At 52.8% G+C, this 70,361-nt stretch overlaps 1 long non-coding RNA gene and 4 other non-coding genes across 5 annotated transcripts; 2 read left to right on the top strand and 3 right to left on the bottom strand.

Moving 5' to 3' along the window:
- Window positions 1-4,678: 4,678 nt before the first annotated feature.
- Window positions 4,679-4,758, bottom strand: TRNAT-UGU (transfer RNA threonine (anticodon UGU)). The gene is given in 2 exon segments: window positions 4,679-4,714; window positions 4,721-4,758. It is a non-coding gene; the product is annotated as a tRNA-Thr (tRNA).
- Window positions 4,759-24,159: 19,401 nt separating this feature from the next.
- TRNAS-CGA (transfer RNA serine (anticodon CGA)) lies at window positions 24,160-24,241 on the bottom strand. The gene has a single exon. It is a non-coding gene; the product is annotated as a tRNA-Ser (tRNA).
- A 3,391-nt stretch (window positions 24,242-27,632) lies between these two features.
- Window positions 27,633-50,379, bottom strand: LOC142821589 (uncharacterized). The gene is made up of 6 exons (XR_012898306.1): window positions 50,268-50,379; window positions 38,039-38,110; window positions 37,716-37,738; window positions 36,786-36,845; window positions 32,430-32,569; window positions 27,633-31,731 (listed from the first exon to the last, which is right to left on the bottom strand). It is a non-coding gene; the product is annotated as an uncharacterized LOC142821589 (long non-coding RNA).
- An 18,221-nt stretch (window positions 50,380-68,600) lies between these two features.
- Window positions 68,601-68,672, top strand: TRNAG-UCC (transfer RNA glycine (anticodon UCC)). The gene has a single exon. It is a non-coding gene; the product is annotated as a tRNA-Gly (tRNA).
- Window positions 68,673-69,184: 512 nt separating this feature from the next.
- TRNAS-AGA (transfer RNA serine (anticodon AGA)) lies at window positions 69,185-69,266 on the top strand. The gene has a single exon. It is a non-coding gene; the product is annotated as a tRNA-Ser (tRNA).
- Window positions 69,267-70,361: the final 1,095 nt, after the last annotated feature.

Here is a 70,361-nt window from a genome sequence, read left to right as displayed (position 1 = left end):
CCATTGTTATTGCAGTATAATGGCCGTTATTCCCAAGGAACGCTGCTGTGTAGATGCATCCTAAGAAAAATGCTTCTACAATGGCAGGGGAAGACAGGGAAATGAGGTCACTTCTCTAGCTATCAAGAAGCAAACATGTCAGGAGTGGGATTTGAACCCACAACTCTATTCAGAAACCAGAACACCCAACTGAAGGAAAGGCAGGATCTTGAGTCTGGCACCTTAGACCACTCGGCCTTTCTGACACCCATGTGAGGATCTTTGAGTGCAGTTTTCGTACATGTGTGAGATGCTCAGGGAGGCCAAGGGGGCCCCTCTCTTTCCCCACCTAACAACAGCTCTACAGCCCAGCTGGGTTTATCCCCACTCACCCTAGCGAGGTGTTGTGCAGGGAGCTGACAAGAAGCGGAAGAGGGGAAACCGCTGGCTGGCAGAACTGAGGTTGGGATTCTCCTGTGCCAGGGAGTCTGTGTCAATGCCCCTGGGGATCCTAAGCAGGCGGCTCCTGGGCTTGTTGGCTCTGTACCAGGGGTGTCTCCTCTGCAGGGTGATGCTTGTTCCCAGGCTAACGCTTATCCCTGGGACACACTTTGTGCAGGGACCGTTGCTGGTCTTTGTGCCACATTATGTGTCTGGGACGTGGGAGTGAGGAACCTGCCCAAAACAGACACGTATCCACACACCACCCCCTGGTTCTGCGTCCCTGGCCCCCGGCCCTCCTCCGTCAGCCCCACACACTGCACTGAGCCTCCCAGCCTGCACCCCCACACGTAGCTTTCTTACAGATGCTGTTTTATCACAACCCTCTCACGCCAGCCTCGGCCCCCCAGGGGGTAGGTTGTGCTGCCCCACCCCCCAAAGGAGCCCTCATGTGCCCATGGGCAGAGACCCCACCAGGGGATTGGCCCTGGTTGTCAGGCAGCTTGTGATGCTGGCCACAGAGCACGCACCATGGGACCTGCAGGGAGGCTGCTCTCAGGGCACCTGGGACTCTGGGCTGGCAGCCGACACCCTGCGCTCCTGGCTTCCCTGCAGCTCTGGGGTCCAGCTCAGGGGTGGGAACCATTTCTTAGCTGGGCGGACGCAGACCCACCGAGAAATCAGCTGGGGGCTGAACACAGGAGAGAAGTGGAAAAATAAAACCAAACCCTCATTGACTTGGCTCAGCCAACCCAGGCGCTGGCCCGGCTCTACCCTCCCTCCTACCCCAGCAATGGCCACGTTGCAAAGCGGAGAGAGGAGATGTGGGAGGGGGCTACGCACAGGGCCCTGTGGTGCAATGGAAAGTCTGTTGCATGTCTAAGCTGTGGTGCGCAGTGTGAGCCCGGTCAGTTGTTCAAAGCTTGTGGGCTCAAATCTTTGAGCTGCTCTCTGAGTCCCAGGGCAGCTTTTACAGAACAGGCCATCCTTTGAATGAGGACAAGGGAAAAGACACAGGGCTGCCTCCAAGAGCTACAAGTCTCTTAGCAGCACCAAGGTGGTTTGCACCAGACACAAGGCCGGGTTCTCTGGTTCTAGGACCATTTGTTGGTATTTAACCTGTCACAGCTCCAGACTAACAGGGCCCCTCTGAAGGGAGCGACTGTGTGGCCCCCGGACCTTTTGTTTGCTGTTGCCGAGGCACAAGGCCCAGAGTCAGCAACACTCACAGGCCCCACAGGATGGGGCTGGTTTGATGCTTCACCCAACGGCCCAGCAACGAGCCCCCAAACTCCCCCTGTGCTCTGGGAGCCAGGTTTGCCGTGTGAATTCTGTGGGGCAGGTGAGGTCAGGCCTGGGCACTGGGATTAGTTACCAGTTTCCTTGACCCTGGGATATTGTTGCACTTACAGCTGTGGTGGCTGAGTGGTTAAGGTGTTGGACTAGAAATCCACTAGGGTTTCCCTGCACAGATTCAAATCCTGTTCACAGTGAAACCTGGCTTTTGCCAACACCTGCTGCTAGGGCAACAAGCTACCCAACCCCTGGCACAGCATAGAACCCTCCCGTCCCATCTACAGGGACACCTGGGCTACGTCTACACTGGCGGATTATTGCACAAGAACAGCTGTTCTTCCGGAAAGCGTCCGCACCGCCCGCCTGCTCTTGCACAAGAAGATTTACAGTACGGTGTGGTAATAGAGGACTTGCATAAGAACTACGCTCATTTTTAACAGGTGTAAGCCCTCTTGCACAGGAGCTCTTGCACAAGAGGGCAGTGTGGATGCTCGGCAGGAATTTCTTGCACAAGGAAGCCTGATGGCTAAAATGGCCACCAGAGCTTTCTTGTTGAAGAGAGTGTCCATGCTGCCACGGATGCTCTTGCACAAAAGAACATCTCGCTCATGGCAGTGTGGACATTTTCTTGCGTGAAGAAGCTGCCAGTGTAGACATAGCCCTGAAGAAGGCAAAGGAGCCTACAAAAATCAGGTGGAAACACAGATAACAGAGCCCTTCCTAACTGATAAGGCAACTACTTGGGCTTTCAGCAGAGCCAACTCCCCATGGAGACAGCCAGGGGGGTAAGGGGCTCCAGTGGCCCCTCCCTGCTTGTTCTCCCCAAAAGCCAGCCCTGGTTGGGTAGTTGAAAAGGGCACTGTGGTTTAGCTGGCTAAAGTGCCTGTCTTGTAAGCAGGTGATCCTGGCTTCAAATCCCAGTGGTGCCTTGCTGTAGCCTTTGCTCATGTTTCCTGCGTCCTTCTGGGACACAGAAGAGGCCTCCTCTGGCCACCCATGGAATTGCTGGTTCAGGAAAAGGCTGATTGGGGAGGAGTGTTGGGAAAAAGGAAACCGCAAGCCTGGAGCAGGTGCAGAGGCTCCTGTGACTAGTGCTGGCAAGGCAGGGCTTTTGCTCCAATTGCTGGGACAGGAGAGCCAGCAACACATGCCCTTGTGATTCCCAGAGGGGGTCAGCGCCCAGAGATCCTGTGAGTGCAACCTCTGCAGCCATGGAGAGTTAGGGTATGTGGGCATCAGGTGCTTCTCACTTGTGGTTCCCTCCTGCAAGGGATGTGAATGTATCCCAACACTCCTCAGCTGATGTCACTGCTCTCTGTCACATGGGAGTTGGGCTCATCCCAGGTACACACATCAACAGCAGCTGTGCTTACCTGGGCACCCCGAGGGGCAGCAGTAAGAGCAGATGCTGTGTTTATGCCCAGCTTTGAACCAGGGATCTTTTGTGTGTTAAGTAAACATGATAACCACTACGCCACAGAAACACACTTTGGGGCTGGTGGAACTTGGCTGACTGTTCTGTTCCTGGCTCTTTCTAACACCCTGCTCTGCAGGGGAGGGGAATGCACCTTGTGAACACTCCACCTCTTGTTCTCAGGGAAGCCACTAACCCGAGCTGCCAGCTCCTCATTTCCTCACCAGCCCCTTGAGATTTGTAGCTCAAAGCTGGAGCTGCTGTGGCAGGAGGTGAAACTACAGAAGCTGATGGGGGACAATCAGCAGGCGGAGGGTTATTTTTTCTCCTCCCTGGCTGATGTGGCTAGAACTGAGAAGAAAATCCTCTTCCCTTCTCCTCAGAAGATGGAAATTGCAGTTGGTTCTCTCTCTGCATCTACTAAAGCTGGAGCCCAGGACTAGACTTTTTCTTTCTAAAACCCCGGTGAAAGCTGAAAGTGAATTGCTTGTAGGTTGAGAATGTGAGTTAAAGAAAGACATTGCCCAGCATAGGGCTTGAACCTATGACCCAGAAATTAAGAATCTCATGTTCTACCAACTGAGCTAGCCAGGTTTTGTGCAATAAGTGTTCTCACACACCATCACATGGTAGCAGAAGCCAAGTGTTCTCCACTGCCTGACTCAAGGCTCTTTCTTGCACCTAATGGGGGGGTTCTGCTCTGTGGGGAAGGTTGAACTCAAATCCCCTCCTGACACACCCACTTCTTTCCCCACAAGGAACGGCTCCATTTCCATCTCTCCAGTGGCAGGAGAAGGGGCTGGTTTCAGGATTTCTTTTAGTGCAGCAGCAAGGGGAGATGAAGGAAATTCAAACCCCTTTGCAAGCTTTGTGTCACAGGAGGGGTGTGAGCTGGGGAGCCTGCCCCCCAGAAGGGGCATTTGGGTGCACCCAGGGGCAGCAAGAATTCAGGCCCACAGGCGAGTGCATTGGGGATAACGTGTGAGCCCTTCCATGAGCATTTTCTCCTCCCACTGGGGAAGGCAGCTGGGCAGGACCCGCCTTCAGCCCACGTCCCTTTCAGCCCCAGGTGCAGGAGGTAACAGAGATTGGAGGTGGGGCTTTTCAGTGACCATGGAAGAAGAGGGAGGGGTCTCTGGATGTGCAGAACCCCTGGCTCTGCCTGTGAAAAGAAAGAACAAGGGCACAGCAGAAACTTCAATTCCACTTTGTGTTTCTTGACTCTTTCAATCTAAGGACTTTGAAGAAACATTCTGAACATCTACTCTAGTGGTGCAACTTGTCAGCACCCAGTATGTGTAAGATAGTACTCAGAAGAGATATGCTACAGTTGTGGGTTCAAACCTTCCCTGTAGCAATGGTTTTCTGTCCTACCTGGGTTGTCCCTGTGCAATGGTTTTTGAACCCTCTCTGTGCAACTTGGCCTCTGATCCTGCCCACCCAGCATTCACTCTGAAGAGGCCATAATATGTGAAGGGGGAAATTTCACTGATCCCTTCTCCTGCCTGTTCACTGGAAGAGGCCAGCCCCGCAGGGACTAAAAACCACTGCCCCAGGTGAGATTTGAACTCACAACCTCAGCATATCTCCTACAAGTACTGCACACTGACCCATTGCGCCACTGGAGCAGCTCTGCCAAAGGCTGCTTCAAAGTCCTTAGATTGAAAAAGTCAAGAAGCACAAAGTGGACTTGAAAAAGTGGGGCAAGAAGATCAATTCTGAAGGACTTGCACAAACCAACACCTAGCCAGAGGGTCTCACTGAGATTTGAACTCAGCTTGCAAGAGTCAAAGTTTCGCTCTGTGCCTGAGGCTCTCAGCTAGTTGATACTCTGCTCCCCTTGCTTGTTCCAATCAACAGCTTCACTTCTCCAGACCTTGCCCCATCTGAATGTGGCCTCATGGGAACGATCTGGCTCCCTGTCCAGCAGAGGAAGGAGAAATGTTGCCATGTGTTACTGATGTTGGCACCGCACAGACACTGGCCCTGTATCCCCTGCCCCGAGCTCCTTGGGACAGGGAGAAGCTCCAGGAGATGGTTCCCCTGGGATCATGTCTCACATTGATCCAAAGGTTGCGGGGACCCAAACCCACCCTGCAGCCAGGAATGCCGGTTCCTAGAAGCTCCCCCCTGGAAAGGACTCAACTGAGGGGTCAGGAAGAAGCTGGGGAGAGATGAGGCCAGAGGTTTCTGGGTGGGAGAGAGCAGCTTCTCGGCTCTTGGGCTAAGTTCGAGTGCAGCAAACAGGGAAGTGGCGACTGGACGCTCTGCATGGCCATTCCTCCCCAGCTGGACGTGGTTCTTGTTCTTCTGCATAGCACAGCCCATGCAGACAAGAGACTTGCCAATGGGCATCCAGAGCTGGCTCCCTGGGCACAGAAGGCTACAGCTCAGTGGGCAGAGGCTCTAACATGCACATCTCCCCCAGCCGCTGGACTGCAGAGTTGCTTTTGAGGTTTTGCAAGGTTTGGGGAGGGCAAAATGCAGCAAACATTGATCATTTGGCTTGTAAACCCCTTGGTCTTAGTGTTTTGGTTGGAGTCCCCAGGTGGGAGCCTGGCCTCCTTCAGTTTGGTTCCTTCCTGAGGGCACAAAATTAACAACAGCAATCTCTGTTAGCGAAAGGGTTAGCACCCGAATATTTGCCCAAGTTTAAGTGCAGCAGCAGAAGACAGTGTTGTGTGTGGTTCTGAAACAAAAAACATGACTAGTCCTGTTTTCTGTTTCAGGTAGACCAGACTAACATGGCTACATTTCTATCACTCCTCTGCATGTGTGTTTCTGTGGTGTAGCGGTTATCATGTTTGCCTACCCTGTGAAAGATCCTTGGTTCAAAGTCAGGTAGAAAACATGGTGTCTTCTCTTACAGCAGTTCTCCTTGGTGACTCCAAGGCCTGCTCCTGGTGCAGGGATGGATGGCATGTGTGCTGGCTTTCAGGAGCATGTGGGAGAGCTAAACAGGTTAGGCGGAGATAGGAGGAGGCAGGGCTGGGCCTAAGACTTCTCAGCAGTGCCCTGCCTGGGACCAGGTTGCTATGGCCACACAGTCCAGGACCCACCCTGGAAGTGCCACTACTGTGGCTGTGCACCTTCAGGGCACTGTGGCTGTCCCTTTCACTGCAAGGAGTCACAAAGCCACATAACATCATGCCCAGACCCCAGCCACCCAATTCCCCTCACTTTCTTCCTACCCAGCACCCTCAACTTACTTTGATACCCTCCCTTGTTCCTGCTCCCTCTATCCTGGCCACACACGGATCCTTGGTGCTTCTCAAGCCAGGCCCTGCAAGGAGCCACCAGGCAGGAACCAGCCCTTGGAGCTCAGCTTGCACTGGATCTGGTAGTTTCCCACCACATCTCACCTGAGAAGAGGTGACTTGTTCTCCTTCCTTCTGACCTTACGTCTCCGTTCCCTTCAAAGGTCTCTGCTGCTCCGGACCTGCCTCCTCATGGCGCTGCCCCTCTGCCACTGGGCTGGGAGCGGGAGACTCCACAGTCTCTGCACTTGGGCTGAGAAGTCTCACTGGGACTCGTCTGTTGATAGCGTTAGTCAGCCCGATGGCCAGACGGATCCATTCCGTAGTGCTGCCCAAGAGGGAGCTTTACAAGTGCCTAGTGTCCATTGGTATTTTCTGGGGCTCTGTGTAGGGGATTGGGCTTGGCCATCTTTTCCACAGGAAATGCCTCTTCTTTGGAACAGCAGCTCCCAGGAATTCATGGAACTTCTTCTTCTCAGCTTGGGAAAGGGACGACTAAAGGGCGATGGGACAGAGTTTTGTGTAATGATGACAGGGGTGAAGAAAGCAAATAAGTTTTTTTTTCTCGTACTCAAGATCCTGGGTTACAGAATGAAATTGCTAAGTAACCAAATTAAAAATAAACCAATAGGAAGCATTTTTGCGCCCAGTGGAACTTCTTGCCAGAGGATGTTGTGAAGGTGAAATCTACAAGAAGGTCCAAAACAGAACTGGATAATTTAATGCAGGAAAGGTCAATCAATGGTATTTAACCAGGATGCACAGGGCAGGTGTCCCTAGCTGGTGTATTCTAGAACCTAGGAATGGGCGACAGGAGGCATCACTTAATTGTCTGTTCTGAGGATTCCCACTTGGCAATGAAATTGGCTGCTGTCATGAGACAGGATCCTGGGCTAGTTGGGCAACTGGCATGGCCCAGTCTGGCTGTTCTGCTGTTCTGTTTGGTTTCTGTTCTTGTCCCCTCTGGATAAGGGAAAATGGACCCCCATCCTGAAGGGGACAGAAAGTGGCCTGTGAAAGGCTAGTGAAGGTAAGGAAAGACCATATAGGTAGGTGTCTGTGATGGTCTAGTGGTTAGGATTCAGCACTTTCACTGTTGAGGCTGGGGTTCAATTCCCCATTAGGGAAACCAGCCCCAGTATTTACATGACAACTGCCTACTCATTCATCTTACATCAGCTGTGACCCAAGAGGTTCACTCAGGGCCCCTTTCCCACCTCTCCCTCACTGCCAAGACAGCACCTGCCATTTTCAGAAGGCCCAGAGCTGGGTGACTCAAAATGCCCCTCCCCTCTACCATGCAGGAAGCCCTTGCAGGAAGCTCTGTGGCACACACAGCACTAGCCCAGCACACAGTCAGGTTGGCACAAGATCCATTGGTTCAGTTTGGTTGTTGAAGGAGACAACCCAGAACTGGCTCCAGCCCCCACTCAGTAACCTGGGGAAATGACCCACCAGGCCTGGGCCCCTTGGAGAGGCAACGATTCCCCACTGGCCAGGGCAGAGCCTCCCTCTCACACAGTCATGGAGCCTTCTCCCCCTTCACTCAGCTCTCATTGCGAGAGCTGCCTGGGCAGGTTCCTGCCACAAAGACACATCCCAGAGCAGGAGGGATGCTCAGACCAACACTGAGTGTTGCTCAGCGCTGGGGTGAGGAAGGAAAAAAGGGTCTAACAGTGCCTGCAGCCTTTCAGAACAGCCCCCGGCCCCACCCCAAGTACCAGCCCAGTCCTTCCCTCCACCATCACAGGGCTCCACTGGGCACTGCCTGGACTCAGGCCTCCCCGGTGCCAGCCTAAGGGCTCTGGAGAAGACATGGCAGCTCCGTGGGAGGATCTGGGAGGGGGGTGTGTGTTCAGTGTGGTCAGGTGGGGGGCAGAGGGTTTGGTTTACGTGGGGCACCAGTGGGTTGAGGGAAGGGAGGGGCTGGGGTGCCAGAGGCAGGCTCTGGCTGGGAGACTTACCTGGCTCACTCCCGGCCAGCAGCCCAGCTACATTTCTCAGGCAGCCTGCCCTGCCCCCACACAGGCTGCAGGGGCCATGTGGGTTGGTGAATAAGAGCCTGAGTGGAGGGGGGATGGTGCTTCACATGGCCAGAAACCAGCCAATGGGATTGTGCCAGGAGCGGGGACACTAACACTAACAGCTTCACTCAGCTCTCAGGGTTCGTCTACACAGTGCGCTTGTTTTTCAATAGCTTGTTTCAAAGTAGCACGTCCACGCTGCAGGGAAGCCTCGACTTAGAGCCCCAGGAGGCACTGGGGAGTGATTACTTTGAATGGCCCTGGGGAGGAGCTATTTCGAAATAGCTGCAATGGAGCAGCCACACTCCGGCTATTGCAAAATAGCTATTTCGGAAGAGGCGCTATCCCTCGGGCAATGCGGTTTACAGATTTGGAACTAAGCCGTGGTGGCTTTTGAGGTGAGTGAATAGGAAGAGGGAGGGGCCACTGCAGCCACTTGGCCCTCTGCTTGCAAAAAAGAAAAAATAGGGGACCTGCTGGTCATTGGAGAATGTCATCCCAGTATTTCTCACAGGCTAAGCAAGCACTCTACTACTTCAGCTAATTCCCCTGCTGTCAACTTTTTGAACCTTTTGGTGACTCTTCCCTTTGCCACAGGAATGTCTGTCTTCTAGGTCAGTTAGTCTTCTAGGTGGGGGAGGAGAAGGCTCCAACAAGGCTCCTCCTCACACTCATTCTTGTGACTCCCATTCTCTCTCTGGCCTCAGGAACAAATGTCCAGGAGACTCCCTGCAGCAAAGCCATGGGGGGGCTCTGAGATGGCCCCTGCCCTGCAGCCTGTCCCACCTGGCCATTGTCATGGACTCTCTGTGAGGTCACCTCCTCCCAACCTCCTTTAGCCAATAAGCTGAAGGGCTGAAAAAGCCCCTATAATGTCACTGCCACACCCACCCCTGCCCTCCAGGGCTAATGTCCTGCCCCAGGCAGCCCCTTTGCATGGCTGAGCTGCTCCCAGGGGTGAAAGTGACACATTTCTTACAGGGACTGTTCTATTGGGCACCATCCCTTGGGCTGGGGGAGGTTCAAGGCAGAAACGAGGGGGGTTTCAGTAAAGCTACATGTGAATGGATCCATCTAGCAACCACTGCCAGCCACATGCATAGGGGGAGGTTTTTGTGGAAGCACAACATGCAGTGGAGACATACTGGGGGGGCTGGAGAGCTGTCAGGCAGGCGGGAAGGCAATTACATGAGGTGCCAAAATAGCTCAGTGGGGCTAGCGTTAGACTGAAAATCTGAAGGTCCCTGCTTCAATCCCAGGCTTTGGCAAAAGCCTCTGTTCTTGAGGCTTGTCCCTTCTTTGGATCCTCTGTGAAGAGCCCAGCTGGGCCCTCTCTGCCCTGCTGCTCCACCTCCGAGCCAGAAATCCTGCCCCTCTTCAGCCAGAGAAGGAAAAGGGAGCTCTCCTTAGAGCAGCGTTGAGCCACCCCTCTCAGAACACCTGCCCTGGCTCTGCCAGCTGACCTATTGAAGCTCCTCTCTCACTGCTGCTTTGTCCATGCTGGCAGGAAGAGAATCCGGGACTCACCCAATCAGGCCGGTGCCCAGTAACCACAAACAGATGTGCACATCTGCACCCTGGCAGCAGCTGTTGTGGGACTCTGCAAATCCCCCACTAGACCTGAGTCCCCACATGCCAGGCAGCCCGAGGGAAGGCCCTGGGGTCTCAAGCAAACAGAGTCTCAGGCGGGGGAGGAGGGTCTCAGCAAACTGGGCTCTCAGAGCACTGGGGGAGTTTGGGGTCTCCGGAGGGGTGAAGCATCAAACCAGCCCCCTCCTGTGGGACCTGTGAGTGTTGCTGAATCTGGGCCCCTGCACCTGGGCAACAGCAAATAAAAGGTCTGGGGGCCACACAGAGACCCCGCTGGGCTGAGCAGGAAGTGGCTGGGACTTTGCTTTGTCTTTGCCTGTGGGCTTGTCTGTCTGCAGCCTGGAAACCTCCTGGCTCCTCAGACCACTAGTCTGGATGGAGAGTTACAGAAGTCAGAATAATGAAATTGAGGTGTCCAGGTGTTGAGTTTCGGCCATGGCTAGTGTGGGGTGACCTACACTCTGGGGACAGCTGGAGGTGCCTCCTGAGAGCTGATTTTCAGAGGGGGGTGATCAGCCCTCCCTGTGTTTCTGGCTCCTTCCAATGCCTTGAATCTGTCATCTAAAAGTTGAGGAAAGTATATTTGAAAGAGGGAATTTCTGTTTTTTCTGGTGTCACTAGTGTGGCCTAATGGACAAATCATTGGTTTTCTAATCCAGAGATTGTGGGTTTGAGTCCCGTCTGATGTGGTAGTTGTGATGTTTCCTAGTAGGTTCAAGTCTCTTTGGCTTCCTTTTCACCATGTTATCGGTGAGATGTATGAACACTGGACAAGTGTCCCGTGGAACTGCCATTTCCCCCCAGACAGGACCCCTCAGTAGCAAACACTAACAGTGGTGTTAGGCGCGAAGAGGAGGAGAGTCTTTCTGAAAAGCCGAGATGTGCAAAGTGAAGTCACTTGCAGAGATGCAGTAGCTGGCTTCTCTGTATGCGCCTTGGCACCTATTATCCATAGGTACCCCCCTCCCAGCACCCAAACAAAAGGCCAGTGCACATGAAGCACTGTTCTCGGCTCAAGAGCACATCCACACTGCCATGCAGTGTGATCCAAGAGGAAGGAATAGTTCAGTGGTTTGAGCCTTAGTGTGCTAAACCCAGGGTTATGAGTTTAATCCTTGAAAGAGCTGTTTAGAGACATCTGAGGCAAATTTGTCAGGTATGCATGTCACCTTGCCATGAGCATGGGGACTGGACTAGATAACCCCTCAAAGTTCCCTCCAGCCCTATGAGATGATGTATCTCCTTATAAAGAGCATCTGTGGACACTCTCTTGTGCAAGAAAGCTCTAAGGGCTGTTTTAGGCACAAGAAATCCCTCTTGCCTGTGCACACTGCCTTCTTGTGCAAGAAGCCCTCTTTTCCAATGGTTTACTGTACATTTTCTTGTGCAAGAATGCACATGCAGGGTAAACACTCCGCTAGTTTTTGCACAAGAATTGCCATTCTTGTGCAAAAAGCCTGCAGCATAGATATAACCATGCAGTGTGAAGAACCTCACAATAACAAGCTCAAACCAGCAGGTCCCACTGAGATTTGAATTCACATTGCAGGATTCAAAGTCCTGAGTGCTGCGCCTTACACCATGGGACCTATCTGCTGAGCTATGCATGGGCATCAGGGACACTCAGTTTTCTGGCTGGCCTCTGGACTCCTGGCTTCCCTCCTGCTGCTTCATCTCTCTGGCTACGACTACATGGCACATTTATTTTGGCATAAGCTGGTCTCGAATAGTGATTCCAAAATAGTTTATTTCAAACTAGCACGTCTACACTGCAGGGAAACCTCAGAATAGTCCGAGGCAGGCTCCCCAGTGTAGACGAGCTGTCTCAGAAGAATAAGTTAGAATGTCCCCGGGAAGGGGCTAGTTCAAACTAGCAGCAGTGGTGCATGTACACAGGCCTTATTTTGAAATTGCTAATTTGGAACAGGCGTTATTCTTCGTAGAATGAGGTTTGCAGAAGTCGGAATAAGCGGCCTGTTACTTCAGAATTATTTCAAAACAACGGAATTGCTGTGTAGACTCTTGCATTGTTGTTGTGGAATAACGGCCATTGTTCCAAAAGAACTTTTGTGTGTGGACAAAACCTGCGCAGCCCAAGAAATATGATTGGCAGCTCCTCCCCACAATCTTTCTGTCAATTGAAGTGCTGGGTTCTGAAGACATGGACCCAAGGAAACCACCTTGGTTGCTTTCTGCTAAGGCCACTCTGGGGGGAAAAGAATGGCTCCTTCAAGCCAAAGTTGAACCAGCAACGTAAGGATAATTTGCCAAACACACACTACAGTCCTCCGCTCTACCAGCTAAGCTATCAAAGGGTGCCTGAACAATGCAACTTTGTCCAGGTTGTCCCTTCTGAAAGTCTCAGGGCAACTTCTCCCCCAAGTACATGGCATTGCTGATGAGGGGCAGAGGAGTACAGGTGCTGTCACAGGTACTTCACATGCAGACGGATCCCCTGAGTGAAACCTGAGCTAGATCCATCCATGTCTCAGCAAAAGGAAGAAAGTTGGGTTCTTCTCATGTGTCTTCTTTGTTCCAGAGTTTCTAGGGGTGCGATAGGGGCAGGTCCACAAAAAAACAAACCACTTGAATGAACCTGGGTCTAGAAACACCTCTGAAGGTTTCCTTCTATCTTTGGCCTGGAAAGGTCATCTGTAACAATATGGTTTCTCTGTAGCTCTATTGGAAGGCCTGTAGCTATTCAGTAGGTCTAAGCTAAAGCCTTCTTCTGCAGCCAGACTCAAGAGCAGCAGCAATTAGCTGTAAAGCCTGGAGTCACATACTCACATTCCAGCTAAATGACACTGAAATAGTGTCACACTAGGCTGTGAGAAGGGGATCCTGTCCTAATGGCACCCACTGGTACCAGCTAAGAAACAGATCTCAAGATGGGTAGAGAAAACTTAAACACCATTTTGACTGGCAAGAAACTGCTTACCGATAGTTGTGGTTGTGCAATGGGCATTCTATGATTATTGTCCTCCCTTTCCTATTGTTTGTCTGTGTAGTTGCTGTCTGGTTTGGATCTGTTTCTGTCTGCTGTAAAATTAATTTTGCTAGATGTAAATCTACTAAGGTGGTGGAGTACGATTGGTTAGGTAAATCACAATAGTATCTTATGACTGGTTAGCAAAATTATACTAAAATAATTGGTTAAGATATTGCTAAGCAGGGCTCAATTTTCACTATATAAACTGGGGTCCAAGATGGAGACCAGCAAGAAGAAAACTCACCTGTGAAAGAACCTTCAACCAGAGCTTCTAGGACACCTCTGCACAAGCCTGAGTAGGGCAACAAGCTACACAAGCACTGAAACCCCTGTCTCACAGTAGAACATTCCTGTCTCATTAGAAGGGACACCTGACCAGCCTGTGTTTCTACCTGGCTTTGAATTAAAGACTTGCCGAATATTAAGCAAACACAATGACGACTACACCACAGATGCTTGTCTTGCTTGTACGTAAACTTAACCCTTTGGCCAACTCAGATTGCTGCCAGGGAAGGAATTCTCTCTTGTTAATTCTGTGCCCTCAGGAAGAGACCAAACAAAAGCAGGCCGGGCCCCCATCTGGGACTCCAACCCAAACCCTGAGAACCAGGGGTTTACAAGCCAGATGATCAAAGTTTGCTGCACTTTTCCCTCCCCTCAACTGTGCTAAACCTTAAGGCCATCTCTGCAGTCTCAGCGGCTGGGGGAGATGTGCATGTTACAGCCTCTGCCCACTGAGCTGTAGCCTTCTGTGCCCAGGGAAACAGACACTGCCAGGGCTGGAGGGAAATGGGGAATGGCTGCACTTTGGGAGTCAAAGGTGTTGTCTGGGACCATGCAATGGAACAGTTTCAGTAAGGTGCTTCAAGAGAGTGCCATGGGTTAACTAGCTAAAGCCCCTTGCCTAGTAAACAGGTGATCCTGGGTTAGACTCCCAGTGATGCCTTTTGGATGCCTCTGATCATATTTTCCTGTGTGCTTCTGGGACACAGAAGAGGCCTCCCCTGGCCACCCATGGAACTGCTGGTTTAGGAAAAGGGTGAGTGGAGAGAAGAGTTGGAAAGAGCAGAGTGGCAGCAGCTCTGTGATGGGGACAAGCTGGGGCATTTCCCTGCATGCATAAAAAGTGTCACTGCCGGCCCAGGCTGGGCCAGTGTGTTGGCATCGACATCCCTCCTGTCTGAAGCATCCCACCAGGGAAAAACTGAAATTGTGTCAGGAGATGAGGGGTCAGGGTCCCCACCAGCAGGAGCTATAGGGCTTGGGGCCTCTACTTCTCCCCAGCAGGAAATACCAGACCAGGGGTCCCTCCACCCCTCCACAGAAGGAGCTATGGAGCCTAGGGAGCCCCCCCCTCAGCAAGAGGCCACAGGTGCCATGTGGCTCACACACACACAGGTGCACGCACCTTCTCCGCTCCTGGAACAGGAACAGCGACTAGCAGTGAGGCCCCTCCCTGGCAGCACTGTGTCTTCCCAGCCTGGGGATTTTCTGTCAGTTTGCCCCAGCAAATAATTAGCCCCTCCCTCCTCTGGAGCCTCTGCCTTTGGTAGGAGTTCTTATCCTCAGGCTATGCTCTGTCTGACTCCTAGGCCTGATAGGAGAGTAGGCCCCTTGGCTCTCACTGAGGACACCTGAGGTTTTAAGCAACCCCACCCCTCATGCCATCTGCCCCTAACAGCAGCCTCTACTAAGGAGGGGCCTGAACAACAGGAGATGGCAACTGTGAAGCACCCTCACCAAGGCTATGTCTACACTCACGGCTTCTTTCACAAGATGTTCTGCCATACTGCCATGTGTGAGCTGTGCCACTACACCACAGAAACACACTTTGCTAGTGGAACTTGGCTGACTGTTCTGTTCCCAGCCATTTCTAACACCCTGCTCTGCGGGGGAGGGGAATGCACCTTGTGAACACTCCACCTCTTGTTCTCAGGGAAGCCACTAACCCGAGCTGCCAGCTCCTCATTTCCTCACCAGCCCCTTGAGATTTGGAGCTACTGTGGAAAGAGGTGAAGCTACAGAAGCTGACAGGGGACAATCAGCGGGCGGAGGGTTATTTTTTTTCTCCTCCCTGGGCTGATGTGGCTAGAACGGAGGAGAAGGAAATCCTCTTCCCTTTCCCTCAGAAGATGGAAATTGCAGTTGGTTCTCTCTTTGGTTCTACTAAAGCTGGAGCCCAGGACTACACTTTTTCTTTCTAAAACCCTGGTGAAAGCTGAGGGGGAATTGCTTGTAGACTGAGAAGTTGAGTTAAAGAAGGGGACTGCCCAGCATGGGGCTTGAACCCATGACCCTGAAATTAAAAGCTCTACCAACTGAGCTAGCCAGACTATGTGCAAAAAGCTTCCTAATATCCTATCACAGCATAACAGGAGCCAAGTGTTCTCCACCGCCTGACACAAGGCTCTTTCTTGCCCCTAACATGGATTTCTGCTCTGTGGAGAGGTTTGAACTTGAACTCCACTCCCAACACACCCACGGTATGTCTACACTACAAAGATAGTTCGAACTAACAGACGTTAGTTCGAGCTAACTTTCGTAGGTGCTACACTAGCGCTCCGTTAGTTCGAATTTAATTCGAACTAACGGAGCGCTTAGTTTGAACTAGGTAATCCTCATTCCACGAGGATTAAGCCTACTTCAAATTTACTAGTTCGAATTAAGGGCTGTGTAGACCCTTAATTCGAACTAGTGGGAGGCTAGCCCTCCCCAGGTTTCCCTGGTGGCCACTCTGGCCAACACCAGGGAAACTCGTCTGCCCCCCTCCCGGCCCCGGACCCGGACCCCTTAAAGGGGCACAGGCTGGCTACGGTGCCCGTGCCAGGTGCAAGCCTGCCAGCACCCAGCCAGCAGACCCTGCACCTGGCACGGATCAAGCCACCCACCCGATGCCCCCCAGCCCTCCCCCTCTTCCCGGGACCAGGCTGGCGGCTCCCGGGAGCTTGCCCGAGACCGCAAGAGGCGGGCACCCACCTGGGCTAGTGCGGACATCGTGGACCTCGTCCACAATATCCGCACTAGGCACAGGAAAGTGGCCGGCTAGGGCAGGAGAGCTGCCAGCCTGGCCACCCAGGAGCAGGTGTGCATGAAAATCAAGGGGGTCCACTGAGACCCACGACCCTGAGCCCTGAGCTTACAATGACCGTACTGGGTCAGACCAAAGGTCCATCTAGCCCAGTAGCCTGTCTGCCGACAGCGGCCAACCCTACGGACCCTGGAGGGAATGGACCGAAGACAGTGACCAAGCCATTTGTCTCGTGCCATCCCTCTCCAGCCTTCCACAAACCTTGGGCAGGGACACCACTCCTACCCCCTGGCTAATAGCACTCCATGGACCCAACCTCCATGACTTGATCTCACTTCCCTTTCAACTCTGTTCTAGTTGTAGCCTTCACAGCCTCCTGCAGCAAGGAGTTCCACAGGTTGACTCTTTGCTTTGTGAAGAACAACTTTCTGTTACTAGTTTGAAGCCTGCTACCCATTCCTTTCCTTTGGTGTCCTCTAGTCCTTTTTTATGGGAACTAATGAAGAACTTTTCTGTATGCACCCTCTCCACCCAACTCCTGCTTTTAGAGACCTCTATCCTGTCCCCCCTCCGTCTCCTCTTTTCTAAGCTGAAAAGTCCCAGTCTCTTTAGCCTCTCTTCATATGGGACCTGTTCCCAACCCCTGATCATTTTAGCTGCCCTCCCCTCTCCCAGCCTCTCTCTTCCCCTCTCCCACCTCCTTTTCCCAGTCTCCCCTAGTTTTGTTCAATAAAGACAGATTCCATTTGGGGCTTCTGGGGGTGGAAGCTCTCCTGCAGCCCCCCAATTGCTCCCTCTCCCCAGATGGCAGCCTGCAGCAAGTGCAGCCGGGCTGATGGCCGAGTGCTGTGATGTGCCCAGTGTGGGTAGTCCGGGCACTCCAAGCCAGGACTGCTTTGCAAGCAGGGCACCCCTGAGAACTGTCTGTCCGGGGTGGGGGTCAGGACCCTTTAAGCACAGCCCTTGGCTAGCCTGAGACAGCATCTCCACGCTCTAAGTCCTCCTCTGATGCCCTGCCGGCACTGCTTCCGGCCATCCTTAAGCCCGGTTCAGGGTCCACTTAATGTGGACATGCTAGTTCAAATTAGCAAAACGCTAATCCGAACTAGTTTTTAGTTCTAGATGCGTTAGTTCGAATTAGCTTAGTTCGAATTAACTAATTCGAACTAAGTTAGTTCGAATTAACGTTGTAGTGTAGACATACCCCCACTTCTTTCCCCACAAGGAATGGCCCCATTTCCATCTCTCCAGGGACAGGAGAAGGGTTGTGGCCTGTTCTCTGCAAAATGCTCAGCCTGTTTCATTTTCTGCAGGAACAAGTGGGATCCATGAGCCCTGTTCCCCAGTGACAAGTGTGTGTCCTCTTCCCCTTCCCACAGACACAGCAGCCAGGGGGTTGTGCACCTGCAGTGGCCCCTTCCTACTTGGCCTCCCACAAAGCTGGGGTGAAAAATTGCTGGACACCAGCCCTCCTGGGCCAAGCCATGGCAGAGGTAGCAGGATTCAATCTCATCTTCTCCTGCCTGTGCCCTGGTGCTGAGGGGCCTGCCCCTTTCCTGCTGCCCCAACTCTTATATCCACAATGCACTTTGTGCAGGGGCCATTGGTCTTTCTGCCAAGCTGCGTGGCTGGGAGCCAGGACTCAGGACCCTTCCCCCAATCCCCCCTCTGACCTGCTCACACTGTCTGGCTGCCTCCAGCACAGGATGAGCTCAGGGGCCAGGTGCATGACCTGCCCTGCAGCTGTGATGGCATCAGGCCCTTCCCGCCTGCCTGCTCAGTCTGGAGATGGAGCTCCAGAGGGCCTCAGGCACCCAGCAAGAGGAACAAAACTCTCTTTGTTGAGCCTCAGTGCATGGAAGCTGAAGCACCTGAACCTTGTAACAACCAGCTGAGCCCCAGCAGGTCCCACTGAGATTTGAACTCAGATTGCAGAATTCAGAATCCTGCCCCTTACACCATGGGACCCATGATATGAAAGTGGAGTGGGCACCTCTGACTCTCAGGTTGGCCTCTGCTCTCCTGGCTCCCTCCAGCTGCTTCATCTCCCAGGACTCCTTGTCCTGCCCCAGCTCTGCTGCTTTCAGGGCAAATCCCTTGTTAGGACCAGTCACACTCTGGGGTCAGTGAGGGTCCCTCCCACCTGAGATGTGTGTCACACAAAAGCCTCGTTTCCTGCTCCGTTCCCAACGCTGGATGCAAACACATGGTTGCAATGGGAATGTAACAAGTGCCCTCTTAAAAAGCTCATCAATTGAAATGAAACTTTTACATCTCCAGCTGTGTCACACTTTGGATTTCTATTGAACAGGGATTCTTCAAATGACCACAAACCCCTAACGTGCTCTAGTGCCAATGCACATAAACCAGACAAACCCTCCCTCAGCTGGAACCAATTCAAACCGGCTCTGTGTGTGTGTCTGGTTTCTGTTTCCATCCATTCAACAAGGGTGTGATCTGATCTGGATGCCCATTGGCTCATCCTTACTCTACTTTGGCCTTGTCCTGCAGAAGAACAAGGACCATGTCCAGCTGGGGATGAATGGCCACAATCGATCTGACAGCGTTTGATTTAGCAAGTCCAACTAAGACTCACTAAATCAAACCCAGAGGCCACCCCCATCAGCTTCCAGCACTTCTGCTCTTTGCTCCCTTTCGGCTTCCTGCTGTGGGGACATGGCCATCTCCAGCTATGTAGGGAGGGATGGCAGGGAGAGCAGACACATTGGCCAGGCACCACTGGGGGCTGCCTCCCTCACCTCCCCCATACCCAGCAGCTGCTTGGCCAGCTTAGTCATGGGGATGCTCTCTGGGACTTCTCTCCCAGCTCCTCCACCTGTTGCCATTGCCCATCCCAAGGGAGGGGGGACGAGAGTCAATCTCCACGGTTACAGGAGCTGCAGAGGTTGCACTTGCAGGGTCTCTGGGCACTGACACCCCCAGGGTATCACAAGGGCACTTGGCGCTGGCTCGCCTGTCCTAGCAATTGCAGTCAGAGCCCTGCCTTGCCAGTGTCAGGCACAGCAGCCTCTCAGGGGTTAGGTTGGAGTTCCCAGGCTGGGGCCGGGCCTCCTTCAGTTTGGTCCCTTCCTCAGGCCACAAAACTGACAACAGAGAATTCCTTTGCCCCGCAGCAATCTTTGTTGGCCAAAGGGTTAGCAACCGAATATTTGCCCAAGTTTAACTGCAGCAGCAGAAGTCACTGTTAAGTGTGTTTCTGTGGTGTAGTGATTATCACATTTGCCTAACACGCAAAAAGTCCTTGCTTCACAGCCAGGCAGAAACACAGGGTCTCCTCTTATTGCGGTTCCCCTGCGTGCCCACAAGGCAGTTCCAGGGCCTGCCCCCTGGTGTAGGGATGGGTGGCATGTGTGCTGGCTTTCAGGAGCATGTGGTTAGGCTGAGATTGGAGGAGGCAGGGCTGGGGCTGAGACATCTCAGAGATGCCGTGCCTGAGACCAGGTGGTTGTGGCCACACAGTCCAGGTTCCACTCTGGAAGTGCCACTATATTGGCTGTTCACCTTCAGGGTACTGTGGCTGGTGCTTTTGCCACACGGGGACAGAAAACTACATAATGTCCCACCTCATGAACCCCAGTCACCCCATTCCCCTTGCTTTCTTCCCACCCAGCACCTCCCGCTTCCTTTGAAACCCTCCCTTCTTCCTGCTCCCCCACCCTGCTCCTTCATCCATGTTCCTTCTGCACCCTTTCTCCTGGCCACACACAGCTCCTTGGTGCTTCTCAAGCCAGGCCCTGCAAGGAGCCACCAAGACAGGAACCAGCCCTTGGAGCTCAGCTTGCACCGGATCTGGTAGTTTCCCAGCACATCTCACCTGAGAAGAGGTGACTTGTTCTCCTTCCTTCTGACCTTACGTCTCCGTTCCCTTCAAAGGTCTCTGCTGCCTCGAGACCCGTCTCCTCGGGGCGCTCCCCTCTGCCACTGGGCTGGGAGCGGAAGACTCCACAGTCTCTGCACTTGGGCTGAGAAGTCTCACTGGGACTCGTCTGTTGATGGCGTTAGTCAGCCCGATGGCCAACTGGATCCATTCCGTAGCGCTGCCTGAGAGGGAGCTTTACAAGTGCCCAGTGTCCATTGGTATTTTCTGGTGCTCTGTGTAGGGGTTGGGCTTGGCCATCTTTTCCACAGGAAATGCCTCTTCTTTGGAACAGCAGCTCCCAGGAGTTCATGGAATTTCTTCTTCTCAGCTTGGGAAAGGGACGACTCAGGGGCGATGGGACAGAGTTTTATGTAATGATGACAGGGGTGCAGAAAGCAAATAGCAATTTTTTTTCTCCTACTCAAGTTACTGGGTGAGAGAATGAAACTGGTAAGTAACCAAATTAAAAATTAACTAAAAGGAAGCATTTTTGTGCCCAGTGGAACTGCTTGCCACAGGATCTTGTGAAGGTATAGTCTACATGAAGGTCCAAATAAGAACTGGATAATTTAATGCAGGAAAGGTCAATCAATGTCATTTAACCAGGATGGACAGCGCAGGTGTCCCTAGCTGGTGTATTCTAGAAGCTAGGAATGGGCGACAGGAGGCATCACTTAACAATTGTCTGTCCTGAGGATTCCCACTGGGCAATGAAATTGGTTTCTGTTGTGAGACAGGATCCTGGGCTAGTTGGGCAGCTGACTTGGCCCAGAAAGCTGAGGGGCTGCAAAAGCCCCTTGTGATGTCACTGCCACACCCACCCCAGGGCTAATGTCCTGCCCCAGGCAGCCCCTTTGCATGGCTGAGCTGCTCCCAGGGGTGAAAGTTTTTGTTCGTGTCCCCTCTGGGCAATGGAAAATGGACCCATGTCCTGAAGGGGACAGAAAGTGGCCTATGAAAGGCTAATGTAGGTAAGGAAAGAAATGCATTCACGTGTCCCTGATGGTCTAGTGGGTAGGATTTGGCTTGCCTGGCTGAGCTGCTCCCAGGGGTGAAAGTGACACATTTCTTACCGGGACTGTTCTACTGGGCACCACCCCTTGGGCAGGGGGAGGCTCAAGGCAGAAACAAGGGGGGTTTCAGTGAAGCTACATGTGAATGGATCCATCTAGCAACCACTGCCAGCCACACGCACAGGGGGAGGTTTTTGTGCAAGCACAACATGCAGTGGAGACATACAGGGGGGCAGGCGAGCTGACAGGCAGGCGGGAAGGCAATTACATGTGGTGCCAAAGTAGCTCAGTGGGGACATACTGGGAGAGAAGTGGCAGGCTCAGAACAGCCAATGTGTCAGCTGCTAAAGTAGCTCAGTGGGGTGAGTGTTAGACTCAAGATTTGAAGGTTCCCTGGTTCAATCTCAGGCTTTGTGAAAAGTTCTTGTTCTTGATGCTTATCCCTTCTTTGGCTCCTCTGAGAAGAGCCCAGCTGTGCCTCCTGGAAGCCAGGAGCCGGCAAATCCTTCCTCTCCTCTGCCAGGGAAGGAAGAAGGAGCTCTCCTTAGAGCAGAATCAAGCCAGCCCCCTCAGAACACCTGCCCTTGCTCTGCCAGCTGACCTATTGAAGCTCCTCTCTCACTGCTGCTTTGTCCATCCTGGCAGGAACAATATCCGGGACTCACCCAATCAAGCCAGGTGCCCAGTAACCCCAGACAGACGTGCACATCCACAGCTGGCAGCAGCTGTTGTGGGACTCTGCAAATCCACCACTAGACCTGAGTCCCCACATGCCAGGCAGACCAAGGGAGGGCTCTGGGGTCTCAAGCAAACAGAGTCCCAGGCAGGGGGGAGGAGGGTCTCAGCAAACTGGGCTCTCAGAGCACTGGGGGAGTTTGGGGTCTCCGGAGGGGTGAAGCATCAAACCAGCCCCCTCCAGTGGGGCCCGTGAGTGTTGTAGAATCTGGGCCCCTGCAACTTGGCAACAGCAAACAAAAGGTCTGGGGACCACACAGAGACCCCGCTGGGCTGAGCAGGAAGTGGCTGGGACTTTGCTTTGTCTTTACCTGTGGGCTTGTCTGTCTGCAGCCTGGAAACCTCCTGGCTCCTCAGACCACTGGCCTGGATGGAGCGTTACAGACGTCGGAATAATGGAATTGCTGTGTAGATGCTTCCATTGTTATTGCAGTATAATGGCCGTTATTCCCAAGGAACGCTGCTGTGTAGATGCAGCCTCAGAGAAATCCTAAGCAAGCGCTTCTACAATGGCAGGGGAGACCCACATCTCCATTCAGAGACCAGAGCACCCCACTGAGGGATGGTTTGAGTCTGGCGCCTTAGACCACTCGGCCATCCTGACACAACTGAAGTTTTCTTATATGTGTGTGTTGCTCGGTGAGGCCAAGGGGGCCCCTCTCTTTCCCCATCTAACAGCTGCTCTGCAGCACAGCTGGGTTTATCCACTCTCACCCTCACTCTCCGTTGTGAGGTGTTTTGCAGTGAGCTGACAAGAAGGCTATGTCTACACTTGCGGCTTCTTGCACGAGTAATACGCAAATGAGGCTAAACGTGGAATATCGCCGAGCCTCATTTGCATAGTTTATGAGCCACCATATTTGCTGAAGAAGCTCTTGTGCCAGAAGGAGCTGTCTACACTGCCCCTTCTAGCGCAACGAAAACCCTCCTGCTGATTATTTTCAGGACATCACAAGGGCCTTTTGCAGCCCCTCAGCTTATTGGCCTAAAGGAGGTTGGGAGGCGATGACCTCACAAAGAATCCATGACAATGGCCAGGTGGGACAGGCAGCAGGGCAGGGGCCATCTCAGAGCCTCCCCCCCCCCCCCCCCCGGCTTTTCTTCAGGGAGTCTCCTTCTTGAGATCTGCCCTTGAGGCCAGAGAGAGAATGAGGGTCCCAAGCACGAGTGTGAGGAGGAGCCTCATTGGATCCATCTCCTTTCCCTCAACTAACTGACCTGGAAGACAGACGTCCCTGTGGAGAAGGGCAGAGTCACCAAGAGATTTAGCACTTGCATAGCAGGGGAATTAGCTCAAGTGGTAGAGCGCTCAGCATGTGAGAAGCAGTGGGATCCTTACCTACATTCTCCAATAATGTGTAGTCCCTATTTTTTTCACAAGCAGAGCCATCCAGAGGGCCAAGAGCCTCCAGTGGCCCCTCTCTGATTCTACTCACGCACCCCAAAAGCCAGCCACAGCTTAGTTCCAAATCAGTAAATCTTATTGCACAAGGGATAACACCTCTTCCGAAATAGCTATTTTGAAATAGTGGTAGTGTGGATGCTCCACTACTGCTATTTCAAAATAGTTCCTGCCCAGGGCTATTCAAAGTCATTCTCCCCAGTGCCTCCTGGGGCTCTAAGTCGAGGTAGAGCGTCCAGTGGTGGCTTCTTGTGCAACAACTCTTTTGCGGAATAGTTCTTGTGCAAAAGGTCTTGCACAAGAGAGCGTTCACACTGCCATGTGCTTTTGTGCAAAAGATGTGCTTTTCCGCAAGAGCATCCATAGCAGTGTGGACGCTCCCTTGCGCAAGAAAGCACTGACGGCCACTTCAGATACGGGCTTCTTGCGCAAGAAATTAATGTTGCCTGTTGACACTGCCCTCTTGTGGAAGAGCTCTTGCACAAGAGGGTTTATTCCTCGTGGGGAGAGGAATAACTCTTCCGGAAGAAGAACTGTTTTCTGATGCTGTACTGTAAATTTACTTGCGGAAGAACATGAGTGCAGTATAAATGCTCTGCAAGTTTTTGTGCAAAAAGCCTGCAGTGTAGACGTAACCCCCGAGATGGATTGCAGCAGAAATCTCTACCTGAGTGAAGACAGGGCCTAATGGTGCAATTAGTTAGATGTCGACACTAACAGCCCCACTCCTGGTAACTAAGGGTGTGTCTAGAGTGGACTTTTGTCGACAAAACTATACCTGCGTCTACACTACCACTGAGTTCTGTCGACATAACGTCGACAGAACTCAGCAGTTTTGTCGACGCTGGTAAACCTCATTTTACGAGGCATAACGCCTTTTGTTGACAGAGTTCTGTCGACAGAAGGTGTTATTGCATCTAGGGTTGTGTCTAGACTACAGGGTTTTGTCGACAAAGCGGCTTGCTTTGTCGACAGAACTGAATGTAGTCTAGACACTCTTTGTCGACAGAAGCTTTGTCGACAGTACCTGTCGACAAAAGCCTGTCGTCTAGACGTACCCTTAGAGAGGCCCTTGTTGCCATAGGAAGGGGTATGGCCAAAACACAGGCCTCGCTATGAGCAGCATTTGAACCTGCACAGGGAAACCCTATTAGATTTCGAGTGCAACACCTTAACCACTCGGCCATCACAGCTGCATGCATTGGGGAACCAGGGAAACTGGTAAATAATCCCAGTGCACAGTCCTAACATCACCTGCCATAGGATTCACACAGCAAACCATTTCAACAGCTCTGCAGAGGAGTTCTGGCTGTTGTTGTCTTAGGCTGCCTTGGAGGTGAGTTCTGCTTCAAGGTCTTCTCTCCTCCTTCTTGGTCTTCCTTTCCCTTTTTCTTCCTCTTCTCTTCTCCCCTTTTTCTTCTTCTTGCTGGTCTCCTTCTTGGACCCCAGTTTATATAGAGAAACTCAATACTGCTTAATTCTTCATTAACCAATTATTTTAGTATAATTTCACTAATCAAATATAACAGAATTACCTAACCAATCATACCCCACCACCTTAGTTGATTTACACATAGCAAAATCAATTATACAGCAGACAGAAAGAGATCCAAACCAGACTATCACACAGACAAACAATAGGAAAGTGAGGACAAGAATCATAGAATACCCATTGCACAAACACAACTATTGGTAAGCAGTCTTGCCAGACAAAATGCTGTTAAGTTTTCTCTACTCACCGTGAGATCTGTTTCCTGCCTGGTGACAGTGGGTGCCCCTAGGATAAGACACCTCCCTCCACTCCCCAGCCATGTGTAACACTATTTAAATGTCATATAGCTGGAATATGAGCATGTGACTCCAGGCTTTACAACTAATTGCTACTGCTCTTCCATCTGGCTGCAGAAGGCTTCAGTTTAGACCTACTGAATACCTACAGGCCTTACAATAGGGTTACAGAAAAACCACAGTGCTACATAGGACCTTTCCAGGCCAAAGATAGCGGGATCCACAAGCACAGACAAATGTAATTTGTCTCATTTTTGTGTAATTCCCCTTTTTTAAATTAAATGCCAGAGTGCTGGACTGCTGAAGTGTTCTTCCCACCACAACAATGTTAAATGTCATTATGTTATGGTCACTATTCCCAAGCGGTCCTGTAACGGTTATCTCCTGGACCTGATCCTGCGCTCCACTCAGGACTAAATCGAGAATTGCTTCTCCCCTTGTGGGTTCTTGTAGCAGCTTCTCCAAGAAGCAGTCATTTAAACCATTGAGAAATTTTATCTTAGCTTCTCTTCCTGAGGTAGACACATATCCAGTCAATATGGGGATAATTAAAATCCCCCATTAGTATAGACTTCTTTATTTTGGTAGCCTCTCTAATCTCCCTCCACATTTCAATGTCAGTATCGCTGTCCTGGTCAGGTGCTCGATAATATATCCCTACTGTTAATTTCTTATTATTGGAGCATGCAATTACTATCCATAGAGATTCTATTGAATCTATTGCTTCATTTAATATTTTTATTTCATTTGATTCTACATTATCTTTCACATACAGTGCCACTCCACCAGCAACCCTGCCTGCTCTATCCTTCCAATATATTTTATACCCCGGTATGATTGTGTCCCACAGATTTTCCTCATTCCACCAGGTTTCAGTCATGCCTATTATGTCAATCTCCTCCTTTAATATGAGGTACTCTAGTTCACCCATCTTATTAGTCAGACTCCTAGCATTTGTGTAGCAGCACTTTAAAAATTTCCCACTGCTTATTTGTCTGCCCTTCCCTGATGCATTGGATTCCTTTGTATGTGGTTGTTTGTCTACTCTGGCCCATGGTTTGTCCTCTCCCCTCCTTTCTTTCTGACTACAGCTTAGAGAATCTCTATCAATGGATTCTCCTCTAAGAGAAGTCACCATCCGATTTACATGCATCTCCGCACCAATCGGCTTTCCCCCATCTCTTAGTTTAAAAACTGCTCTACGGCCTTTTTAATGTTTAATGCCAGCAGTCTGGTTCCACCCTGGTTTAGATGGAGCCCATCCTTCCTGTATAGGCTCCCCCTCTCCCAAAAGTGTCTCCAGTTCCTAATAAATCCAAACCCCTCTTCCCTACACAATCGTCTCATCCCTGCATTGAGACTCTGAAGCCCTGCCTCCCTACCTGGCCCTACTCATGGAATATATATATATCCAATAACAAACTCCTATAACTCCCAGAATCATGAAAATGACAAATCTTGTACCAAACAATTCAATCATGGGGATTATTAAGTCCTTTTTCCTTCATGATCGTAAGTTATATCGTGGAGACTCTTTCTGTAGAATGTGTAACTGATTCTGCTGCAACTGGAGGTGCAGTAGCTGAGAACTGATGTAGATCAGCTGGAGGAGGTACCTTTTTGCAGTGCAATGCATGTACCCAGCTCTGGAGTCCTTCACATTTTACAGCAGTGTGAGTGGGACTTGGTAAGACCCTTTCCAGTGAGGTTGGAGGGCATTTTTCCGCTGGTGTGACTTGATGTAGACCCAGTCTCCAGGCTCTAAAGGATGACATGGCTCCGATGCAGGTACAAGAAGGGCTTTCTTGGTTAAAATTTTGTGGGGAGATAACCCATGTTTCCTATTCCCTGTACCCTGATATACATTAAGGCCAAAGGTAATGCATCTGGCCAATTAAGGTCAGAGTTCTCACAGATTTTAGCTAATTTGCTCTTTAGGTCAGAGTTTTTTCTTTCTACCGCTCCACTGGACTGTGGATGGTACGCACAGTGTCAATGCTGTTGGATTCCTAGAGCAGCACATACCTTTTGAACTACTTGTCCTGTGAAATGAGTTCCCCGGTTACTGTCTAAAGAAAGAGGCACTCCGAACCGGGGGATTACTTCTCTGAGGAGTTTCTTGGCAACCATAGTAGCATCAGCATGTTTATAATGATAAGCTTCTACCCATCCCGAAAACATATTAATGATTACAAGAAGGTACTCATATCCACAAGATGTAGGCATTTGTACAAAATCCATTTGTAAATTCACAAAGGGTCCCCATAGCGGGGGGGGGGAGGGTGCTGCAATTTTAGTTTTTACCCTTTGTCCAATGTTATGAGCTAAACAGAAGAGGGTACGTCTAGACTACATGCCTCTGTCGCCAGAGGCAGGTAGATTAGGCTACCCGACAGAGTAAAATGAAGCGGCGATTTAAATAATCGCCGCTTCATTTAAATTTACATGGCTGCCGCGCTGAGCCGACAAACAGCTGATCAGCTGTTTGTCGGCTCAGCACGATAGTCTGGACGCTCCCCTGCCGACATCAAAGGGAGCTGTCGACAACCCAGGTATGCCTCATCCCAGGAGGCATACCTGGGTTGTCGACAGCTCCCTTTGATGTCGGCAGGGGAGCGTCCAGACTATCGCGGTGAGCCGACAAACAGCTGATCAGCTGTTTGTCGGCTCAGCGCGGCAGCCATGTAAATTTAAATGAAGCGGCGATTATTTAAATCGCCGCTTCATTTTACTCTGTCGGGTAGCCTAATCTACATGCCTCTGGCGACAGAGGCATGTAGTCTAGACGTACCCAGATAGAGCAAGTATTGCAGTACTGTGCCGCCACAGCAGGGAAATGTGGGGCGAACCAATCCTGCTGCACCGCTGCAGTCATCCCCCCTGTGCTTGTGTAGGCCACCGAGTGGGGCACACGAGCAAAGTAGAGCAGGAGGGTTTAAGGCACAACCAGGTGGCCGGAGCAAGTCGGGGTGCAACAAGAAGCCCCGCCGCAGCCAGTCTGCTTTTTCAGTCTCAGGTGCCTTGCCTCATAGCCCAGCCAGGTCAGTGAGGGACGCCTACATTGGCTGGGCTACAGAAGGGCAGACAAGAACATGTTTAGGAGTCCGAGGGCCAGAAAGGGCCGCATTCTTTGCTGATTGATCAGCAAAGGCATTTTTATAGGTAACTTCGTCAGAAGGGGCCAAGTGTGCTTGACACTTGACAATAGACAAGGAGGAGGGTAAAGGAAAGCACAAAGAAGTACATTTACATAACAGCTATTGTAGATGGGGAAACCAGAGAAGTTAAGGAAGCCACGTTGCTTTGACAACTGTCTACAATTATGGACAACACCAAAGGCATATTGGGAGTCAGTATAAATATCGGCAGACAGTCCTTTAACTAAAATACAGGTGAGAGTTAGTGCAGTCAAGAGAACAAGGGAATCTTATTTACAAGCTTTAAAGGTAAGAAAGGTGAGCAAAAGATCATTTAATTTAATGATTTTTAAAGCTTTTTAAGGTGTCCAGCACCAATGAATAGCAGGGCAAGTGGCCATTATTGCAGTGGTGGGGTTACTAGTTTCCTCATTGTATTTAAATATTTTGATGTCTCACTTGCCCATGTTGTGTTACTTAGAGATTCTTTGTCATCTCTGGATAAACCACTTTTATAATTAGTGTGCAAGTTGCAAAAGCTAAATATTTCTTTGGTATGGCAATTTAAGCAAAGCAAATCCAGAGGAAGGGATTGGTACCCCACTTTCAATATTCCTTTTCACAGTGCAAATTTTGTTGTTTTCCTTCAGCTCCGTAAGAGTAGCAGGAGCAGTGGAGACATTGTTACATTCTTTTAGCTTAAACAATTTTTACACTATTATTTTTTACTAAATTTTGAGTTGCCAATTGATTGGGCCCAATTATTAAATTTGTTTTGTTTAATGTTACAGTTTTGCTTTACTTAAAATATTTTTTATTTAAAAACAATATTCTATACACATTTGCAAAACATTAAAACAACACAAAACACCACAAAAACAACATTATGTCATGACAAAGAACCATGGTTGTTGCTTGTTTTTTAACCTGGTACCAGCGCGCTTTGATGTTCTGAAAGACAAAGATAATATTTCTACCACCATGGGGGTGGCACATTATATTTTAGAATACTTTACAGATGTCTTTGCTAATTTTGATTAGCCTGTTGTTACTCAATGGTATGCTTCTGTTTTGCACACCAGTTTTAAAGGGTTTGAGTGGATTACTTTATTGTTCAATTATTAAGTTAAAGGTGGCATGTTTTAGTTTCTCTCTTGTACTGCTGATTAGGGTTTTTAACGTGTGAAGCTTCAAATTATTGTGATGAGAGAATTTACTGCTAGAAACTCTTTTTTTAAAAACAAGGCATTTGCTAGTTACTATTCCAGCAATCAAAAAGATTCTTTTTTCTGGAAAAGAATCATATACAATGTTACAGCGGGCCACACATTCTTCTGAAATAAACAGGCAGTTTGTTATTCATACAACCTTGGATCTGAAAGCAAGCCAAAAGTGTATGATTTGTTTTCTTAGAGAGCAAATTTAACCTTTAAGGGTGCAGCTTTTATAAATGTACAATGTATACATTCCATTCTTTTTTGCAGTTACCCAGTTAAGTGTTAATAGAATTTATCTTTTTTTTAGTAGATTTAACAAAGTGTCTGTGGCCAAATGTTTAAATTTGATTGTTTTAAAAGATTTCAATTGACTTTTTCATTTTTGGGGGGAGTCCTTTAGACTCCTTACCCGGGATTTATTTAAGCGCTTGGACATTTTCTTATACCACTGTAGATTGGATTTTAAGGAATAGCCAATTTTTCTTGATTTGTTTTAAATGTAATTTAATATTTTAAAATTTTTTTTTGTTTTTTGCGAGTCTTTTAGACTCCTAATTTGAGATTCACATTTCCTTTTGGACACCTCCTCATACCCCAGGTTCAATGGGATGCCTTTTTCAATTGCTATCTTAGATCCTCTGGATTCCAAGGCACCCTTCAAGTGCACTATTTTACCTATATTAAAAGTACCTTTCACCAGAAATTGTCTAGATGAATCATTTTATGTGTACACATCCCACTTATCCAGAAACTGGCAAGTTTTAGGAGAGCAATGTACATACATATAGTATGCTGGAGTCCCTTTAAGGGGGAACGAGAATCTCCTTTGACTGACCAGTACCTATTACCTCATTTACACAGGGAAACACAGGTACACTAGTGGGGAAGTCTGCACTGTCCAGGCATCATCCCATGATTTCTGTCATTGAGGTGATCCTGACCCATCACTACCCAGGCATCATCCCATGATTTCTGTTGCCAAGGTGATCCTGATCCCCCGCTAATGGGATGTAGCCAGAGACAGGGAGGGGTAAATGGGGTGAGTCACCACTGAGAACTCATACCATTCGAGACTTGTATGACATTCGAGACGAGTTCGGATTGCGTGCCGCGCGCCTACACGCGGCATGGACTAGCTAGTTCGGATTAGGCTTCCTAATGTACAGCTAGTTCGGAAAAGGAAGCCTAATCCGAACTAGCTAGTCCATGCCGCGTGTAGGCGCGCAGCACGCAGTCCGAACTAGCCGGCATTTAAAAATGGCGCCAGCCAGCATCATGCAAATGAAGCCCGGGAAATTCAAATCCCAGGCTTCATTTGCAACTCCGAATGACTACATTACCCCCCCTAGTTCGAACTAGGGGGGTAGTGTAGACATACCCCCTTAGGGCCTGTTCCATACTATGGCAGGACAGGAACACACTGCTCATAAGGGGAGAGCTCTAAGACTTTCAGGACTGACAGACGCCTCTAGCCAGGACTCATATTTGAGCTGACACATGTCAGGTCTCTAGGGCTGAGAGGGAAAGGATCCAGCAGAGGTCTAGAGCCACAAAGCTCTTGGCTGGGGGATGGACTTGCCCTGCTCTTGGGCTTAGATGCTCTACTTGAGCCAGAAGGAGGCAGAGAAATTGTCTGATCAGGAAAATGAATCCCTGGCTGGCCACTTCAAGCCCTGCCTGTAGTCTGCACTCCTGAGCCTGACTGACAGTGCCATGGTGGGCCCTGTCAGCTGCCCACAATAGTGGTCAGTCCTACAGACAGCCAGGGCAATGCCGGCCTGTTCCTGTGGACAGCCAAGGTGGAGACAGGATGGGCTGCTTCTCTGCTGCTTGTGGATGCTCCTGCAGCTCAGCTCCCCTTCTGCAGCCTTGGTTCTACTCTGCCAGCAACAGCAGCCCTCCTCTTGTGGCCAATCAGGCCTGCCATTTGGTGCCTCTCTGGCTTGCACAGAATCTACCAGAGGCAGGGAAGGACTCTGAGTTGGCGCCTTCCTTCCAGGAGCTCAGCCCAATAGCACAAAGGGACCCTGCAGATGCTAAGAGCAGCTGCACCAAGCCTCACAACTCTAGTCCCTACCGTTCCTGCCTGGGCCCTTCCACTGACACTCCGGCGAAGGCACAACATGAGCAAGATGGTGGGAACCACAATGAGATCTTGGCTGTGGGAAGAGAAGGACCACTATTATGTCACTAAACCTCCTCTCACACAGGAGCCAGGATTACTGGGGCAGATACTGCTGATACTGGGGGTTCGGGTAATGAAGGACTCTGAACCAAACCCAACCCAACTGCTCCAGAACCCACCCAGCTTCTCTTAACCAAGGGGACAGGAATCCTCACCCAGCCAGCTCACAGCCTCGTAATTCTCCTGCATCTCATCCCTGTAGAGGGCTCTCTGGCCTGGGTCCAGCAGAGCCCATTACTCCTCAGAGAAATACACAGCCACCTCCTTGAAGCTCACCGGCTCTGCCACGGCCATTTCCTGTCCCTGGCTCTGCAGGCCAGGGGCTGAGCTGGAGTCAGACATGGGTGTTCTGCAGCCTGTCGGGGAGAAGGAGAATCGGAGACATTTCAAAAAGGGCTTTAATCATTTCCATACCAAAATTTACTCACACCAAAATAATTATACTCACCAGGAGACATTAAATTGCTGGGGGAATATTATCAATGTCTCCCTTGGTCACAGACCTTTGTTTGGCATTAGTAATGCCTCTATTGTCTCCTTAAACTTTAGTCAGTATCCAGAGAGCAGCGCCCTGGTACAACAATTCTCTCTTCATAGTTCCCAGCACCAGACACATCTACAACCCCACACTGGTATATAACAATAGCCTGCTACCTGGCCAGTGTGCTAGGGCAGACCTTTTTCGACCAGATCAGATCCTACAGGATCTGCTGTTCACTCTCCAGTGCTCCATCATTAATAGCAGCTATTGTGCTGTGTACCATGCCCCTAAAGAAAAGCCCATGGGAAGGGGGTGGTATAAGGGACCATATTCCCCTATCCTTAACAAAGAACCTGGACTATTTTTCATCTGTGGGGTAAAGGCTTAGAAATACCTGCCAGTGGGCTGGACAGGACGGTGTTCCCTAGGACATGCTGTGCGTGGAGGATTAACGGTACACCCACACATTGCAGCTCCAGGTATTACAAACCTTAGAAGCTTCCTGCATCGATCCAAGAGGAAATTTACTATTAACCCTCTTGCGAAACGACCCATAGGTTTTCATCGATTTACCTGTGCATTTCTTCCTTGGTGTAGCAGAACTTGAACAAGCCATAGTAAATGTGTCAGGGCAACTAGAAATAGCTTTCAACCATACTGCAGATGCCCTAGGCCTGCTCAACTAGCAGATCCAATCAGTGGCCTGCTTTGCCCTGCAAAACAGGATAGCATTAGATGCAATTTTGGCTCAACAAGGAGGAGTCTGTGCTGTAATTAATCAGTCTTGCTGTTTCTATGTAAATCATTCAGGGCAGATTGAACAGGATGTGTCTGCCATAAAAGATGCAGTTAAAGTGTTACATGCTGTAACTAAAGATGGAGAAATCTCATGGCTAAGTTGCTTAGCCCAACAGCTGGGACTCTCCTTAACACCTTTCCTATATTCTATCATAACCACTGTTTTGATTATTTTGATTGTAGTAATTGCCTTTTGTATAATATTGTGTGTTGTAAGATGCTTGGTTAATGCAGCCATTTCCTCTGCGTACATTCGATATACAGCACTGGGAAAAGATCCCAGCCAATTCCTCGACCCCAAGCCCTCTAATCAGGACATTGGGTACTTTTAGATTCCTCTAAGGTGGGCAAGCGGTGCTGGCACACCACCATCTTGCATTCCTTGGACTGGTGTGTTGTATCAGGGGGTGGAATGTAGCCAGACAGGCCCCCCCGTCACATCCATCTTGTTTGCCCCTCTGAGGTGCCTGGAGAATGCAGGGCAGAGAGAAGCAATAAAATCAGCATAGCCTTTGAAGCCTTGATGCGAGGCCAGGATATGCCAGCTCATCTGACCCTGGAGAAGCTGAAAACATAGGTATGAGAAAGAACGATTAAGGCAATAAGCTGACCTCGAGGCTGTGAGAACTGCTCTGGCTGACAGCTATATTGATATGATATCACACAGTTGTCCCTGGGAGAGGAATCTCCCACTGAGAAAAGAATGCCCAGTTCTCCCAATTTAGTTCTCTCTCTTAAAGTGGAAATTTAGTTCACAACTCTCTTATAAGAACTGGTGTCACAAAGACGGACCAGCACCATCTGGCATCACAGATAAGAAAGAGAAATACGTGACCCCATGGGTATAAAGATGGGTCCAACAGCACACCCACTTTGAGCGTCAATCTACCATCTATCTGCTGGTCGGGTTAGGTGATTGACCTCCCGAAGTCCACGGGGATGCCCACCTCATATTTCGTCTTTCCGAGGAATTGAGGGACTGATCCTGGCCTGACACGCTGGGACCGAGTGATGCAGAAGGGGGTAAAAATTGTACCTGTATGTGTCCTTTTGTTTTAGTGCCTGCATAGAATAGAGCTCTTTAATGATTAAGCTGTCACTTGGTACCATTATTTGTATTTTCTATCTTCCTTCTTCCTGTGTAACCATAAAATCTGTATTTGCTAGCAGTTAAGAAATAGAGCAATAGCCATTGTAACCATATGATTTATAAGCTTCTTTAATAAACCTATAACTGCTTAAGCTGTAACCTGACTCCCACAGTTGCTGTAATAGAACCAAGCACAATTTAAAAGAACTTCAGCCGGTCATAAGGGACAGATATAGGAAGAGCTGGGGCATTTGGATTGTGTCACTTCCAGAGGACAGATCTGTAGGGGCATCTCTCAGTCTTCCCTAGGCTGCCCACTGCGAAGGGATCCTGTATCCTAGCAGTTAAAATCTGAGATGTAATAAGATCTTTCTATAAAATCTGGGGCGTCTGTCAGCCTGTTGGCTGCCCTCGTCGAAGGGATCCCGATCCTAGCAGACTAAGACAAGGACGTTAAACTCCTCAGGGCACCTGTCAGTCTCCCCTAGACTGCCCACTGTGACGGGGCCTTGTTTCCCAGCAGTTGAAGACTCGGGTGTAACACACACACACACACACACACACACACTGCCCTGACCATCGGCTGACACAGGGGGAGAAGGGGAATTGGAGACATTTCAAAAAGGGCTTTAATCCCTTCTACGCCCCAGTTCTGCCCAGGCTCTGTTGCTGGTGACACACATGCTGGACTCTGCAGTTTTGGGCAAACGCTGAGTCTAGATATTCCATAAACACCACACATGAGTTAGATCGGAAAGCCATATTTATTTTTCTCAATATCTGGCTTCAGTTACATTACCTTGCCTGCAACAATGGGATTCAGTTCTCAGCACCTAATGTTTCTGCTAACAAGCCACATATTCATCTACCTGAACATGGAGATAGGTTTAATTGAATTTGGGCTGCAGTATTTATAATCCTTAGTCTTCATGCATTGATTTGCAGCCCAAACTTTGGTTCTCTCATCTGACAGACTTTATAAACTCTCTGCACAACAGTGAGGAAGTGAAGTTAATATGCGTATTCAGATGCATATTATTAAACACGTGTGCTGAGTGTTTGCAGGATAAGGCCTTAAAATTCATGAATTCATGGCGTCAGAAGCTATCCTTAGTCATGCAGTCTGTCCCCTCTGTGGCACAAGCCATTACACTTAGCTCAGGTACCCAGGCACAAAGCTCTGTTTCCCCACAGCATCTTTTCTAGAAAGTTACCCAGTGTTGATATGAAGACATCAAGAGACGGAGAACCCATCACTTCATTGCTCATTTGTTTCATTAGTGAATCCTCTTACCCATCAAATATTTGTGCCTCCGCTCTAGCCTGAAATTCTCCGGCTGCAGCTTTCATTATTGGCTCTCACTGAACTATATCCACTAGACCAGGGGTGAGCAATTCATTTTGAGGCGGGGGAGGAGAGGGGAGAACTCCAAGATTTTGGAAAGTGGTTGAGAGTTGCACTCTTCCAAGACATTAAGCAGGAAATACAGCGAATGAGATGGACACTGGAAGAAGGGAATTTTGGGTGACGGTTTGGAATGCAGGAGGGAAAGAGGGGTCTGGGAAGGAGTTTGGGTGAAGGAGACAGGTGTGATTTGGAGCACTGGATTAGCCAACTACTCATGAGATATTTAAAGAAAAGTTAGTTTAGAGAAGTGGCTGAGTGAACAAATAAGGGGCTGAGGGTTTCTAACCATGAAGAGCTTTTTGCATACTTGAATGCAGGAAGAGAATAAAGAGTTTGGGTATGTGAAGTGGGGGCAGGAGGGGGGGGTAGATAATTAGGAGGGGAAGAGAGAGGTTGGGGTGCCAGAGGCAGGCTTTAGCCAGGAGACTTACCTGAGTGACTCCCGAACAGCAGCCAAGCACCTCTCTGAGGCAGATAGAGAGCCTGCCCAACCCTCGCACAGGCTGCGGGGCCATGTGGGTGTGTGAATAACTATGAGCCGGAGGGGAGGGGGCACGGTGCTTCCTTTCCAGCCATAAACCAGCCAATGAGATTGTCCTAGGGGTGGAAGCAGTGCCGGTAGCCTTCCCACTTCACCTCCAGGCTCACCTTCGCTTTTAGTGGCTTGCAGGTGGGAAATGGCAAGCACGGAAGAAGCCCATGGGTCTCCAAGCATCAGTGGGCCAGATCCGATGGCCTGGAGAGCTAGATACGGCCCATGGGCTGTATTTTACCCAGGCCTGCACTAGACCGAAGAGCCCTTGGGGATCCAGCAGTTTCTCGCCATGAACAAACTGATACCATGGAAGCCAATCAGCTCTCAGGGTATGTCTACACTACCCCGCTAGTTCGAACTAGCGGGGTAATGTATGCATACCGCACTTGCTAATGAAGCCCGGGATTTGAATTTCCCGGGCTTCATTAGCATAAGCGGGGAGCCGCCATTTTTAAATCCCCGCTGCTTCGAACCCCGTGTAGCGCGGCTACACGGGGCTCGAACTAGGTAGTTCGGACTAGGGTCCTATTCCGAACTACCGTTACTCCTCGTGAAACGAGGAGTACCGGTAGTTCGGAATAGGCACCCTAGTCCGAACTACCTAGTTCGAGCCCCGTGTAGCCGCGCTACACGGGGTTCGAAGCAGCGGGGATTTAAAAATGGCGGCTCCCCGCTTATGCTAATGAAGCCCGGGAAATTCAAATCCCGGGCTTCATTAGCAAGTGCGGTATGCATACATTACCCTCCTAGTTCGAACTAGGAGGGTAGTGTAGACATACCCTCAGCCTTTCAGCCTATTTATTGTTTGAAACCAACCCCATATTGAAACTGACTGAGCAGTGAAATCTGAGCCTGAAGGAGCTGTCCGTTTTGTGCTTTAACTTCACCCCTTTAGCATCACAGCACATAGATCAGTGATTCTCAAAGTGTCTGCAGGTCCCCATGCAGTGCCCCTGGGTCTCCTCACTGATCAGTGGGTGAGATTTAGGGCTGTGTGCACCGTGGTCGCTGGGTTTGGTTGGTAACTTCAATGACAATCCCATGAAGATGTGTTTACTGGAATTTTCTCATTTAAAGAATCTCCACCTGCAAACTCACCCTGTCTGAAAGCTCCCAGGGATTTTCCTCTTGCTTTCTCCAGTGCCGAGGGCAGAGTGTCTGGAGGGGGAAGAGATAAGGGAGGTGAGATTCCAGGCTCTCCTCTTTATAATATTGTCCCCACACTGAACTCTTCATTTCACTTGTATCAGAGACCAGACAGAGACACACGCAACTGTTTAGTATGAAAAGGTCTGAAACCTTCCGTGTCCTCTCTCGCTTGGGCACCTCGCAGCAATGGAACCAACATCTCTGCAGCCTCATCCCCGCCCCAGGAGACACAAACTGAAAGTGAGATTTACTTTTCCCTCCTCATCTCTCCCACGTGGTTTTTCTGTAACTTACCACCTCTCATCATAACCTAGAGCTGCGCTGGGGGAACACGTTGTTATGACATTAACTTTACCTATTTTGATCCCTTGACACCAAGGGGAGACTCAGAGTTTGCAAACCCCTGGCTCTATTTGCAAGCAGTTGGATCTGTTTGCTCAGTGTCTCTAAGAAGAGCAGCATGATGGGGCCGTCATTCTCCATGTGGGAATTGAGGCAGGGGAAGGTTGGCTTCAGAGGCCAGATTCAATAGTTTCTAATACCTTTATTATTGAGTCTTGATGGCCAGTCCTTCACTCCTTGCCCTGGGCTGAATGTGCCCAGTGCCCAGCTGTGACAGACCCATATTCCAGCCCCACAGTCCTGAGGCAGCCAGTCCCCAGGGAGGTGACAGCTCTAGGAAATATCTGAAGTCAGACTGTGCCCCTGAATGGGGAATTCCAGAGTCTGATGTGCAAGGGCGAGACCCTCAGAATTAAGTGAGTCAGAGACATTTCTATCCAACATCTGGCTGTAGAGCCCTGGGGAGATGTGGTGCCAACATCAGCTCCAAGCTATTTCCCTGCGCTGTGCAGTATGACAGGAGCACGAGCCACCTACCTGCTCAAGCTGTTTCTGATGTCCTAGAGAAAAGAGACAGAAAAGAATCTCAGCTGCACTGGACACACACAGGGAAGGGATTTTGCAAACATGGGAAGAGAGGCCCTGCCCTGATCCCAGGGCCATGGTTCCCCTGAGCGAATGGGGCTTTGCCATCTCTAATAGGTCTGTGTCTGTGACTCTGGAAAGCACAACAGTCACTCGCATGGCAGCAATGCACACGCTGAGTTACACCCAGATCTGACGGCTGGACTTCAGCACTTGTTATTCAGGAGCCTCCCTTCCCTGTGTGGAGAGCTGGGACGTTTCTCCCTCAGTCTCACCTGCAGGAATTCACTCGCTGGCTTCTGACACTTCCCCTCCAGCTCACTGATCTGCTCACTGAGACGGGAAATCTGCGGGGAGAGTTTCTCGTCAGCGTCAGTCTGGAGCCTCCCAATCTGCTCATTTAGCTTCTCTAGCCGGGCCAGCAGGAGTCGCTCTTGTTCCTCCAGGAACTGCCGCAGCTGCTGAAACTCAGCCTAGTTCGAACTAGGGTGGTTAATGTAGTCATACGAACTTGCAAATTAAGCCCGGGATTTGAATATCCCGGGCTTCATTTGCATGTTGTCGGGTGCCTCCATTTTTTAAATGCTGGCTAGTCCGAACTCTGTGCCCGCGGCTACACATGGCACGGACTAGGTAGTTCGGATTAGGCTTCCTATTAGCCCTTCCCAGAGAGGAGAAGCCCTGGGGTGCCAATGCAGCTGGCGCCATCACAGAACCAGTCCCCTGGAAGCGGGGGGAGGGCGGGCTCAAAAGCTGCCCCAGGCTCTGTCCAGAACAGATGGAGGATCCATGGATGCTACTACTGCCCAGACAGCTCTTACTGGGGCAGTTGGGGGGAGCCTCAGACTCTTACTCTGCCCTAGGTGGGGGTGGGGACATGGGATGGGGCTGCTCATGGGCCCCTCACCAATGTTCCCTGTAAGCTGAGTGCTTGGGCAGCCATTCAGGAGCAATTCAGGTGCTGCCCAGTAGATTAGCAGAGTCCCCACAGCCAGCTGCCTGGGTTTGAGTGGTGCACATCTCACCTGCCTTAGTGCATAGAACAATATTTATTCCACACATATATGAAAACAAATTTGAGGAAACCCTGCCCCTGCCCTAGCAGGACAGCCTGAGTGACAGAGACCTGCTCCCTCCCCAACCCCACAACACTCTGGTTTCTGCCCATCCCAAAGGAGCGTTTGCCCCAAGTCACTGGCTGAAAACAAACCCAGCGCCTGCAGCCAGTCCTATGGCACCGTCACAAATGATTTACTGGCCCAGAGAAGGGAATGAGAGTTACTGACAGGGCAGTTCTTTCTGCCCTGGCTCCTCCTTCCCTCCCCCAGAGCTCACACTGATAAGAGGGTTTGGGGCCAGCTCCTCTTCAAGGCCAGGTGGAGGAGGGGAGCAGCCAACAGAGTCTTATGCTCCAGGCTAGCTTGTCTGGTGTCTGGAGCTCCCTGTGCCAGGCAGGAGATGCCCCCTCCCCCGCCCTCTGGACACACCAGGGTCTCTCACTTGGCTCTGCCCCTCTCCTGGCCTTGGGCTGCTCCTGGTGTCACAACAAACCCTTGTCCAGCGCCACAGTCACAGCCAGTCCCAGGGGGTCAGCACCGGCAGACACCCCCCAGCATTTCGCAGAGTCCTGCCTCTGCCCCCATCTCTGCCAGTCCAAGGCCTGTTTTAACCACATGGACACCCCAGGGAGCCAACTGGTTGCCGGCTGGCATGTGCCAGTGTCCAGCGAGGTCTGGGTCCTGGGCAGGAGCTGGCACCTGGAGGGGAGAGGAGGAGGCAGCATCACAATGGCCCTGCACATCTGTGGTGAATGGCCGTGTGACGCACACCGACTGTCACGGGGAGCTTTGTCACAGCGCTGGACGGGCTAACAAATCCCTTCCCAACACAGGCTCTTGGGCAGAAAATCTCCCCTTGCTCCTCACACCAACCCGACCCGTTGCTAGGGCTTCCCCCACAGACACCCCCGCAGCACAAAGTGTCTGTGCAGGCCCCACACATGAGCCCCCTGCCCGCTGCTCCTATTTCAGTCACGTCCCCGCCTGCCTTCCCCTCGCTGTGTCTGAGCCGGAGTCGCGCTGGCGCCGGGCTCCCCAGCGGCTGCAGATGGGAAATAAACCCCTGTGCGCAGCCGGGAGGAAAGGCCTGGGGGCCACATTCACCGGCCCTGAAGACCTTAGACTGATCGCCAGGCACCTCACTGACCAGCACCTGCCCAGTCACAGGACGTTCCGGGACCCACCCAGCCTGAGCTGGGCCTGAGGGCTCCCTGGGCAAGGAAAGGGGAGAGACGCCCCCTCAGAATGGGCCCCACACACGGCAGCGTGCGAGCAGGGAGCAACTGGAGACAGCCAATGGGAGACCCCCATAGAGTGTGTGACCTAAGTCCCAGTTCTCATGGAGCTTGGTGACTCATGCTGCAGTAGACAGGTGCTGAGCTCAGCCTAGGAACCCCTCTCCTGGGATCAGAGGGCTGTAGCCAGACATGATCCCCATCTTGTTCCCCCCTCCCCCCCGAGAGCAAGAGAAAGGCAGTCAGCCTTTGATGCCCTGAGAACACAGATGTGCTGCCTGTCCCTGACTCTACTATAAACAGAAACCAGACAGTAAATGGGCTAGCTGACGACTGGGAGGCCTCCTGTCACCCTGATGGCTAGTACCAGTAATTGACATGCCTGCAGTGTCCCAGGAGAGGAATCTTCGCCCATCACATACCAGAGGTGCTCATTGCCCGCACTTTCCCAGGTGTGAATTATGCTTTGCACCCTTCGTGGGAAACTTGGCGTTCAAGCCATTTTTCCTAAATTGGTCACTTGAGACCAGGAAGAAGCCTCCGTGACCCAAGGGGTATAAAGTGGGTTTAGTAGCCCACCCCATTTGAGCTCCAATCACCTACACCTACTGGCAGGTATTGATTGTCTCCCGAGGTCCGTGGGACACCCAACCTCGCCCTACTTCCTCCCAAGGGATTGAGAGAAAGACGCTGGCCACGCCAAGTCTGGAATGCAGGGGTGAGAATTATACCTGCAATGTGTTTCTTTATGTGTACACTTTAATTGGTACTATGTTATAAGTTTAGTTACTTTATTATAGCTTCTTAAGTCAAACTGCTTCATCTCTATTGTAAAACTGCCTTTGGTAAGGTCACTTAGCTATAAACTGTGGAACCCAATTAACTTGTCAATCAAACCGCAGGGAGTCTTTGTATCTATCTGTAAACTGCAAAAAACACTTTTCTTCTATTAGGAGGCCTCCCCCCCTCCAACTCCCATCTGATCCCCACACCCAAGGACTCCCCTACCCTTGGCCCCATGACTGCACCATGCCAAGCAGTGGGGCAGCCGTGCCAGCCAGGCTCTGGGGGAGCTGGGTGGAAGAGGAGGGGCCGGAGGTGCCTCCCCGGGGAGCCTGGACAAGGGCCAGCCCTGCTCACCACACTGCCCAGGAGCAGTTCCTGCCTGGCCCTGGCCCAGCCAATGGGGAGCACATGCCCCCCGCTCCAGCTACCCCAATGCTAAGAGCTGGCCATGTCAGCTCAGGGGCTGCCCCATGGGCTGTGCAGGGGCTGGCAGGGAGCCCGCGGAGCCACAAACCAGACGTTCAACACCCCGGCCAGCGGTGCTGCCTGGCGCCACCAGGAGCCTGTTGGACCAGGGGTTTCCAGTCCCAAACCAAACACCTGCCTCCCTCATCCCTCCCCGCTCACCCTGCTCCCATCCCCTCACAGCTCCCCTCCCCTGCCCTCATAACTTCTGACCCTCCCCAAACTCCATAACACTCTGGTTTCTGCCCATCCCAAAGGAGCGTTTGCCCCAAGTCACTGGCACCTCTGGGCTGAAAGCAAACCCAGCGCCTGCAGCCAGTCCTATGGCACCGTCACCAACGATTTACTGGCCCAGAGAGCGCTCCTGCCTGGCCCCAAGGGAATAGACGCACCTCCCTGTGTCCTGTAGAACCAGCTGCAAATCCCTCAGTTTGTTCCTATCCCTCCCCCCTCCGCCATCCCCCTCCCTCCCTGCCCCACTCTCAGCATCTAAGCCTGGGAGAGAGAAAGTTCTTCCTACTCTGGCTCGTCCTTCCCTCCCCCACAGCTCACACTGATACGAGGATTTGGGGCTGGGTCCTCTTCAAAGGGCACGTGGAGGAGGGGAGCAATGAACAGAGTCTTGTCTGTAGCTTCCTGTGCGAGACAGGCGATGCCCCCGACACACTAGAGTCTGCCATTGTGCGCAGATGCTGAGTCTACCTGGTTTTCCTTCATATATTTGTAGCACAGAATCAGGCCCTCTCATAGGGTATGTCTACACTACAGCGCTAATTCGAACAAACTTAGTTCGAATTAGTTAATTCGAACTAAGCTAATTCGAACTAACGCATCCAGACTAAAAAACTAGTTCGAATTAGCGTTTTGCTAATTCGAACTAGCATGTCCACATTAAGTGGACCCTGAACAGGGCTTAAGGATGGCCGGAAGCAATGCCGACAGGGCATCAGAGGAGGACTTAGAGCATGGAGATGCTGTCTCAGGCTAGCCAAGGGCTGTGCTTAAAGGGACCCGACCCCCATCCCGGACAGACAGTTCTCAGGGGTGCCCCGCTTGCAAAGCAGCCTTGGCTTGGAGTGCCCTGAGTGCCCACACTGGGCACATCACAGCACTTGGCCATCAGACCGGCTGCACTTGCTGCAGGCTGCCATCTGGGGAGAACGGGCAATTGGGGGGCTGCAGGAGAGCTTCCATCCCCAGAGGCCCACAGAGCCAGCCCAGTCCTCCCCATCGGGGGCTCGTATCCCATTCCTCCCTCACCTCCTTCCACTTACCCTTCCCTAGCCCCCCTTCCTGATGTACAAAATAAAGAAAACGTGTGGTCAAAAATAGAATCTCTCTTTATTGAACAAAATTCGGGGAGACTGGGAAAAGGAGGTGGGAGAGGGGAGGGCAATTAAAATAATCAGAGGTTTGGAACAGGTCCCATATGAAGAGAGGCTAAAGAGACTGGGACTTCTCAGCTTAGAAAAGAGGAGACCGAGGGGGGATAGGATAGAGGTCTCTAAAAGCATGAGTGGGGTGGAGAGGGTGCATACAGAAAAGTTCTTCATTAGTTCCCATAAAGAAGGACTAGAGGACACCAAAGGAAAGGAATGGGTAGCAGGCTTCAAACTAGTAACAGAAAGTTGTTCTTCACAAAGCAAAGAGTCAACCTGTGGAACTCCTTGCTGCAGGAGGCTGTGAGGGCTAGAACTGGAACAGAGTTTAAAGGGAAGTGAGATCAAGTCATGGAGGTTGGGTCCATGGAGTGCTATTAGCCAGGGGGTAGGAGTGGTGTCCCTGCCCAAGGTTTGTGGAAGGCTGGAGAGGGATGGCACGAGACAAATGGCTTGGTCACTGTCTTCGGTCCATCCTCTCCAGGGTCCCTAGGGTTGGTCACTGTCGGCAGACAGGCTACTGGGCTAGATGGACCTTCGGTCTGACCTAGTACGGTCATTGTAAGCTCAGGGCTCAGGGTCGGGGGTCTCAGTGGACCCCCTTGATTCTCTTGCACACCTGCTCCTGGGTGGCCAGGCTGGCAGCTCTCCTGCCCAAGCCGGCCACTTTCCTGTGCCTAGTGCGGAGATTGTGGACGAGGTCCACAATGTCCGCACTAGCCCGGCCGGGTGCCCGCCTCTTGCGGTCCTGGGCAAGCTCCCGGGAGCCGCCAGCCTGGTCCCAGGAAGAGGGGGAGGGCTGGGGGGCATCGGGTGGGTGGCTCGAGCCGTGCCAGGTGCAGGGTCTGCTGGCTGGGTGCTGGCAGGCTTGCACCTGGCATGGGCACCGTAGCCAGCCCGTGCCCCTTTAAGGGGTCCGGGGCCGGGAGGGGGGCAGTAGAGTTTCCCTGGTGTTGGCCAGAGTGGTCACCAGGGAAACCTGGGGAGGGCTAGCCTCCCACTAGTTCGAATTAAGGGGCTACACATCCCTTAATTCGAACTAGCTAGTTCAAACTAGGCTTAATCCTCGTGGAATGAGGATTACCTAGTTCGAATTAAGTGCCTATGAAAGTTAGTTCGAACTAACTTTGTAGTGTAGACATACCCTCAGTGATTTTGTCAGGGTACAATAGGCAGGCAACAGGCTTTCTAGTGCTCTGTCATTCACCTTGGCTATGTCTACACCAGTGTTTTCCAATTGGTGCTCCGCGGAACCCTGGGATTCCGCGGAGCACAACGAGGGGTTCCGCGAGGAGCAGGCGCTCCCCCGCCCCCTCTGAAAAAGAGAGAGAGAGAGCCAGCTAGCCAGCAGAGGCATTGGCGGCGAATTGTGTGGTGTTCACGCTCCAGCAATATTTGGAGCTGGAGCGGGTCCCGACCCCCCCGCACGTGTCCTTCCAGCCCGGTCCCAGAGTGTATCTCCCCCGTCCCCGGAACCGTCCCCGCCGTGCACAACCTTCCCTGAGCTGCCCCTGGCTGGCTGCTGCTGCCCTGTGCAGTGCGCTCAAACCAGCGGGTGGGGAGGCGCCTGGACATAATGTCACGGCCCGGGATTTTAAACCTGCTGAGCGCTGTGATGCGCCGCATGGCTGAGTTGGGGGTTCGGAGTCTGGGGACAGAGCGCAGACTCCGGCCTCACAAAGTGGAAGGCAGAAGGTACGGGAGAGGGAGAAAGAGAGGGAGTGGGAGGGACTTGTGCAGAGGGAAAGGGGAAGGGCTGGGAGAGGAAGGTGCTTGTGCGGAGGTGGAGGGGAAGGGGAAGGCACCAAAGGGACAAGGGTGGAGAGAAACGGCAGGGGGCCAAGTGCAGACAATGAGGAAAAGGGCAGGAGGGGAGGTGTCAGTGGGAAGGAGGACAGGGTGATGCTGGGAGGGGAGAGGGTAAGGGCATTGGGGGCCAGAAGGGTGAGGGGAGGTGCTGGGAGAAGGCTTGAAAGAAGGGGTGGGCATGGAGCAAGTCATGTGAGAGGGCACAGGGGCATGAGGGAAATGGGGGCAGAGGGTGGTGAGGGGTGGGCATCAGGAAAAAATGGAGCAAAGGGGGCAGGGGAAGTGAGGGAAGGGGGAGGCACCAGGAGGGTGCAGGGGTAAGGGAACGTGCAGGTTCCAGGGGATTGTGGGGGTGAAGCAAAAGGGCAGACACCTGCAGTGGAGGGACCACCATCAGAGGAGAGACGCAGGGCAGGTTTGTAGAGGGAGGTGTTAGAAGAGGGGATGAGGAGGGGTAGCTCACATGATCAGAGTGAGGCGACTGGATAAGTGGGCACAAGGAAGAGAGAAGGGCTGGTGGAGGGGGGCAGGTTGCAGGAGGGCTGAGGGCAGTGAGAAGAGCAGGAGTCAGGACAGCAGAGGAGGGTGAGGAGTCGGGGGGGTAGCAGGCACCAGGGGAGCTGACATGACAGCAGAGGGAAAAGGTAGAGGTTTAAAAATATTTATTAATAACTTGGGTGGCACATCCAAACAAGCCATATGAACTCAATACTGGTGCACAACACAAAATACATTTTGCTCATGTGAGGAAACTCTTAGGCTATGTCTACACTGCTTGTTTCTTGTGCAAGAACACATCCACTCTTCCATGTATGAGCTGTGCTTTTGCACAAGAGCATCTATGGCAGTGTGGACACTCCTTGCCCAAGAAAGTGCAGATGGCCATTTTAGCCATAGGGCTTTCTGCTCAAGAAATTCATGTTGCCTATCTACACTGGCCTCTTGCTCCAGAATAGTTGCTCAAAAGGGTTTATTCCTGAGTGGGAGCATCATAGTTCTTGCAGAAGAAGCCTTGATTTCATACATGAGAACGTTAGTGTACTTGCGTAAGAACACACGGCCAGTGTAGACAGGCAGCAAATTTTTGCGCAAGACCGGCCGCTTTGGCGCAAGATCGTGCCAGTGCAGACACAGCCAAGGGGAGGGAGGAAGGCAGGGGCAGGGAATCAGCGCTGGCTCAGCATGTCTACATGGTTTGGGGGAAGGTGCAGGGAAACTGAGCTCAGCTGGGTTGCAGAGTGGGGAGGTCTGGGGAGCTGGGCTATGGGGTGGGGTGTGTGTGTGTGTGTTTGTGTGTGTGGAGCTCAGAGCTCAGTTTGACTGCAGGAGGAGGGAGGTGCCGGGAACTGGGGCTAGACTCAAGGGGAGGGAGGGACAAGGAATGGGCTCTTGGCTCAGCAGTTTTGTGGGGCTTGGAGGAGGTGCAGGGAAACGGGGCTCAGCTGTGCTGTGGGGGAGGCATGCAGGGAACCAGTGCAGGGCTCAGCTGGGCTGAGGGGGATGGGGGAGGGCATACAGAACAGATGGGCAGCTCAGCTGGGCTGTGAGGGGCTGCAGGGAACTGGTGCTGCACTCCCTTGGATTGTGAGGGATGGTTTTGGGGGAAGTGCAGGGAACCAGCAGGGGTGGGCAGCTTAGTTCCATTGCAGGGGATAGAGGTGCAAAGAAGCCTAGTGGGGAACGGGGGGGGGGGGGAGAGGGAACCAGGAGCCCTGAAATGACCTCCCCTGGTCCAAAAATTCTTCATCTGGGACCAGTCAGGTCTAGAGGGTGCCAGATCAGGGAGGTCCAACTCCTACCCAAGTCCCCTCCTCGCACCCTCCCTCGTAGCCAGACAACCTACATCCAGCCTGCCTCAGCACCCTACTTACCGCCCAGACCTTGTCCCCTTCCACCCCCCAGCTCCCTCCCAGATCCTGCACCCCATCCCTATCCCGCTCCTTTGCAGCCCTGCCATCCACCCTAGCACCGCCCTGGCCCCAGCACCTTGCCTCACACCCCAGGACTCAGCACTGCCCCGGCCCTAGCCCCGGCCCCGGCACCCTGCCATCCATGCTAGCACCCAGCAGCACCCTGTTCCTTGTCCCAGCACCCTGCCAGTCACCCTAGTACCCAGCAGGACCATATCCCTGACCCCAGCACCCTGCCACCTTGCCTGCCCCAGCACCCTGCCACCTGAGCCAGCATCCTTCCACCCAGCAGCACCCTCTCCCCAGCCCCAGCCCAGCCCCAGCACCCACTAGCACTCTGTCCCCTACCTCCACCAGCACATATGGGACCACATTAGTGAGGCTTGGGGGGTTTTGGACGAGCTTTTTTTTTGATTTTTTGCATCTCACTTGTGTGGCCCCAACTGACTTTTCTGTGGGTCAGTGACCTTTGACTCAAAACAGTTTCCTCACCCCTCTCATATATAAAGACAATGCTAAAACCTTTTGAGTTTGACATAATATTTTATTTAAAAATGAAGACAGGCCAACAAGCCCCCAATTGGGGCCAAACCCCCATTTCACTGCAGCATCATAACACTCCTGCACCACATGACCCCAAATCTGAGCCTATCATACACTGGAACCCCCATCCTGAGCCTCTTACATCCCCGAACTCCTGCATCGCCACATCCTCAGTCTTCTGCCATAACATTCCTCCACCATCCACACATCACAAATCTGTGTCCTGAGCCCATCATACTCACAACCTTCTTGCCCTGAGTCCCTCACATATCCAGCCCAAATTCCTGCACCCCCACATCCACAAGCCCATGGCTTGCTTAGCACCCCAACCTTCCACCTGAGCCCAACACTCCCCAGCCTAGAGCCCCCTCCCTGAGTGAACAGCCCCTTCTCCTGCATCCAAATTCCCTCCCAGAGCTTGTACTTCTCACCCCTTCCCACACCCAAATCCCTCATTCCCACCCCACACCTCACTCTCACTAGGTTGAGACAGGTATAAGGGCTGGGGATAGCAAGTGATGGAGAGGAGGGGAACAGAGCAGATGAGGCCTCATAGAAGGGAGATGGGAGGCGGGGAGGGGTTTGGGGAAGGAATGTGATTTTCATGAATTGGTGGGTCCCTCTCTCCTCCCCTGCCTCCTGTTTTTTGTTTTTTGTTTTTTTTTTTTTGCTTGACAAGCCTAGGGGTTCCTCGAAATTCTGAAAAGGGTTCCTCAGCCAAATAAAATTGGGAAACACTGGTCTACACTGTTCTTGTGATAGACATATGCAAATGAGGCTAAAGTGGACTATCCTAAGCCTCATTTGCATAGCTAATGAGCCACCATTTTTGCAGGAGAGGGTCCTGTGCCAGGAGCTGTCTACACTGCCCCTTCTTGCACAAGAAAACCCCTGGCCAGTGTAGACAGAGCTCCTGTCACTCTCGATTGATGGGGGGGGGGGAGGGGCTCGCTCTCCCGCTGCCCTGCCCCGCTGCCCCGTACAGGAGCTCCCCGAGGCGCGTGTGCTCCCACGCGAGGGGGCAGGGGGCCCAGCGGGGACAGGAACAGCCCCACTGGTGCGGGCTCCCTGGTGCCCCCCCGGGAAACGCACAAGAGCTGTGGGGCTGGGGGAGAGGGAGCCGCGCGCAAACCCGCAACAGCCTCTCCGGCCCCCCCGGGCACCCACGTGGGCCCCACGCGGGTCCCTGCAGCCCCAGCCCCGCCCCTCGGACCGACCAGGAAAGCCGCGTGGGCGGGGGAGACCCCGCATGTCAACTGGCGGGAGCCGAACAGCAGCGCGCGCCGGCCCCGCCCCCCGGGCCGTGGCGCGGCCTCCCCAGCCCGGCTGTGACGAAACCCCGCCCCCCATTGTTACACGCGGGGCGGGGCCTGGGGCAGCCGCCGGGCCGGGCCGGACCCTCGCGGGGGGGCGTTTGCAGAGGCCGCAGCCAGCGCGGCGGGAAGGGGGGGGGATCACCCAGCGGGGGGCGGGGCCAGGACATCGGGGCTGGGCTCTGGGAGCTCTGGTGCGGGAGGGGCCGGGGGTGCAGAGTGTGGGGCAGGGGCTGGGGGCAGGCTCCGGGCTGGGGGAGATATGGGGCGAGCGGTGCGGTACTTTCCTGCCCCCCCCCCCTCCCGGCGAAAGGGGCAGTTCGGGGGAGTTTCCAAAGGGGTCTGGGCCCGTTTCACACCCATTTCCCAGGCTCCCGCCCTGCTCCGGGCTCGGCTGCTCAGCCTGCCCCCCCCCCCAACTCTGCACCCAGCCCCAGAATTATCCCCGCCCCGATTCCCCGCGCCCCAAAGGCCCACAGCCCCGCCCCCTTCGCACCCGCCCTCCCCCGGCCGGCTCCCCTTCTCCCCGAGGGGCTGCGAGGAGCGAGGGCGCCCGCCTGTGTCCCCGCTGCTCCGCCCGACGCCCCCTGGGTCCTAGCGCCCTGCGATCCCTGGGCTCTTTGCCCCACGCGTGTCCCTGGCTGCGCGGCTGCTCCCCCCTGCGGGCCATGGAGCTGCGGGGCGATGTCTCCTGCTCCTCTGGGTTCTTGTGGAGTCAATTAACCTGCCCCGGGCTGTAGGACCCCCCCCCCCCCAGTTCCTCTGCCCCCCAGGACTCCCTGCTGTGGGGGTTGCTACTGGGAGCTGGTATCACACCTGCCTCCTGCCCTTTGCTGATTCTGCTGGTCACTGCACCCTGCAGCCCCTGGACAGTGCGCTGGGAGCTGGGACATTCCCACCCCAGAGGGGCCCCTCTCCCCACTCACTGGCCCAGGGGTACAGGTGGGGATGGGGGTGTGTGTGCATCTGTCAGTTTCCCCTCCTGCCTCTCTCCAGCCTTTGCTCCAGGGCTGGGAGCTGAGACATTACCAGCCCCACCTGCTGTTGCCCATCCCTGCCCCACCCCACATGTCGCTAGCCCCTAGGTCAGGGGGTGCAATGTTGCCATGGATACAGGACACTCCTGTCACAATGAGCAACCTCTGCCTTTGCCCATCCCCTGGGGGGGGGGCCCAGAACAGGAGGCCAAGGGCCCCCCCCAGTGTTGAATGTGGACAGGTCTGGCCTGGCCTCTTCTTCCCAGACGCCCCTGCCCCTCCCCATTCCCCCTGCGCTCTGCCCCCGCCCCACCCTGGCTAGAAGCTGGAGCCCTGCCCAGAGAGGAGAAGCCCTGAGATGCCAATGCAGCTGGGGCCATCACAGGACCATCCACCTGGGGATGGGGGGGCTCAAAAGCTGCCCCTGGCTGATGGACCGGTCCTAGCAGCCCCTGCCCAGGGCACATGGAGGGTCCATGGATGCCCCCCACTGCCCAGCCAGCTCTTACTGTAATGTGAATGGGGTAAGGACCACAGGGGCAGTTGTAGGGAGCCTCAGACTCCACCTGCCCTGGGCGGGGGTGTGGACATGGGCTGGGGTTGCTCATGGGCCCCCCACCAATGTTCCCTGTAAGCTGAGCACTTTAGCAGCCACTCAGGAGAGATTCAGGTGCTGCCCAGGTGATTAGCAGAGCCTCCCCCCATCCCTCCACCCCAGGCAGCAGCCTGTGTTTCTATGGGTGGTGCACATCTGCACCTGCCTTGGTGCACACAACAACATTTATTCTACACATAGGGAGAAATAAATTCAAGGGAACCCTCCTCCCCCCACCCCAGCAGGACACTGAGTGACAGATACCAGCTCCCTACCCAAGCTCCACAACACTCTGGTTTCTGCCCGTCCCAAAGGAGTGTTTGCCCCAAGTCACTGGCACCTCCTGGCTGAAAGCAAACCCAGCGCCAGCAGCCAGTCTATGGCACCATCACCAATGATTTACTGGCCCAGAGAAGGAAAGGAGAGTTACTCACAGAGAGAATGCAGCAGCCGGACACACACACGCACAGGGTGCTCTCCTGTCTGGCCCAAGGGAATAGAGGCGCCTCTGATGAGCTAGCTCGGTGTGGGGCCACTGCAGATCCCTCAGTTTGTACCTAACCCTCCCCCCGCCACCATCCCCCTCCCTCCCTGGCCCACACCCAGCATCTAAGCCCAGTAGAGAGAAAGTTTTTCCTGCCCTGGCTTGTCCTTCCTTCCCCCTGATAAGCTCACACTGATAAGAGGAATGTTTGGGGTACGACTCCTCATCTAGGGCACAAGGAGGAGGGAAGAAACCAACAGAGTATTTTGCTCACAATTCTCCTGCCTAGCTTCTCTGGGGTCTGGAGCTTCTTGTGCCAGGCAGGAGTTGCCCCTCCTCACCCCAACAGACACACCAGGGTCTCACACTTGGCTCTGCCCCTCTCCTGGCCTTGGGCTGGTCCTGGTGTCACAACAAACCCTTGTCCGGCCCCTAAGAAACACCGAACTCTCACCCAGTGCCACAGGCACAGCCAGTCCCAGGGGGTCAGCACTGGCAGCCACCCCACAATATTTCCCACAGCCCAGCCCCTGCCCCCGTTTCTGCCAGTGTAATGCTTGTTTTAACTGCACGGACAGCCCAGGGAGCCAGCTGGCTGCTGGCCCCACATATGCCAGTGACCAGCCTCTCTGCCCTCTCCCGAGTTAATGTCCCACATGTTGGGTTAATGCAACTGTAGGATAGTTGGGTTTGGTGGGGGCCAAACTAATCTATGTTGGTAGGAGGATGGTGGGAAAAGCCCTTGGAGAGGGGTGACATGACACCGTTTACTTCTGGTCGTGTGTCCATCTTGCCCCAAGCGTGTTACGTCCAGAGGCGTGGCTAATGAGGCACTACCAAAAATTACACAAACCCGCCGCCCATGGGCACCCGTGCAGGAGGGGGAGCAGCATCACACAGGCCTGCATGTCTGTGGTGAGCAGCTGTGCGACACACCGCACACTGACCGTCACGGGGAGCCATGTTACAGCACTGGATGGGCTGACGAATCCCTTCCCAACAGGCTCTTGGGCGGAAAATCTCCCCTTGTTCCTCACACCGCCCCGTTGCCACATTGCCAGGGCTACCCCCACTAACACCCCCGCAGCACAAAGTGTCTGCGCTGGCCCCACGCCTGAGACCCCTGCCCGCTGCTCTTATTTCAGTCACGTCCCCGCCTGCCTTCCCCTCGCTGTGTCTGCGCCAGAGTCGCGCCGGCGTCGGGCTCCCCAGAGGCTGCAGAAGGGAAATAAACCCCCGTGAGCAGCTGGGAGGAAAGGCCTGGGGGCCACATTCACCGGCCCTGAAGACCTTAGACTGATCGCCAGGCACCTCACTGACCAGCACCTGCCCAGTCACAGGACACGCCGGGACCAACCCAGCCTGAGATGGGCCTGTGGACTCCCTGGGCAGGGAAAGGGGAGAGATGCCCCCTCAGAATGGGCCCCACACACACCAGCGTGCGAGCAGGGAGCCGCCGGAGCCAGCCAATGGGAGCCCCCCACAGAGCATGTGACCTAAGTCCTGGCTCTCATGGAGCTTGTTGCCTAATTCCCCGCTACAGGCCGGTGCTGAGCTCGGCCTAAGAACCCCCCTCCTGGGGCCAGGCGGCTCTGGCCCCTCGCTGCCCCCTGGGCCAAGGAGCAAGGTTGGGGCCTCACAGACCCAGAGTGAGCAGAGGGGGTGGAGCCCACGTGAGAGCTTTCAGCCCCTGGATTAGCCTCTGGAGTGTGGGGTCCTTGTCCCCTCCTGGCTGTGCTGGGGGGAGTGAACCAGGGTTCCCTAGCTGTGGGGCAGATGTTATGATGTTATGATGGCAGGGGAGGGGGGCAGGTGTCCAGTTTGAGAATGGAAGCGCCTAGACCCTCCCCTTCTGCCCCCTTCAGACCCACTTCCCCCTAGAGCCTGGCTGGTGCAGTCATGGGGCCAAGGGCAGGGGAGCTGTCAAGTGTGGGGAGCAGACCGGGGCTGGATGGGAGGACCTGGAGTGCAGGGGGCAGAAGGGAGAGGAAAGTCCATGGCCAGAGCCTCCTACCGGCAGTCTGGCTCTGCACAGAGTCTGTGCATGATGGAGCCTCTCACAGCAGGGCTCTGGTTTGTTCTCTGCAAAGTGCTCAGCTGGTTCAGTTTTTTGCAGGAAGGAATGGGATCCATGCGCCCTGCTCCTCACTGACAGCAGTGTCCTCTTCCCTCCTTTTCACACAGGGTATGTCCACACTGCTCTCCTCTACCACTCTACCACTGAACTACACCCCTATTTCCCATCTATCTTTACCTCAAGTCTTGGGAAATTACTCTCTGGCAGTACTGTCTGCAGGGGCAGGTGGTGCCATGCACACATGGCGGGGGGAGGTCGGCCCTCTATGGGGTTGGTCATGTGTGGTGTTCCCTAACCTATGATCAGCATGATGCCTCACGATAGCGCATCACCCCCTGAGCTCCCGCCTCCCTGCCCTGTGTGTGTTGCCACCTCACAGCACTCACCTGATGTGCCCTCCCGCATACCCTAAGATGTCTGGGAGGCCTCCTGCATCTGGGGAACCGGTTCCAGGGTGAGGGTCACAACGTTCCTGGAATCCTCATCCTGGAACTGCTGGTCATCAGGGTTGTCGTCCTGAATCTCCATCCCAGACTCCACAACCATGGCAGGAAACAAGCACAGGCATTGGTGGTATAGTGATGAGCCAAGCTGCCTTCCAAGCAGTTGACCTGGGTTCAATTCCCAGCCAATGCAAAGGGAAGAAGGAGCAATGAAGCCACTTACAGAGGTTTCACTTTAACCCCCACAAGTGGGTCCCACAGCTGGGAACTGCTTTTCCAATAGGCAGGAAGTGCTTGATCACAGCCAAATGGTGGAGAAGCTACACTTGACCACCTGAAACATGAGAACAGCTCTTGGCCATGAGCCATGCAGAGTGTCTGGGAGCCAGTTTCCTGCTCTTGAACTTAGCCCAAGAGCCAAGAAGCTGCACCTGCTCTCTCTCAGAAACTTCTGTAACTCCTCTGCCATCCAATTCCTCCCCAGTTTCTTCCTGACACCTGCCCCCCCCCCCCCAGCTGAGTCCTTTCTAGGTGGGAGCTTCTAGGAACAAGCATTCCTGGCCACAGGGTGGGTCTGGGTCCTCTCAGCCTTTGGATCCATGTGAGATATGATCCCAGGGGAACCATCTCCTGGAGTTTCTCCCTGTTCCATGGAGCTCAGGGCAGGGGGGACCTAGGGCTGGGGTCTGTATGCTGCCAACGGGTATAACACATGGCAACATTTCTCCTTCCTCTGCTGGAGATGGAGCCTGGAGATGGAGCCAGATAGTTCCCATGAGACCACATGCAGATGGGCAGGGTCTGGAGAGGTGAAGCCACTGAATGGAGAAAGCAAAGAGAGCAGAGTATCAGCTATCAGCTGAGAAACTCAAACATGGGGCAGTATGATGGTCCCATGGTGTAAGGAGCAGGACTTTGATTTCTGCAATCTGAGTCCAAATTGGGCTGACTAACCCATCAACAGTGGGGCCTACTGGTGAGGTGTTGGTTTGTGCAAATCTGTGAGAGTGAATCTCCTTGCCCCTCTCCTTCAAGTCCACATTGTGCTTCTTTACTTTTTCAATCTAAGGACTTTGAAGAAACTGTTTCCAAAAGCAGCTCCAGTGGCACAATGGGTCGGCCTGCAGTACTTATAAGACAGTGCACCCAAGGGACATACTGAGGTTGTGAATTCAAACCTCACCTGGAGCAGTGGTTTTCAGCCCCTGCTGGGCTGTCTTCTAGCATTGAACCCTGGTGGTGCTGGGATTTCACCCCAGAGGACAGGAGCAGTGAAAATTCCCCCTTCACATGTTATGGCCTCCAGGAGCAGCCGGAAGCCAGCTGCAGCAGCTGGCGCCCTGGGCGGGGCGGTGCAATCGGCCCCCCTGCCTGCACAGCTATCAATGCCTGTGATGTCATCATTGGGCACCCTGGTTAGTGGTGCCATAGGCAGCTGCCTAGCTCACCTAGGCCCACAGTGATGGCCTCATCAGAGCGATTGCTGGGTGGCCACGATGTGAGGCCAACTGGCACAGAGAGGTTTGGACTCTTGACCCTCTTTCTGCTGGGTCCTTCCTGTCCATCTTCTCCCCCCTTCCCCACCCATCAGCAGCCACTGTCCCTTTCAGCCTCTGGGTCAGCTCAGAAAAAGAGGCAGGAAATGGGACAAACTCAGAAGACAAGCAACAAACCCCCAAACTTCCCCTGTGCTCTGAGAGCCCAGTTTGCTGAGAGCCCCCCAGTCTGAGACCCCAGAGCCCTCCCTTGGGCTGCCTCAAGAACAAAGGATTTTGCCAAGGTCCAGGATAGAACCAGGTATCTTTAGATCTTCAGTCTAATGCTCACCCAACTGAGCTACTTTGGCACCATCTATACCTGCCTTCCACCCCTTGCCCTTGCCCTTCTCTCCCAGTATGTCTCCACTGCATGTTTCACTTGCACAAAAACCTTCCCCCCCTCCCCCGCGTGTGGCTGGCAGTGGTTGCTAGATGGATCCATTCACATGTAGCTTTACTGAACCCCCCCTCATTTCTGCCTTGAACCTCCCCCAGCCCAAGGGCTGGTGCCCAGTAGAACAGTCCCTGTAAGAAATGTGTCACTTTCACCCCTGGGAGCAGCTCGGCCATGCAAAGGGGCTGCATGGGGCAGGACATTAGTCCTGGAGTGTAGGGGTGGGTGTGGCAGTGACATCACAAGGGCCTTTTGCAGCCCCTCATCTTATTGGCTAAAGGATGTTGGGAGGTGATGACCTCACAGAGTCCATGACAATGGGCAGGTGGGACAGGCTGCAGGGCAGGGGCCATCTAAGAGACACCCCCACAGCTTTGCTGCAAGGAGTCTACTCCTGAGGCCAGAGAGAGAATGGGAGTCACAAGTATGAGTGTGAGGAGGAGCCTGGTTGGAGCCTTCTCCTCTCCTCTCCCACCAGCTAAACAACCTAGAAGACAGAGAGGTGGGAAAAGGGCCCTCAATTAATCTCTTGGGTCACAGCTGCTGTAACAATGAGGTAAGATGAACGAGTGGGCAGTTGTCATGTGAAACTGGTTTCCCTGACTGGGAATTGAACCCAGAGCTCAGTAGTGAGCACACCAAATTCTACCCACTAGACCATCAGGGACACATGAATGCATTTCTTTCCTTACCTACATTAGCCTTTCATAGGCCACTTTCTGTCCCCTTCAGGACAGGGGTCCATTTTCTATTGCCCAGAGGTGACAAGAACAAAAACCAAACAGAACAGCCAGACTGGGCCATGCCAGTTGCACAACTAGCCCAGGATCCTGTCTCATGACAGCAGCCAATTTCATTGCACAATGGGAATTCTCAGGACAGACAATTGTTAAGTGATCCCTCCCGTCACCCATTCTCAGCTTCTGGTATACACCAGCTAGGGACACCTGCCCTGTCCATCCTGGTTTAATGCCATCGATTGACCTTTGCTGCATTAAATTATCCAGTTCTGTTTTGGACTTTCTTGTAGATTTCACCTTCGCAGCAGCCTCTGGCAAGGAGTTCCACTGGGTGCAAAAATGCTTCCTTTTGGTTTATTTTTAATTTGGTTACTTACCAGTTTCAGTCTCTCACCCGGGATCTTCAGTAGGAGAAAAAAAATTCTTATTGTTTTCTGCACCCCTGTCATCATTACACAAAACTCTGTCCCATCGCCCCTGAGTCGTCTCTTTCCCAAGCTGAGAAGAAGAAGTTCCATGAATTCCTGGGAGCTGCTGTTCCAAAGAAGAGGCATTTCCCATGGAAAATATGGCCAAGCCCAATCCCCTACACAGAGCCCCAGAAATACCAGAGGACACTGGGCACTTGTAAAGCTCCCTCTCGGGCAGCGCTACAGAATGGATCCAGCTGGCCATCGGGCTGACTAACCCATCAACAGACGAGTCCCAGTGAGACTTCTCAGCCCAAGTGCAGAGACCGTGGCGTCTCCTACTCCCAGCCCAGTGGCAGAGGGGGGCAGTGCCCTGAGGAGGCGGGTCCCGAGGCAGCGGAGACCTTTGAAGGGAATGGAGACGTAAGGTCAGAAGGAAGGAGAACAAGTCACCTCTTCTCAGGTGAGATGTGGTGGGAATCTACCAGCTCCGGTGCAAGATGAGCTCCAAGGGCTGGTTCCTGCCTGGTGGCTCCTTGCAGGGCCTGGCTTGAGACGCGCCAACGAGCCGTGTGTGGCCAGGTGAAGGGTGCAGAAGGAACGTGGATGCAGGGGCAGGGTGGAGTGTCTGGCCAGGATTGAGGGAGCAGGAAAAAGGGGCGGTGTGCAAGCAAGCTGGAGGGGCTGGTTGGGAAGAAAGTGAGGGGAATGGGGTGGCTGGGGTCTGGGCATGAGGCAGAACATGCTGTGCCTTTGTGTCCCCTTGCAGCAAAGGCCACAGCCACACTGCCCCGAAGGTGCACAGCCACAGCAGTGACACTTCAGGGCGGGCCCTGGACTGTGTGGCCACCACAATCTGGTCTCAGGCAAGGCACCACTGAGAAGTCTCAGCCCCAGCCCTGCCTCCTCCACTCTCAGCCTAACTTGTTTAGCTGCCACAGGGCTAAGCTGTTTAGTGAGCCAGAGGGCTAAGCGCTTTCAGGGGTCTCTTCCCAAAAGGCAGGGGGCTGCTTTCTGCAGTGCAGTGGGTGTCACGTTTGCCTCACATGCAACAGCTCCGTAGGTAAAGTGGAGCCTGTAACACCCAGGGGAGGGGATTCGCCTGCCTGGGGAGGGTGGGAACAGACCAGCACTTGGGATCTTGCCTGCCAGCTGCTTAGCACATCTGGACACAAAAGAATCCCAAGACTTGGTTCTACCAGCCAGTTTCTTTTCAGCTCCCTGCAAACTGCCTTCCAGCTGTGGGTGTGGCTGAGTGTGTGTGAAACCAGCTGCGCTTGGGATGATTTTGTTAATTGTTTAAAAAGCCTCAAACACCTCTTCTGCCTGGGGAGGTGTCTGTAATAGATGCCTAGCGTGATATATCACTATTGGGTTTTACCCCTTGTAACCTCACACAGAGACTCCCGACAAGTCTGTCTCCTGTGTCCATCTCCGCCTCAGCTCAAGTGTTCGCACGTTTCATAGATAAGGAAACTCCTCCTCCCTTTTTCCCTGCCAGTCCATCCCGAGCAATCTGTACCCTTCTGTGCCAATATTCCAGTCGTGTATTATCCCACCACGTCCCTGTGATACCAACTACTTCCTGCTTATTACCCATAGTTCCCGTGTGTATATACCAGCATTTAAGACACAGATTAGATTTTGCTTCCCAGTGGTCCCGCATCCTTCCTTTATCTCTGCTGTTACAGCCCCTGCTCTCTCCCATTTCTGCCCCATCTCCCAGGTGTCCATGTTGTTCATTTACCTGTGGGCTTTGGGCACCTGCCCCCATCAAACCTAGTTTAAAGCCTCCCCACTAGGTGAGCCAGTCTGCACCCAAATACTCTTCCCTTGCTCGACAGGTGAACCCCGTCCCTGCTGAGCAGCCCTTCCTGCAACAGCATCCCATGGGCAAGGAAGCCAAAGCCCCCTGCCCACAGAGCTGTAGCTTTCTGTGCCCGGGGAGCCAGACACCGCCAGGGCTGGAGGGAAATGGGGAATGGCTGCACTTTGGGAGGCAAAGGTGTTGACTGGAAACATAAAGAGCCATTTTAAAGAGACTTTGGAGGAGGGCACCATGGCTTAGTTGGCTAAAGCATCTGCCTTGTAAACAGAACAGTCTGGGTTTGACTCCCAGTGGTACCTTGTTGCAGCCTTTGTTCACCTTTTCCTATGTCCTTGTGGACACAGAAGAGGCCTCCTCAGGCCACCCATGGAACTGCTGGTTCAGGAAAAGGCTGATTGGGGAGGAGTGTTGGGCAGAAGGAAACCACAAGCCTGGAGCGGGTGCAGAGGCTGCTGTGACTGGCACTGGCAAGGCAGGGCTCTGACTGCAATTGCTGGGTCAGGAGAGCCAGCACCACACACCCTTGTCATTCCCTGAGGGGATCAGCACCTAGAGAGCCTGAGGATTCAACCTCTGCAGCTCCTGCAGCCATGGAGAGTCAGGATCTGTGGGCATCAGGTGCTTCTCTCCTGTGGGGGAGAAACCTCTTGGGACTTGTGGTTTCCTTCTTCCGCATACACCTCTCCACTCAGCCTTTTCCTGAGCCAGCAGTTCCATGAGAGGCCAGTAGAGGCCTCTTCTGTGTCCCAGAAGGGCATAAGTATATGTGAGCAAAGGCTCCAACGAGGTACCACCAGCAATTGAACCCAAGATCCCCTGTTTACTAGGCAAATGCTTTAGCCAGCTAAGCCATGGTGCCCTATATTGATCCATCTGTCAACTGTTCTACTGTATGGTCCCAGACAACACCATTGCATGGCAAAGTTCAGCCATTCCCCATTTCATTCCTGCCTTCTCACCCTGCTGTTGTCTGGCTCCCTGGGCACAGAAGGCTACAGCTCAGTGGGCAGAGGCTCTGACATGCACATCTCCTTTTCCGGAAGGGGCATGGTAATTTTTGAGATCGTAATAGGGAAATCTGCGGGGGATTTAAGTATCCCCTGCGGCATTTAAATAAAAATGTCCGCCACTTTTTTCCGGCTTTTAGAAAAGCCGGAAAAGAGCGTCTACACTGGCCAGATCCTCCGGAAAAAAAGCCCTTTTCCGGAGGATCTCTTATTCCTACTTTGAAATATCCCCCGCGGATTTCCCTATTACGATCTCAAAAATTACCATGCCCCTTCCGGAAAAGGGGCCAGTGTAGACGTAGCCCTGTTGAAATGGTTTGCTGTGTGAATTCTGTGGCAGGTGATGTTAAGCCTGCACATTGGGATTATTCACCAGTTTGTTTACCCATAGCTGTGATGGCCGAGTGATTAAGGTGTTGGACTAGAAATCCAATTCTACTTTGAAGTAGGAATAAGAGATCCTCCGGAAAAGGGCTTTTTTCCGGAGGATCTGGCCAGTGTAGATGCTCTTTTCCGGCTTTTCTAAAAGCTGGAAAAAAGCGGCGGACATTTTTATTTAAATGCCGCGGGGGATATTTAAATCCCCCGTGGATTTCCCTATTACGATCTCAAAAATTACCATGCCCCTTCCGGAAAAGGGGCCAATGTAGACGAGCCCCAGCTGTGCAGAGGAGTCCTGTCTGTGCTGGTCTTAGGCTGCCTTGGAGGTGAGTTCTGCTTCAAGGACTTCTCTCCTCCTTCTTGGTCTTCCTTTCCCTTTTCCTTCCTCTTCTCTTCTCCCCTTTTCCTTCTTCTTGCTGATCTCCTTCTTGGACCCCTGTTTATATAGAGAAACTCAATACTGCTTAGTTCTTCCTTAACCAATTATTTTAGTAAAATTTCACTCACCAATCAGAACATACTGTAACAGAATTACCTAACCAATCATACCACACTGCCTTAGTTGATTTACACCTAGCAAACTCAATTACACAGCAGACAGAAACAGATCCAAACCAGACTATCACACAGACAAACAACAGGAAAGTGAGGCCAAGAAGCATAGAATGCCAATTGCACACCCACAACTTTTGGTAAGCAGTCTTTTGCCAGACAAAATGCTGTTAATTGAGTTTTCTCTACCCACCTTGAGATCTGCTTCTTCCCTGGTGACAGTGGGTGTCACTAGGATAAGATCCCTTCTCACAGCCTAGTGTGACACTATTTCAATGTCATTTAGATGGAATGTGAGCATGTGACTCCAGGCTTTACAGCTAATTGCTGCTGCTCTTCAGTGTGGCTGCAGAAAAAAGCTTCAGTTTAGACCCGTGGTCACCAACCCGTCAATCGCGATCGACTGGTCAATCACAAGGCCTCGACCAGTTGATTGCGAGGTGTTTGGGCACCCCCACCCCCATTTTCCCCCCGTCCCTGAGAAGCCTCACTACTTACCTCTAGTGTAGTGCTGGCTTCCCGTGGAGTGGATGGAAGTCCTGTCTGAAGCCCACGTCACTTCCGGGGGTTCCAGAAGTGCACGGGCTGCTCCCCTCCCACAGCTCTGTTGCGTGCTGGGGGAGGGGGCATCGGCCCTGGAGGAGGAGTACGGCAGTTTCCCTGTGCCGCTAGCGCTGGAGGGGTGAGTAGAGCGCAGGGGTTGCCCAGGGGCAGGCACCCATGGGGGTTGGTCGTGCTGTGGGAGGGGGTTGGCCATGCCGCACCACGCCATGGGAGAGGGGATTTGGCTCCAGGTCAGGCACACGTGGGGTTTCCCTGCACCACAGGGGCGGGGGGGAGTCGGGCCCAGAGGAGGCACGTGCTGGCTTCCCTTGGAGCCGGGGTGGGGGGGGAGGGAGAATCCTAGGAGGAGGCAGATGCAGGGGACTTTGCTGCCACTGGCCCCCTACCTCCTGTCCACACTACCCGCTCCCCAGAACCCACTCCCCTGTCCCGAGCCACAGAACTCTGGCCCCACTCCCCTGTCCCCAGCTACAGAACTCTGTCCTCATTCCCGTCCCCACTCCTTGAACTCTGACCCAACTGGCACCCTGTCCCCTGTTGCAGAACCCTGTCCTCTGCCCTCCCAGGACCCTGTTCCTTCTCCCCTGCCCCCAGCCGCAGAACTCTGTCCCCACAAAATGTATAATTATAAATGCTTCATTTTAGATTTAAATAGCATGAATAAAAAACAGACCATTTATTTCATAACTATAAACACCTGATTTTAATTTTATATATCGCATAATTTAAAAATAAACTTTATCAGAGTGTGTCAGTGAGGGCTAGGGATAGCAAGTGATGGACAGGTGGAGAATAGAGAGGGCGGGGCTTCAAGGAAGGGGCGGGGCGGTAGATCTTCACCTGTTCTGCGATTTAAAAAGTGATCTTGGGTGTAAGAAGGTTGGAGACCACTGCTTTAGACCTACTGAATAGTTACAGGGCTTCCAATTGAGTTACAGAAAAGCCTTAGTGTTACATAGGACCTTTCCAGGCCAAGGACAGCAGGATCCAGAAGCACAGATGAAGGTAGATAAATACAACTGCAAAGGGACTCAAACCCTCAATCTTCTGACATGAAGCCAGACATCTTGTCCTTTAGGCCGTGCAGTCTTGTGCTACTCAGGCTTGAATTTCTTGAAATGTGTAGGTAGGGAAAAGTCTCCCTAGTCCATCAGGTTTTATTATTTTCCTTGTTTGGGGGTTTAGAAATCACGTCTGAGCTGATGAATTATTCTTATTGTGTGTAACTAAGCATTGCAGCCCAGGGATTTTCCTGAGTCTATGTTACTTCATGGCTCTCTACCACCTAGGCTATCGCCATACTGCATCTCTCTTCCCCAAAAGCTTATGCAAATGAAGCACAGATTAGCATATTGCCATGTTCATTTGCATAATTAATTGAGGTCTATTTTTGCACAAGAGGCTTTTGCACAAAAAGGAGCTAGGTAGACTGGGGCTCTTCCTGCCACCTGCTTCCCCTGGCTGCAGCCTGGCCTTGGGCTCTTTCCTGACAGCCCCATGGGGCCAGGGGAAATGCAGGGGCCATTTCAGAGTCTGGTTAGGGGTGGCAACCTGTCCATGCCGTGATGGGGGAGGGAAGAGTGTCACACAGCTTCTTCTAGAGCTGGTACTTAAATAAAAACAAAAAATAAACAAGCCTTAAATAAAAACAAAACAATAAATAAGCAGCTGGGATGGGGCAGCTGGAGGGAGCCAGGAGAGCAGAGGCAGCCTGAGAGCTGAGAGTCCCAGGGGCCCACCAAAAGCATCAGCTGTTTGTCCCATGGTGCAAGGGGCAGCACTCAGGGCTCTGAACTTTGCAACCTGAGTTGAACTGTCGGTGGGATTTTCCTAGGCTGGTTGTTGCAAAACCCTCCCGCTTTAGGTGTCTTGTTCTCAGGCTGGTGAGAAGAGATTTTTGTGCCTTCCTCTGGGTGTCTACTGCCCACTGGCGCTTGGTCTCTCATCCAGCAGGCTCCGATGAGCTGGGGCCCTGGAACCTACCAGCCTGGCTAGAGATGCAGGGGGCTGAGGTTGTGTTTTTGCTGCTTCCCCTGATGCCCTCAGGTCCAGTCCCAGCAGCTGCCAGGCTCTGCCTATTGCCCCCTGGCCTCTGCTAACCCACATGTTGGGTGTGGAGCTATTGCCTTGGGCGTAGGAACAGTCTGGGAGAGCGAGCAGCACAAGTGAGAGGCTGGACCAAGATTCACTCAAATGGTTTGGTTCTTTTGGGTCTGCCCCTTCTGCACCCCTAGAGACATTGAAACAAAAAAAGACCCATGAGAAGAACCCAGCTATTTTATTTTTGCTGTGGCATAAATGGATCTAGCTCTGGGGTCCTTCTGCATGTGAAGCACCCCTGTGCTCCAGGGTTCTTCTGCCCCTCGCCTGCGACGACATCCACTTGGGGGAGCACTTGCCCTGACACTTGTAGATGGGCCAACATGGACAAACCAGTGGCCTCACTCAGGCGTCCTTCACTAGCTCAGCTGGTAGAGTTGCAGACTGTAGTGCGTGCTTGGCAAGTAATCCTTAGGTTGTACTGCAATTGACAAAAAGATTATGGGTCTGAGCTGCTAATTGCATTTCTTGGGATGCAGGGGCCTTGAGACCCCTTGAAGGCTGGATTAAAATAAAGAAGGGCTGCACTTTGGAATTCAAAGGTGTTGTCTGAGACCATAAATTAGCACAGTTTTAGAGACACTTTTTTCAGAATAGGCTTTTCTGACATTTGGCCCATCTACACAGGCCCAAATGTAGGGAAAACCTCCTCTTTCAGAAGAGCCCTTATTCCTACTAAAATGAGGAATACAGGCCTTCCAAAAAACACGCCCACTTTTTTGGAAACTGATCTCCATGGATGTGGCAGAGGTTTTTCAGAGATACAAAAGGTATCCTGGAAAAACTCAATATTTGGCATATAGCCAAGAAGGGTATCTGTGTTGGGGATGTTGCTCCAAAGGGCACTGTGGCTTAGCTGGCTAAAGCAGCTGCCTTATAAACAAGCAATCCTGGGTTCAAATCCCATTGGTGACTTGTTGTAGCCTTTGATCACATTTTCTTCCTGTGACAGAAAAGGCTTCCCCTGGCCACTGATCAAACTGCTGGTTCAGGAAAAGGCTGACTGGGGAGGAGTGTTGGGAAGAAGGAAACCACAAGCCTGGCACGGGTGCAGAGGCTGCTGTGACTGGCACTGGCAAGGCAGGGCTCTGACTGCAATTGCTGGGACAGCAGAGCCTGCAGTACACTCCCTTGTGATTCCCTGGGGGTGTCAGTGCCCAGAGATCCTGTGAGTGCAACCTCTGCAGCTCCTACAGCCATGGAGAGTGAGGGTCTGTGGGCATCAGGTGCTTCTCACTTGTGGTTTCCTTCTTTCCAACTCTCTTCTCCAATCAGCCTTTTCCTGAACCAGCAGTTCCATGGGTGGCCAGGGGAGGCCTCTTCTGTGTCCCAGAAGCACATAGGAAAATGTAAACAAACACTTCCAACAAGCACCACTGGGAGTTGAACCCAGGATCTTGTGTTTGCTAGACAGTAGCTTGAACCAGCTAAGCCATGGTGCTCTCTGCATGCAGTTTGGTGAAACTTTTCTACTCTATGGTCCCAGACTTCACCTTTGACTCCCAGCGTGCAGCCATTCCCCATTTCCTTCCAGCTCTGGCGGTGTCTGGCTCCCCAGGACAGGGCAAGGGGGTGGGGGGAAGCTGGCTACATGTGGCTTGAGGATCTCACAAAAATCCCAGCCAGTCAGCTCTGTACCCCCTCAGTGACAGCCCGTGAGCCTGGGGAAATAGGCAGTTGCCTAGAGCGCTGCCAGCCCGTGCGCACGATGATGATGTCATGACTGCCAGGGCGCCCTGTGATTACATCACAGCTGTACAGGCACGGGTGCCAATCGCACCTTCTGCCTGGGGCGTCAGCTGCCGCAACCGGCCTCAGACCACTCCTGCACCCCCTAATGTCTGCTACAGCTGCTTCCAGACCAGATTGTGCTCTGCCACCGGCATCACAAGGTACTGGGCAGTCAGGGCCAATCCCCCAGTGCAGCCTCTGTCCATGGCCACACAAGGGCTCCTTTGGGAAGTGGGGCAGGACGGTCAGGCTGGGGGTGAGAGGGGTGTGATAAAACAGCATCTGTAAGAAAGTTAAGAGTGGAGGGCAGGAGGCAGGGCCTGGGGGCATGAGCAGCGCTGGGCAAGCGGGCTCAGTTCAGTTTCTCCCCAACACAGATTCTGGCTCAGGGCATCCCTTTCCTCTACCCCAGTCATCACCAGGCTCTGAAGCAGCATAAGAGGCTTGTGGGCTGTGTAGCAGTGTGGGGCAAGTCTAAGCCACACCATTCAGTGTGAGCTAGGCTAGTTACTCATTCAAAGGTTGTGGGTTCAGTTCTTGCCAGTGTCACTTTAGCTGTTTCTTCATTACCAGGGCAGCATTTACAGAATCAGCAACCCCCTTGAACCATGGCCAAATGGGCCCAAGGCAAAGGAGGGGAGACAGCCCCACTTCCAGGAACTACAAGTCTCTGCACAGCAGAGGGAGGGAAGCAGCTGCCTCAGAAATATTCTTGGCTGCTGGCCAGGAGTCACCCAGCCAGAGCCTGTCTTTGGCACCCCAGGCCCTCCCACCCCCCCCAGCACTGATGGGAAGAGCAAATACTTGGCCAATTTTATGACTACAGATGAGGCTGTTGTCTCTGACTGGGAATCAAAGCCCGGCCACAGCACGCACAGTGCTGACCCCTAGCCACTAACCCGCCAGGGAAACAAGAAGCACACTTATTTGCTCAGCTACACTCGCCCTTCGCAGGCCACTTTCTGTTCCCTTCAGAACGTGGGGCCATTCTCAGAGAAGGAGCGTGATGCCGGCGTATTTCTCTGTGCCTCCCTTACCCCCCCCCCTTTCTCCTGCCCGCTCTTCCCACTTTCCTCTCCCCCTTCCCCTGCTGGTAACACAAACAGGACTTCTCCCTGTGCAAAGAACAAACTCTCTGATTTTGATGTGGGGAATGTAGAACTGGGGAGGAGGATGGCAGAAAGGGGAAGAAGGGGGAAGTGGGGCTCAGGGATGGTGCTGGGACTGGCGTCAGCCTTGGGTGGTCCCACTGCCTCATGTGCAGGGGCCTCGGCAGCCATGGGGATGCTCCAGGAGGAGAAGCCGCAGGAGCAGGGGCAAGAGCAGGTTCAGATGGGACCTGAGCAGGAGCAGTTTGGGTTCAGGGAGGCTGCTGGGCCACTGAAGCAGGTGACCAGGCAGTTGGCAGCAGCTCTGTGTGCCAGGCACGTGCTCCAGGCCTTCTGGAAATATTGAGCCTCCCTCTGTGACTTGTGATGAAGAGCCTTGGGCCAGCCACTGCAGCAGCAGGAATTTGGGCATCAGGCAACGCCATTGAGGACAATGGAGGGAGGAGAAAGATTTTCCTTCCTATTCGGGAAAGCAGGCCAGGACAAGGTCCTTTTAGCCACTGGGTCTGTGCAGGCTCAAGCCTCCTCCTACCAGCTCTCTGGCCTGTTTCCTGAAAAGGTCTCAGCCTCTTGCCTGTCTCTACTTCCCTGTCCATAGCAGGCAGCTAAAGGAAGGGAAGTCACCAAACCAAACACCCTTGTGGCCAGCATGGGGCTTGAACCCATCACCTTGGCATTATTAGCACCATGCCCTAACCAACTGAATTAGCTGGCCATCAGACCTAGAGCTCACCAGTGGCCCTTTGAGGAAAGGCGCCGTAGGCAGCTGAAGGGCCGTCTCTGCAGCTGCCAATGGCTCTTCTCTGACAGGGCCACTAGTGACTCACTGTGACGTGGGCTGGCTAGTCCAGCTGGTTTGAGGGTTGGTCAAGGTGGCTGGCGGCCGGCAGACCCAGGGCAAAGAGGCAGCCGGAATCTCTTGCTGCCAGCACCTTGCCTCCCAGCTTCTTCGCTGTCAGCAGCAGCAGAGTCCTAAGCGCTGCCCTTGACACCATGGAACCAACCTCCCCTCACTCAACTGGGCCAAACTAGTGCCCCAGCTCATGCCCACTGGGACCTGTTTTACTTGGGTTCCTTCCACTCAGAGCCCCCTTCTTCTCCTGGGCTGCGAGGAGCATCACTGGGATGGTTTCTCATATCCCAGCACAGGGCCATCTGTCCAGTGACAGGAGACGGGGCTGGTTTCTGGATTTCTTTTAGCGCAGCAGAAAGCAAGGGGAGATGGAGGAAAATCAACCCCGTTTGCAAGCTTTGTGTGACAGGAGGGGTGTGAGCTGGGAAGCCTGCCCCCCCAGAAGGGGAATTTGGGTGCACCCAGGTGCAGCAAGAATTCAGGCCCTCAGGCCAGTGCATTGGGGACAACGTGTGAGCCCTTCCATGAGCATTTTCTGCTCCCACTGGGGAAGGCAGCTGGGCAGGACCAGCCTGCAGCCCACGTCCCTTTCAGCCCCAGGTGCAGGAGGTAACAGAGTGGAGGAAAGTCCATGGCCAGAGCCTCCTCCCAGCAGTCTGGCTCGGCGCAGAGTCTGTGCATGATGGAGCCTCTCCCAGCAGAGCCTCTCCCAGCAGGGCTCTGGCCTGTTCTCTGCAAAGTGCTCAGCTCTTTCATTTTTCTGCAGGCCCATTGTATGTGTCCCTGGTGGCTTCATTTACAATTTCCAATCTTTACATTTGCATCTCTTTTTGCAAAGAGTGTACAAGTGTAAACATACCCTACATAGCTAGAGTTGGCCTCTGTTAGTTGAGTCTGGTTGTGTCCCTACTGCAGGAACCCAAACGGAGCAAAGAGCAGAAGTCCTGGAAACTGGTGGGGTACCCTCTGGATTTGATTTAGTGAGTCTTAGTTGGACTTGCTAAATCAAACTCCAGAAGATTGATTGTGGACATTCCTCCCCCACTGGGTGTGATTCTTGTTCTTCTGCGCAGCATAGCCCAGGTAGACCAAGGACCTTCAGATCACACCCTTGCTGAATTGATGGGAATAGAAATGAGACACAAAGCAGATTTGAACTTGTTTCAGTTGAGATGGGTTTGCCTGGTTTATGTGCATTGACACAGGAACACATTGGGGGTTGTAGTAATCTCTGCACCGCAGAAATCTAGACTGTGATACAACTGGAGATGCACAAGTTTCAATGAAGTTGATCAACCATTCAGGGGGCACTTGGAGTTAAACCAGGGATCACGTTGCCTGTAGTCAAATACTTTACCACTGAGCTACATCCCCATTACACTTGCTTGCTTGCATCCAGTGTTAGGAAATTAGCCGCTGGCAGCACTTTCTGCAGGAGCAGGTGGTGCCTTGCACACATGGTGGGGGGGGGGACACGGCCCTCTATGGGGTCAGACATGTGTGGTGTCCCCCAACCTACGATCAGCATGACGTGACACGATAGCGTGTCATCCTCTGTGCTCCCGCCTGCCCTGTGTGTGTTGCCACCTCACAGCACTCACCTGATGTTCCCTCCCGGGTGCCCAAAGACATTTGGGAAGCCTCCTGTATCTGGGGGACCAGTTCCAGGGTGAGGGTCACAACGTTCCTGGAATTCTCCTCCTTATCCTGGAGCTGCTGGTCAGCAGGGTTGTTGTCCTGAAGCTGCAGCTGCTGCTGCCCAGGTGTCTCCATCCCAGACTCCACAACTGTCCCTGGAGACAGGATTCTCCAACCCCCAGGACTTGGTCCAGTTCCTCACAGTATGCACAGTGCTGTGGTGCTTCCCCAGAGCAGGAGCTGTGCTCACGGGTCCTCACGTACCCCTGCTACAATTCCTTGACCATGGCTCTGACTTGGTCTGGGGAGGGGGAGGTGGCCTTTCTTTGCAAGGCCATCAGCCATTTGGCCATAAATATCCACATTCCTCCACCTGGATTGCCAGGTCTGCAGACTCCTCCTTGAACCACAGCTTTATCTCTGGCCTGGACCATGACAGTGCCTGGCACTTGGTGCCCCTTGCTTGGTCCTGTGCTGTGTCCATGGAAGGGCCAGAGGGGTCTCTGGGGGCTTGTGCCTGTGACATGGCTCTGCAAGAGGCAGGAAGCGCTCCATCTTAGCCAAATGGCCGAGAAACACTATGACAAAAAACATGAGGGCAGCTCTTGGTCTGTACCTCTGGGCCATGCAGAGTGTCTGGCAGCCACCTCCCTTTGCTGCTCTTGAACTTAGGCCAAGGGACAAGAAGCTGTACTTGCCCACCCAGAAACCTCTGGGACTCCTATGCCAGCCAATCCCTCACACCACAGAGAGCCACAAGGCTGTTACTGCCCAACATCACCCCCCCCCCCCGATTTTAGCCAATCGGGCAAGAGGTTATGCTTTACCCCAGACCACATGGGCACCCTCTTCCCTCAAGTGCGCTTCATGGCAGATGTGGACTTCCCTCACTAATTTTTACAGACATGGTTGGCACAGGCATTGGTGGTATAGTGGTGAGCATAGCTACCTTCCAAGTAGTTGACCTGGGTTCAATTCCCAGGCAATGCAATGTGGGGCAGTAGCTGCACAATTCCTTGCATACCTTCTACTTTAACCCTGAAACAACAGGCACAAGTGGGTCCTGCTGCCTCTTGCCACTTTTATTCCTCTCTGAGAGGCAGGAAGTGCTCAATCTTAGCCAAACGGCCAAGAAGCAATGCTTTTTAGGTAATTCTGTTACAGTAAGTTATGACTGGATAGTGAAATTATACTAAAATAATTGGTTAAGGTAGAACTAAGCGGTACTTGAATTTCTCTTTATAAACTGGGGTCCAAGAAGGAGACCAGCAAGAAGAAGGAAAAGGAGAGAAGAGAAGAGGAAGGAAAAGGGAAAGGAAGACCAAGAAAGAGGAGAGAAGGCCTTGAAGCAGAACTCACCTCCAAGGCAACCTAAGACCAAAACAGTCAGGACTCCACTGCACAACTGTTGAAAGGGTTTGCTGTGTGAATTCTATGGTGGGTGACGTTAGGCCTGTGCACTGGGATTATTTACCAGTTTCCCTGGCTTCACTTTGCCCAGAGCTGTGATGGCCGAGTGGTTAAGGTGTTGGACTAGAAATCCAATAGGGTTTCCCTGTGCAGGTTTAAATCCTGCTTACAGTGAGGTCTGTGTTTTGCCCTCTTCCTCGGGCAGCAAGGGCCTCTATGAGTTACCAGCAGTGGGGCTGTTACTGCTGGCATCAGGACTGGATTAAGGGGTGAGCTAGTGGGGCAGCTGCCATCAGGCACTTCCTGTGTGTCTGGTTCCTGTCAGGCTGCAGCAGTTCCCTGGGGCTGCATTAACCTCCACAGCACCTGTCATCAGTGCCCGTCCCCAAGCAAGAAACAAGGAGACGGGACAGAAATTCTCTGTCCCAAAGGCGCACGCCTCACATTGGCGGGGCAGACATGTCCCTCCTCTCTACCCCAGCAGACACGTCTGCAGCCCCTGGCAGGGAGGCGGCTGGGCAGGTCACGGACAGAGCTGAGCCCGGGGTGGCAGCAGTGCAGGCTGGTCATCCACAGCCCTGGGAGAGCAGCTGAGGGGCTCAGCTGGGGGGCGACGGGCCCGTGTGCTCTGCTGCTCACTGACGAGCTGGCTGCCCAAGTGCCCACACAGACGCTTCTTCAATCCCCACCCCTCTCAGCCGGCCACCCCCAGCCTCTTCCAGCACAGCCTGCCCCACCTCCCCCCACAGGGCTTCCACAGGGGCCTCTGTCCCAGGGAGAATGGGGAGCCCCTGCCCCGGCACCCACCCACCCTGCTGCTGCTCCCACCAGAGCAGAGGATTCACCCGACACAAGTAAGTGCCTCTGTCCCCCCTGACCCCGGCTGCTGGGTTCCCTCCTGTTTAGCTGCCTGGCCCCAGGTAAGGTCACATGAGACTGCTCATATCACCCCCTCAGCACGGAGCCCTGGGCAGCCGCCCTGCTCGCTCAGGTCTCAGGCTGGCAGGGCCTGCAGGGATACTGGGTTTGAATGACAAGGTGTTGGAGCAGCTATTAAAAGGCTTCTTCCTTGGCAGGGGCATTGTGCTTGTGGATTGGCTATTTCTTGGATGACTGGTGCTTGCACATGCAGCTGGGCTTTAGCAAATCAGAACGATGCGAGTCGTGAGTAACCCAGCGCCTCTGGACATGGGAGTGGAGTAAAAAGTACAATATTGTCTAAAAAAATAAAATAACTTGAATAAAAATCAAAGTGTGACAAAAATAAAT

Source organism: Pelodiscus sinensis, chromosome 19, assembly GCF_052426305.1.
Source record: "Pelodiscus sinensis isolate ZL-2025 chromosome 19, ASM5242630v1, whole genome shotgun sequence".
Lineage (NCBI taxonomy): Eukaryota > Metazoa > Chordata > Testudines > Trionychidae > Pelodiscus > Pelodiscus sinensis.
The sequence above is the reverse complement of the archived record's forward strand: the minus strand, read 5'-3'. Positions and strand labels throughout refer to the sequence as shown.